We start from the raw sequence: 69,875 nt of genomic DNA, 5'->3' as shown, positions 1-69,875 counted from the left end.
GTTATGGATAGATTTTTGTATTGAAAGATACAAGAGATTTGATCTCACTCAAATGCAAGCTTCTTTGAACTGGACCCAAGGTTGGATGGTTTGCAAATGTACCTTGCAGTACATTTTTGTGGACACCATGGGAGTTGGGGAGGATGCTTCTTTTGCACCATGTTAAAATGTTTCCTACACTGTAATCGTGGTTTACTGTTTGTTGCATTGTAACAGTTTTTAAGATACTTAGAATACTTGAAAGAATTTATTCTTGTGTTACATGAATGTTTATTGAGGTTAAAAAGAGACAAGACTAGAGCCTAAAGACAACACTAGTTTCATTACCAAATACTAACAGACACAAAACTCTATTGTAATATAAAAAAACAAAACAAAAAACAACCAAAGAACCACACAAAACCAAATAGAAAAAAGTTACAGTACACAGTGATTAAATATGGTTAGTTGAACGTAGCTCAAGCTGTATCATTTACAAAATTTGACTAAAAATTTTAGATACCCATGTGAGACTATTTGTGTATGAGAGTACACATCATATGCTCATATAACCATATTTTTAAATAAACAAACTCTTGGTTACTGCCCCATCCTACACAACTAGAGCAAAAGCAATATTTAAAATTTTACATAAATGGACAGAAAAAAAACAAAAACAACAACAATAAACAGACAACTGCTTTGATAATTTGGACCTTGGCACCATGAGTTCCTGCAAGGAAAAGTTACAAGAAAGAGGTATACTTCAGATACATACAGACATTAAAATCCATCATATCCTTATCAGATTTCTATGACATGCATTGTAAACAAGTAAAAAAAAAGAAAAAGAAAAAAAGACAACCAATAAAAACAGAAGCTTAATCAAATAATCAGCTTTAACAACCATTAATAAAGGAAATAACTCCTTTCCTTAGTGTGCTCAAGTCATTCAAACACTCAAGATACAGAGAAACGCTTAACAGTCAGAACATAAGGTGATGTGATGAAGCTTTTGTTTCCTAAAGGATATCATTTGCCCCCTCCAGCCCTGTACCAAACACCCCAGTGGAGTGGGTCGAGAGGACAGGGATTTGTTTTTTATTTAGTGTAAAACGGGCTGTTTGTGTGCGTCTGTGAGGAGGATGAAGGCTCTCGATCAGCAGTCCTGTTGTCATGGTTACTCCATTGTAGTATTCTGGCTTTGGTAGATAGAAGCCTTGTCCTTCAGAAGATCCAAACACAAACGACAGCTCCAACTTCCTGTACGCACACAAAACACACGAAATACACAACTGTAGTTGTTAATAAGAACCATAAGATCAACAGGTAGATGAACTCAGAAGTGATACCAATTTCCTGCATGCAATTCATGGAAAATACCATGAGCAGTTTCACTCAACTTTACAATCTGTTCACAATGACAACAGTATTAAATTAAGAAAATTATATTTTAATTAGATAACTTGCAGGAAAGTTTAGTTGGGGGGGGGGGGGGGGGAAACAAACAAACAAAAAACTAAACTAAACCTGCCAATTTTAGCGAGACTGAAATAATTAAATGTCATATGCAGTGGTTTGGATATTATTAAACTTTACAATCATGATGGCAGTGGTTATAAGCATCAGAAAAAAGTACCTTCCGGAGGGTCTGACATGGGAGGACTGAGGCAGTACATATGGTATCCTCTATCACAGTCATCACAAAACAGGAGCTGGTCCTGGGTGAGCAAAACAAGAACTCCGACACATTGATGTGTGTTAACAGAGGCGTTATGCTATGCAGTGTTTGCATAAATGTGAGATGGGGTGCAGTACATGAGTGAGTGTGAACTCACATCATTCTCAGATGTGCCGCAAACATTGCAGCATTTGCATTCAATGCACTGCCAACGATACGTTTTTACAGCTGCCATCATCACTGCTGTGAACTGAAGACAAGAAGGGTGTCCTGGGGGAGCAGGAAATTAGGTGTTACATCACTCAGTCATAGAAAAGACAGCAATGAATTTCATCAGTTTAACAGTTAGGGAGTGTTTTGAAAGTCATACCACCAGTGTCACCTAATAATTACATTTGCAGATTTCAATACTACTGACAACTCTTTGAAAGGTTTGCTTGGGGCTTCTACAATAGCAACACAATAAGTTTAGTTTTTGCTATGGTTGCACTTATAGTGGCGTGGGAAAAAAAAAAAAGTATCTTTTTTTGCATGGTTTGTCACACTTAAACGTTTCAGATCTTCAAACAAATTTAATTAGACAAAGATAACAAGTAAACACAAAATGCAGTTTTTAAACAAAAGGTTTATCATTATTAAGAGGGAGAGAAATCCAAACCTACATGGCCGTGTAAAAAAAAAGAAAAGAAAAAAAAAGTGATTGCCCCTAACCCAAATAACTGGTTGGACCACCCTTAGCAGCAATAACTGCAATCAAGCATTTGTGATAACTGACAATGCATCTTTTACAGCGCTGTGGAGGAATTTTGGCCCATTCATCTGTGCAGAATTGTTGCAATTCAGCCACATTGGAGGGTTTTTAAGCATGAACCGCCTTTTTAAGGTCATGCCACAGCATCTCAATCTGATTCGGGTCACGACTTTGACTAGACTACTCCAAAGACTTCATTTTGTTTTTCTTAAGCCATTCAGCGGTGGACTTGCTGGTGTTTTGGATCATTGTCCTGCTGCAGAACCCAAGTGCACTTCAGTTTGAGGTCACGAACAGATGGCCAGACATTCTCCTTCAGGACTTTTTGGTAGATAGCAGAATTCATGGTTTCATTTACCACAGCAAGTCTTCCAGGTCCTGAAGTAGCAAAACAGCCCCAGACCATCCACACTACCACCACCACATTTTACTGTTGGTATGATGTTCCTTTTCTGAAATGCTGTGTTTCTTTTATGCCAGACATAATGGGACCAACACCTTCCAAAAAGTTCAACTTTTGTCTCGTCAGTCAATAGAGTATTTTCCCAAAAGTCTTGGGGATCATCAAGATGATGTTTTCTGGCAAAACTGAGATAAGCCTTTATGTTCTTTTTGCTCAGCAGTGGTTTTCGTCTTGGAACTCTACCATGCAGGCCCAGTCTCTTTCTGATGGTGGAGTCATGAACACTGAGGCAAGTGAGGCCTGCAGTTCTTTGGCTGTTGTTGTGGGGCCTTTTGTGACCTCTTGGATGAGTCGTCGCTGCACTCTTGGGGTAATTTTGGAGTGGCCGGCCACTCCTGGAAAGGTTCACCACTGTTCCATGTTTTCACCATTTGTGGATAATGGCTCTTACTGTGGTTCGCTGGAGTCCCAAAGCTTTAGAAATGGCTTTATACCCTTTTCCAGACTGATAGATCTAAATTATTTTGTATCTCATTTGTTCCTGAATTTCTTTAGCTCACAGTAAAAAGCTTTCTAGCTTTTAGTCTACTTCACTTTGTCAGGCAGGTCCTATTTAAGTGATTTCTTGATTGAGAACAAGTGTGGCAGTAATCAGGCCTAGGTGTAGCTAGAGAACTTGAACTCAGATTGAACTCCAAAGATGTGATAAACCACAGTTAATTTGTGTTTTAACAAGGGGGGGCAATCAATTTTTCACACAGGGTCATGTAGATTTGGATCCCCCTGCCCCTTATTAATAAAAACCTTCATTTAAAAACTGCATTTTGTGTTTACTTGTTATCTTTGTCTAATATTTAAATTTGTTTGATCTGAAACATTTAAGTGTGACAAACATGCAAAAAGATATCAGGAAGGGGCAAACACTTTTTCACACCACTATAATTAGCTGCCAAGCAAGAGTTTACCATTTGCTAACTACCTTTTCAAGCAGATGGACAAGTTAGACACTTCACTAAAACCTTAATGATAACTTGAGTTTCAGGTATCAAAACATTAGAAGCTGTAAACATTTAATTCCCTAACAATTTTAAAAGTATACTTAATGCTCAGTATCCTAGGCTTGTAAATATCATGTACCTGCACAATACTATAAACACAGTATATTGTCAGGTATAATAACTACCCAACAAAACCATAAAATGTCACTTTCCTGAAACTACAACCCATAAAAGCTGCAATTCCTGGGTTGCTGCAAGCATGACTGTTTCTAGAGGGCTTGACATTGGTGAAAAAAGAAACATGTGACTTACCTGAGCGTCCACAGTCAGAGCAAGACACAAGCTCCTCAGACTGGCCCGTCTTCTGGTTCATATTTGAGTCACCCAGGCAGAAATCACAGTAATCATTTGGTGGGGCCAAACCATTTGGACCTTTTTTAGGAGCTGAGGAATAAACACAGAAATGAATTCTCTAGCATCACGGACTCATTTGAAAACACAGATATATACTAGAATAATCTAAAACACTAAGTCAGTCAGGAGCGGTGTGTTACTGCGTGTTACTGCCAACACTTACTCTTGGTCTCCTCATGTGGTGCAGGAGTGTGGATTTCAGCTTCCTCCTTGTCTTCTCCTTCCTCATCAGCCAGGTGAGAGTGGGTGTAGTGGTAACTCAGGCCTGGCCTGTTCTTATAACGTTTTCCACAGACTAGGCAGAAAAAAACTTGTGTTAATGTCTCAACACATTATATATAAGAAAACAGCTGTACAAGAAAGAGAAATCTTACTGTCACAGGCATATGGTTTATCACGATCTTCCAGTGCTGCTGCAGCAGCTTCCATTTTTTTTTTCCCATTTCCCACTCCACGACCCTGGCAAACAGAGCCATTTCACATGTCACCGTCACATCTTACAAACATGCCCCAGCAGCAAATTGTAAATAAGCAACAGCATATCACAGCATAAATTACCTTGGACTTTCCTTTCCCTCGTCGTTTTGGGGTCTCTTCCTCAAAGTCTTCATCGTCCAAGTCATCCAGATAATCTTCTGGTTCCAGGATTCTCTAAGAAATGGGGAAAAAAACATCCAGCTATATTTATACACTGCTCTTCAACTGTCAAAAGTGATTTACATGTTCCTGCTGACTTCCACCAGTCTAAGACCAGGGGCTATCCACCCCACAGCTCTATCCTATCCATCCAGACCTTCTTCAAAAGCCATGCATGTTTAGTGCTCTGCCTATCCCTTTATACACTGTGTGCACATGTAAAACAGTTAACAGGCAAGGAAGGCTGGCTCTTTGTGGAGACATTTTCTGACTAGTGCAGTCAGACCTTCGTAAAAAATGTTTTTTCTTAGAGCATCAATATTATCAATAGCTACGAAGGTGCAAAAACAAAGTTTAGGCAAAGTGTTAGAACAAAAAACACCCCCCCCCCAAAAAAAACAGAGTTACATCAACATTGAATCTACTCACCTTTCTGATCCGTGTGGAGCCAGTGTGGCTACTGGCCCCAGTGGTCCCCGAGATGTCTGCAAGACTGGTGTCTTCCTCTGGGCCCCTGAGATCTGGAGGGGCTCTCTTATCTAGTGGTTCACCTTTTAGCAAGGCTTCTAGGCTGCTACCATCCAAGGTCCCCAACACATCTTTCTTGAGCCCTAATTCCAGCTCGGCTTTGAGAGATGTGGAAGAGGAGATCATTAAAAAAAACAAAAAACAGCTAAGCATTCTAAATTAAATTGAAAAAAAGCAAAGTAAAAGATATAATTACCTGTTTTGAGGGGTGGGAAAACCAAAGCAGGATCTTCTGGTGGGTGTGCCCTTCTCTTCTTCCTCCAGCGACGGGCAGGATATGTGTACAGCTGCCCCGGTGCTGTACCTGATCAAGGACAATGGAAGAAATTAGTAAAGATAAAAAAAGAGTAAATGTCAAACTATACACTGTTCACTATAAGCAGTGGGTAAGAACACAGCATGAGACACTGGGGCAATCGATTAAAGAATAAAAGAAAATCAAACCTGCACTCCTGTGTCTTTTCTCCATCCAAATGTAGCAGTTGCTTTGAGCTACACCAGTCTGGGAGTCCAGAAAAGGCATAAGAATGCTTCTTTCCGCGCACAGTCGGGCATTATAGCTGTGGCACTGTTCCATGGCATCTTTATAGTATTGCTCCCCCAGCCTATGACCCAAAACAGACAGCGGTTAAAAGCAAGAGGGAAAAGACTACATGTTAACGACTATCTAATTTGATTTGTTTGGTTTATGTAATCTACTACCACTAAACAAAACAGGCGCGGTACACCGTTATACCGTTTTACAGGAACCAAACAATAACTATGCTGCCTTGCTACATAGCTAGGACAGCTAGCTAGATGGCTAGCTACTTATCCCACACAAACATGAAAGCGTTCATACGAGGTGCTGAATATGCACAAAATACAAGCAGCTTGTAAAACATGCTTATACCTTTGCTATCTGATTATTTACATAACTAGCTAGCTAGCTAACTGGCCCAGCGAAGAAACAGAAAGGACAATAAGTGGCTAGCTAGAAAACATCAGGCTTTGGTTTTCCTTGGAAAACAATGAATGAACAAGATGCAGCTAGTTTGCTAGCTAGCAGGTAGCTGGCAGGTCAATTTTAACACCCTTTCATTCACGATCAGCAATATGTTCATTACTTAAGTATAAAACTATCCGATTGTTAGATGGCACCATGCAGGGAATATTCACTTAACTATTAAAAAAGGAACGCGTAAATCAACTCACACTTTAACAACATTCTCAACGGCCGCCGCCATTTTTTGCTGTGATGGGCTGTAAATGTGGATTCTGCGCTTGCGTGCTCCAGGTGCGTAGCCAGCTAACCAGCTAACATTAGCTAGCTATGGTAACTAGGTTAGGTTAGTTACCTAGATTAACGCTATATGACAGAAGATAGCTCCCTCGTGTTCAGGCAAATAGTTTTCATTTTGTTTAATTTATACATTAAATTCTCGGTTGGAGAGGGAAACCCCACAGATAAAACCCTGAATTTTAAACCGAGATCACTTATGCAAAGAAAATTAGCTTCCTATTTAGTCATTACGCCGGTTTCATCTCTCGTAACTACCTACCGCGCACATTCTTAACAGCTAAAGCTAAATTGGTCTAGATATATAAGGATCTTAAATATGAGTGTGAAAGGGCATTCACAACTAAGATAAATTGGTTGAGACGTTAGCAATGTTCACATTTTACCAAGATATGTGAGGCGTAAAGATGACAGTTGAATGGGGGCGGGGCTAACCTTTTCGGTGACGTAGTCATCCTTCACTCCGCCTGGTGACTGTCCGCCGCCATTTATTACAAGCCGCCATTTTAGATACTGTCCACAGGCGCAGTAAAACCATTAAAAACAGAGGACGCTAACGTAAGATGGAAAACCAGCTTTGCAAACTTTTTGTCGGTGGTCTCAATGTTCAGACAACGGACGAAGGACTGCGCAAACATTTCGAGCAGTACGGGCAGCTCACTGATTGCGTCGTGGTGCAAAATCAGCAGCTGAAACGTTCTCGCTGTTTCGGCTTTGTGACCTACTCGACGCCCGAGGAGGCCGATGCGGCCATGGCTGCTAGGCCCCATGTCTTGGATGGTAACAACGTTGAGCTCAAACGAGCGGTAGCCCGAGAAGATGCGGGAAAACCAGAAGCTCTTGCTAAAGTCAAGAAAATATTCGTCGGTGGCCTTAAAGACGACATCGAAGACAATCACCTTATCGAGTGTTTTTCACAGTTTGGCGCCGTCGAGAAAGCCGAAGTCATCACGGACAAAGAGACCGGTAAAAAGCGCGGCTTCGGTTTCGTCTACTTTGAGGATAACGACTCTGCTGACAAAGCGGTAGTGCTTAAGTTCCATACCATTAATGGACACAAAGTCGAGGTGAAAAAAGCACTCACTAAGCAAGAGATGCAAACTGCTGGCGGTCGTGGTGGCCGAGGAGGAAGAGGAGGACGCGGCATGGGAAGACCTCAGAACGGCTACGGTGGTGGAAGAGGTGGTGGTTACGGAAACTACGGCGGAGGCTATGGAGGCAACGACGGAGCTTATGGCGGAGGCTATGGTGGTGGCTACGGTGGCGGGTATGGGGGAGGCTACGGGGACCAAATGGGAGGCTACGGCGGCGGTAACGGCTACAATGACTTTGGAAGCGGCTATGGCCAGCAGTCTTCTGGCTATGGGCCAATGAAAGGTAATTACTCGGGCAGAAGCAACGCTCCTTACTCCCGAGGTGGTGGTGGTTACGGCAGGGGTGGTTACGGAGGCTCGTATTAAGGGTGTGATTTTAGGTCTGAAATTAAGAGCTGCTCCTTCCCCAGGACTCGAATGAACTTCGATTCATTCATCATTCATACAGGAATCTTCAACTAATCCAGCCTAGCAGACTTATAGGTAGGGAGTACCTATACAACTTGTATGCTACAGTTAAATCCAGCGATCAAGTTCTTACAGCAGCTATATAACAAATCGATTCATTCTCAGTCATCGATCTCTCTTCCCTAAGATACTAGTTGGAATTTCAGCAAGTCATAGGACTACTACTCTGGATTCTTTCTTTACCTGACTTCCCAAGGGGTGGCAAGGGCAGGTTACCTGTCGAAAAACTGTTTTTACCAAGCTTGTGTGTCTGTTTGAATTAAGTTTAGTACACTTGCTTGTTAGTGTAGGCATGTGTTCTCTTTTAGCATATGTATTGTATCCTGTCTTTTATTTCTTTTCTTTTTTATTTAAGCATATGAAGTGTTAAATTTGGGACATTGTTTTGAACAGAGGTAGCTAGCCACGTCAGTTCCCGTGAACTTAATTTTAGTCCTTAGTTCAGCTGTACATAGGCCCGTTGGTCACTAGAGTTGAACGGGGTTTGTGTCTCTCTTCGCCCTAAAATGGATAAAGTCGAACTCGGTCTCAGAAAGCAGATACGAGCGCAGCATGTAGAAGGATCGGATACGTTTCGTTTTGCGGTTCATCAGCTACTTTGTAATCCGTTGTAGTGACTGACGTGTAACCTCCAATTAATATAATGTTAAATAGTTGACTCGTTATTATGATCATTGTTAAAGATGTTACAGTGAACTTGTTTTCATTGAAAAGCCTGGTTATAGGACTGATCTCGGCTTTTCTAGTTTTTCATATTTCGGTTTAAATAATTCAGAAGAGGACTTAAATTCCTTTAAATGCATTGTCTCATTGTATTACTGATAAGGTATTGACCTATTAAATATTGTTTTCAGTTACAAGTAAACTGTATGTACTTCTATTAATAAAAGTTCTTACTCTATTAGCCATTATGTTTTTGACAAGGTGAACCTTTTTGGGTGGCTTGAAGTAGACTAAACCAATTAGATTAGTTGCCTGAGTAACCCCAAATCATTGCAATTACATGCTGCTGGTCAGGCTCAAATTTTCTTTGTACTCTGATCATCTCTACATTAGCATATGGGGAATGTAATATTTCCCCAACCATTAAATAAGGATGTTGTCTTTACTGTAAAAATATGTCTAGAGCTTTGTTCCAGTACTTTTAGTGATCAGATAAGATGGATCAATACCTTAGCTGTGTCCACTACTACGTCATTGGATTCTCCAGGGGTACGCCAGTGCTGTAGAAAACCAGCTGAAAGTCCATAGGATATTCGCACCAGGTTTCAGGTTTGTAGAAATACTTTATACACAAGATATTGCATTAAGTGTGTCTTAAACACTATATGGATCCACCCGGAACCACTGAACTTCGTACTATCAGGTATTTGCTAGATGAACGAGTAAAGCGTGCATGCAACATGACTTCCAACATTTAATTTTATACTTATCAGTTAATTTGAGGTGATCATGTGAATGACAAGTGGTATTTAGAATATTGTTTGGTTCAATGTGTATGAAGCTGTGGTGATACTCGTCTAGTTATGTCCTAATCCAATATTTTAGGCAATTTTCAGTTTAAGGTCATACCGGAGTGTGGGGCTTAGAGTTCCTGTTTACTTGATGCATTAGTTCCAGATATAATTGACACCAAATACAAGGAGATCAGCATTTTTATGCAAGGTTTGTGGCTTCAGTTATTTACCTTACATCTTATCAATACCCCCCTCCCTCATCATCTTGGTGTTTTTGCTTGTGTTTTGTCCCTATACATTTTATATGCACATTGAAAGGACTTGGATATTGATGTTCTGTGCATTAAACTGTAAACCTCTTCCATAGCTGAAGTAGCTAGATTAAATCAGCCATGGTCTGGCCTGGTGACGTGTGTGCACAACTTGTATTGTTCCTCCCTTCTATATCTTGGACAGTTACATTTGCCTTGAAGGAATGATGGTGAAAGAATGTGAATCATTGACTGGGTTTGGCAGATGTAGACCTGTTGCTTAGGAAACTGCAGATTAGTTCATCACATAATAATGACTTCTTTCTCCTTTTACCTGCAGAAATGGAAAAACGGATGCGTTTAGGTAGTTTCTCAGTTTTGAGTCCAGCTGGTTGAAAAAAAAAACTGCAGGAACTGAAGTTGGGTTGACTGACCTGATGGATCTCTCAGCAAATGAGGTGAGCACATCATGTATTTTAATGTCCCATTTCACATTTGGGAGACCTGCATTTATTACCTTTTCGAACAAGATTGGACTAGTGCAGAACAAGTCTTAACAGTTGAATTATTAGGCTCAGTCTGATTTGTCTTTAGTTATTTTGGAGCCTTAACCCCCATCCCCTTTTGAAATTTAGCAATGGCAACCTTTGGAAGGCAGTTGCTCACCCCCTCACACAGAGTACTGTGTGATACAGCAGTGGTAAGTTCATTTTACATTAACTCTTAACTATACTAAAAGTTTGTGCTTGATATTTGTACTGGAAGGTACTCAGGAATCATTGATGACCCTCTAGGGTAGGTAATCATCAACAATGGTAATTTTAATTAATGCAAGTGTCTTCTTTTTGCTATCCCTCTTCATTTCTATGTGGCAGACTGAGTAGAACCTGGTATGCTGCTGTTTCCAGTAAGTTGCAGCCATGGAGACAGCTTTTTGCAAGATATGGATTCGACCACGTCACATCCCTCGACTGAGTTCTGAAGTCTAAATCTAGTAAAATAACAATGAATGGAAATTCTTAGGGAGCACACAATTGTCATGACAAATATGGGAGTTTCTGTGTATAAGGGTGGCTTGTAAATGTAAATGTTTCACTATTGGTTTATGGGTTAATAAAATGTGAATTAGACTGTTGTTTGAATCAGTTTTTCCCATCTTTATTTTAAAATATAAAAATGGCAGTTAATGAAATGGCCCCTAAAACTCACTTGAGAATAATGTATGTAAAGTTGTTTGCCATGTACAATTCCATGTCCAGATCTTTAAAGTATCTAAATAAACTGAAAGTATCTTACTCTTGCGTATTGGTGCATGCCATTGAACGACTTTTTATGTGACATTAACTGCTAAAACAGTTCAATCAGTTATACCATGCAAAGGTCAAATCGTAAAATTCTTGTTTAATTTGTGAATCAATTTCCTTCAGAGCAGTATGTCAAACTGATGGGAATTTTGATTACTTGTATCTACCATTAAGCATGAAAAACTCGCGTATATATACTCCAGCGTATATTCAAGTTGGTTCCTAAACATCTCGCATCCTACGCTTAACATTATTTAAAAAAAACATTTCCCGGGAGGTGGTTGGTGTGTTCCTTGGCAACGTAGACGGTCCGTGATGGAGGCGTGCTGATTGGACGGTCTAGAGTGAGCGATCAGCGAGCAGGGTGGGCTAAAACGGACTCTGACAGTCAGCATGTAAACATTGTCTAGGACGCCTTGAAATATAGAAGCCTAATAGACCACAGCCCGACTGGAAAAACAAACCGGTCCCTGCTATAGGAAACCGTTATGGGCCGGCGAGGCGCAGCGGGACGAGCGATGTAGCTAAGCTAAGCTAGTTAACCTAGCCTGGTTATCGAGAAGACGGCCAGACTCGCCAGCGTTAGCCATTCGGCTAGCTCGATAGCTAGGTACTCTTCCAGGAAATATGGAATTTGACGGGTAAGTGATTGTAGGTTCGGTAACGGGAACCGCCATAAGAGTTTTTAAGTGCTGAATACGCAAACAACGAAACAAACCGCTCATTGAACAACTCAGTGGGAAAGCTTTATGTGATAGGATGCTAAGCTAGCTGACTAAGCTGGATAGTGTGATGTGACATGGCTACTTATGCTCGCTGTAAAAGCTGCTGTAGACCGTGGTGTAGAAGCAGTGTAGGAGAAAAAAAAGACCTTTTGACCAATATCGGGTTTACATTAACATTTGCAACATACGTTATTTAACGCTGTCAATAGGCGCCTCTAAAATTGGGAACAGTTGCTTTGTAATTATTTGAATATAGCAGTTGATATGTCATTAAGGTGACATCAGTAGTTGATATCACCTGCATGTCTTGAGATGCTTGACCAAACACGCAAAAATTTAACATAATGTGTTCAAAATGTTCATTTTCTTATGTAATTGGTTTGCTCACGGAGGCAATACTTTGCATGGAAAGTTAAGACTGTGAACTATATCTGTGTCTCCTGGTTGTGTGTGTAAAGAAGATGTTTACAGTGATGTTTGTGACCTTTGTAGGAGTCGAACTACAACCCCACCAGGACTTGAACTAGAGGTGGATGGTAGAGATGCAGGGATGCAAACCTTCAACCATACGCATATGTGGAAAGCCTTCAGCCTGATGAACGACCTGAGGAGGTTGGTGCGAGGCTTTTATATCAACATTTTTATACATGTATTGTTGGCATATTTACTTATATTTAGTAAAGTTTATACTAAAATATTTATTTAGTAAAGATTGTTTGTAGTGTTTATCTTGTATCCAGGTGCACTACCTTGTGATTTTTTTCAAAATGATTTTTTTAGACTTTTGACGGGCCAGTTCTTGTCAGAATAACAACAAAGAAATGCTTACCATTCTGTCTTGCAATCTTCCACAGCAGGAAGATTCTTTGCGATGTGCTGCTGGTAGCTGGAGACGTGGAAATTCCTGCCCATAAAGTGGTGCTGGCTTCATGCAGTCCCTACTTCTGCGCTATGTTCACAGGTACTAGGCTCAGTGTAAGATGTGTGCTACGTAACATAATCTGTTCAAAGGTAAAATGCAGAACTCTGCATGCATGTTCAAAATTTGTGATCAAAACCCTATGACCTCACTTAACATGAAAGATGTTTGTCTTGGGCTCAGTGAGCTGCAATATTGGTTACTATGTCTAACCAGTAATGTTCACTGCTGGGTGCAGAAGCCTGATACAGTGTCTGTGTAGAATGTTGCCATTCAGTGTAGAAAAGGCTTTGTTTGTTACTTGTGTACCAGCAGTGTATATCACTGCTTAGAAAGAGTGATTAATATTCTTGCTCGTTGAGCCTAAGACAAATGTCTCCTGTGTATTACTATCAAGTCTGGATTCTTCTCCACTTGCTTCACAAGTACTCTGCATATGAACAGAATGTTCAGCATGACCAAGTGTACACCAATTCCCCCGGTGCAGTTTCTGTGTCTTGTTTGCTGTGTGCAGGAGAAATGACTGAAAGTAAGGCCCCATGTGTGGAGATAAGGGACATGGATGGACAGACTCTCCGAAAACTGGTGGACTACATTTATACAGCAGAGATTGAAGTGTCTGAGGACAGCGTTCAGGTATGTCGTAGGGCTGAACGCAAATGTTGTCAGTCGAATCGGAGTTGGCTGTTCGGTAAAGTCTGAAATGCTACTGTACGTTAGACATGGTTAGAGACCCCCTACTTTACCAGTCACTCCACGTCCAGCTTTCGTCTTCTCTCCTCAGTCAACCACCAGTGCATGCTGTTATGGGTTTTTTCATTCAGCCAGTGTGGTCCTGCTAGAATGTAAATATATATTTATGATTGCCCTTATTCAGAATTCCTCATTGAAGTGCATTTCTGCAAGGTGCTGTCTGTCTTATCCTGTTATTGCATACTGAGTGAACCCCCCCCCCCCCCAAAAAAAACCCCAAAAAACAAAAAAAACACACACACACACACAAAAACCACTGCATGACTTGAATAGCTCAGCAAACCGACAGCAGATGGTTGACATTCACGGGGCAATCCTAGTGTGGTGAAACACAAGCCGTGTTTCATCCACTGCTTTTTATGTAGTGTTGAAAACGGTGCCCAGAAAGTGCATTTCTGTACTCATGAACTTTGACTCTGCCTTGTCCACCTAGCCATGCAACCTTAACCCCTTTGGAATGCGTCTGCCCCTGTTTTCTGCTTCTGGCCAGTGCAGTCTGCACCACAGCATTTCCTGTCATTATTAGCAGAGGAAAGGGCTGCATGTGTTTACCACCATTGTCTTTGTTCACAGGGGGTTTGGGGTTTGGGTCTGAGGGCTGTATCAGAGCTTCTTGTTGGAGTGTACTATATCTTATTTGTTAGTTGTGGTCGTTAGGTATAGTCTTTTGCAATAATGATGTATGCAAACAAGCCCTCACAGAAATCACAAAACAAATACTGTATCATGAGCCTCCTGACAAAAGTTTGTCAGAATTGGTTTTATAATTCTTTATTAAAACAGATAGTGTGGTCAAAAGATCCATCTCATGGTAGAGCAGATTATATGATGGCTGATATTTTGTGTCCTCCTGCTCTGTGTCTGTTGTGTGAAACTTTGTTAGGTGTAAAAAAGATAAGCATTAGTTTCGGTGATGATTTCCGTGATGAAAGTTTCGGTCCCCTTTGAGATGGGTCTCGATTGCTCTTTTTGTGCCTCAGTCTGTAACTGATGGCTGTCGTTTCCTGACCCATTGTGTGCAGATGGAGGCACGAACCTTTCTTTGTTTCTGTGATGATAAGTTTAGAAAGAAACCTAGTGGATTCTATTTCTTCTTATTGATGATATAAGCACGGCTAAACTCCATAGCCCTCGTGATGTCGCATTAATGAGTGTGCTGTTTCTTAGCTGGGTTATCATATTATTTCTGAGAATTCAGGAAACTCTCACAGTGAGTTCCACATTGTTCCCTAAAGCCTCGGGCCCCTAATCCTGCCTGGTCCCCATTTACATTTGTGGCATTGAGCTGCGTATTTGCGTATTTGTCTCTGAGCTCACTAAGCAAGGCTTCCTCAGGCACTCTATTATCAATTTATCCATGTAGCTACGAACTATAATATTAAGCAGTCAGGAAAAAATGCTCTCATTCGTTATATGTATAGTATTTTGCTTCACTTATTTAAAGTTCACATAGATGTCCATTTACATTTATCTGACTTACAGTTATCATTGAATACAGCTTGAGCAATTGAGGGTTAAGGGGCTCGCTCAGGGGCCCAATAGTGGCCCACCGAGCTACCGCCTTCGCCACACTGTCACGTTTGTGCCCAGGTGCTCCTGGCTGCCGCCGGCTTGCTACAGCTGATGGATGTGAGGCAAGCGTGCTGTGAGTTCCTGCAGAGCCAGCTCCATCCCACCAACTGCCTGGGCATCCGCGCCTTCGCCGACCTGCACACCTGCACGGACCTGCTGCGCCAGGCCCACGCCTACGCCGGTCAGTGCGCTGACCACGGCCCTTCTGCTCCCAGCTTGAGGGGAGAAAGCTGGACAGCAGGACAGTTGAGTAATGTGCGTGCGTGTGCGTGTGCTCCCCTTCTTGTTTTGAACAGAGCAGCATTTCTCCGAGGTCATGCTGGGGGAGGAGTTCCTGGGTCTTTCCTTGCAGCAGGTGTGCAGTCTTATCTCCAGTGACAAGCTGACAGTGTCCACCGAGGAGCAGGTAACCTTGACTCCTTCGTTTAAGCCACGTGCCGCTTACTTCTGTTGTCCCGTGAAGTGTCCGTATATGTTCGTGTTCTCCGCTAATAATCCGTCGTTCTCTACGACACGAGCGCCGTATCGGGGCTCATCCTGACCAAATCCACTGACTCAGCACTGCACATTTGTTTAATCTCATCTGTACTTTGTTCAGTAGTCAGCTCGCGAAAGGCTCCGTCATAAACAGCTCGCCTCTCAGCGTGTCGCGTCGTCTCGACGAGCCGCGCGTCAGCCCTCGCGGCCCGTTAGCCGCCCCGCGACACCGCATCCCAGCTCGTCGTCCACGCGCTCGCCTGCTGCCAGGTGTCGCCTGGCACCAGAGCAGGCACGACGATGCTGCCTTCTCAGGCTGGCAGCCCAGGCTCCTCACACCGGTCCCCTCCCTCCTCAGGTTTTCGAGGCCATGATCGCGTGGATAAAGCACGACGAGGAGGCCCGTTTAGAGCACATGCCAAAGCTCATGGAGCATGTCCGACTGCCGCTCCTGTCCAGAGACTACTTGGTTCAGGTGGGCCAGCGCCAAGTCCGTTCACACCGTGGGCTCAGGCAGTATTTCACAAATAATTTGAAAGATTTAAAAAAATAATAATAATAATTTTTTTTTTTAAGGTTGCATTATTGAAATTGCTTCGAGCCTTTTCCGCATAACTGAAGTATGCGTGTGCACGTTTTCTGTGTCTGAGCAGATCGTAGAGGAGGAGGCTTTAATCAAAAACAACAACACATGTAAGGACTTTCTAATTGAAGCCATGAAGTACCACCTGTTACCCGCAGACCAGCGGCACCTGATGAAGACAGACAGGACACGCCCCCGCACGCCGGTCAGCCTGCCTAAGGTGGGAAGTACTATGTGTGCAAGGACAGGTACTCCGACTTGAGCTTGTGTGTGAGCGTGTGTGCGGCCCCGTACCTCTGCCATTACAGAGATAAACCCTTTCCCTCAGTGCTCCACCTTTTAAGTGCCTTTGTCCAGTGATGTGTGACCTGTCCTTTTAAGAATTTTCCACCCTCTTTCTTCTTGCCAGGTAATGATTGTGGTGGGTGGTCAGGCTCCTAAAGCCATCCGCAGTGTGGAGTGCTATGACTTCCAGGAGGACCGCTGGTACCAGGTGGCCAACCTGCCTTCCAGACGCTGCCGGGCAGGTGAGCCTCCCCTTTAAGCCCCGAATTCACTCTCCACTGGCTGCCTCTTGGGCTAACCCCGTGAGTGTGTGTGTGTGTGTGTGTGTGTGTGTGTGTGTGTGCACGTGCTCCAGGTGTGGTGTTCATGGCTGGCAAGGTTTATGCTGTGGGAGGCTTTAACGGGTCCCTGCGCGTGAGGACTGTGGATGTGTACGACTGCGTGCGGGACCAGTGGAGCGTCATTCCCAGCATGCAGGAGAGGCGCAGCACGCTGGGTGCTGCCGTTCTGGCTGATCTGCTCTACGCCGTGGGCGGATTCGACGGCAGCACGGGTACAGCGAGCCTCTCGTCACTTCTCCATTATTACTGACCCGCCAACCACCAAATGTGCCAAATCTAAAATGTCAGTTGCGATACTTTCAGAAGTTGCTGAACTAAAGACGTTCAGATGGCAGCTTGCAAATGGTGGTGTACTTTGATGGCTACAGTTGTCGACAGTATTGCATTATTTGAAACAAAACGGCAAATTCTTGCATGAGCCGTGGTCGTGACTAAACCGACTATAAGCACTGGCTCTGGGCTGAGACACAGCTCTGCTGTAACACTTTGAGAGAGAGTCGTAGACCTGGTGGGCAGTTTTCTGTGTGCGTCTAGGATTGTTGGTGTAAATGTAGGCATTGACACATTTTCTTCCTCTCTCTCTCACACGCTCTCCCTCATTCTTTTTACAGGCTTGTCTTCAGTGGAGGCGTATAACCCCAAGACTAATGAGTGGTCGTTTGTGGCTCCCATGAACACTAGAAGAAGCAGTGTGGGGGTAGGAGTTGTAGACGGTACGGGTCTCGCACTGCACATCCACTTGAGCCGTGTTGGATAGCGGTGATGTCACAGATACTGTTCTTCTGCTCAGGGATTTGTGCGCTGGAAGTTCATAAACATCTGTATTTGTACTCTTTCCAGCTCTGCTGAATTGTCACAGCTATGATGCGTGTGTATGAACGTGAGGAACAGTCTATGACGCGTGCGCATGAACATGAAGAACAGTCTATGACGCGTGTGCATGAACATGAACAGTCTATGACGCGCGTGCATGAACATGAGGAACAGTCTATGACGCGCGTGCATGAACATGAGGAACAGTCTATGACGCGCGTGCATGAACATGAGGAACAGTCTATGACGCGCGTGCATGAACATGAGGAACAGTCTATGACGCGCGTGCATGAACATGAGGAACAGTCTATGACGCGCGTGCATGAACATGAGGAACAGTCTATGACGCGCGTGCATGAACATGAGGAACAGTCTATGACGCGCGTGCATGAACATGAGGAACAGTCTATGACGCGCGTGCATGAACATGAGGAACAGTCTATGACGCGCGTGCATGAACATGAGGAACAGTCTATGACGCGCGTGCATGAACATGAGGAACAGTCTAAGACGCGCGTGCATGAACATGTAGTTGATGATGCATGTGTATGAATGTGAGGAACAGTCGATGCGTTTGTATGAGTGCGGGAGGACCGCTTATGATGTGTGTATGAATATGTGAGGAACGGTAGATTTTGCATGTGTATGAGCACATGAGGAACGGTTATGGTGTGTGTGTGTATTTGTATGAGGAATGTTCTATTTTGCATGTGTATGAGAGGGTGAGGGTTGGTTCTGGTGTGTGTGTTTACAGGGAAGCTCTATGCAGTGGGGGGATATGATGGGGCGTCTCGGCAGTGTCTCAGCACGGTGGAAGAGTATAACCCTGTCAGTAACAAATGGGGCTACGTGGCCGACATGAGCACCAGACGCAGCGGAGCAGGTGTGGCTCTACACAACACGCCGAACCGGAGCTGCACACGCTGCTAAATGCCCAGAATCCTTGAATTTGTCCTCAGTGCTGCCATCTGCTCAGCTTCATATACAGAGGTTTACATTGTGTGCGCGTGTGTGTGCGCGTGTGTGTGCGCGTGTGTGCGCGCGTGTGTGTGTGCGCGTGTGTGCGTGTGCGCGCACGCCCATGCACGCATGCAGGAGTCGGAGTGCTGAATGGACAGTTGTTTGCAGCCGGAGGACACGACGGTCCTCTGGTGAGGAAGAGTGTGGAGGTGTACGACCCAGCCACTAACACCTGGAGGCAGGTGTGTGACATGAACATGTGCAGGAGGAATGCAGGTGAGCAGGCCCGGCGTGACGGGCTAAGCTACACGCCTGCAGGCGGGAAAGCGTCCACATAGCAAGTTAGTAACTGAAATGCAGGAAATGGGCCTTATGAAGTCAAGTATTACTTAAATGGTGTTATGCACATCGTCTTGTATGTGAAGTAAAACAATGAGTCCTTGATTTGCGCGTGTGTGTGTGTGTATGTGATTTCTGATATGACCTTGTTTGTCTGCAGGAGTGTGTGCCATAAACGGCCTGCTGTATGTGATCGGCGGCGATGACGGCTCGTGTAACCTGTCCTCCGTGGAGTACTATAACCCTGCTTCAGACAAATGGAGCCTCCTCCCCACCAACATGAGCAACGGGCGCAGCTACGCAGGTCAGCCCCCCGTCACAGCACATCCGCGTCGGACCCTGGGGTCACCGCGCAGTCATGCTGAGCTTTGTGTGTACTCGTTTTTGCTTTCGTTTCAGGGGTGTCGGTTATCGACAAGCCATTATGACTAAGAGCCCTGGTGAGCAGGTTGCCACCTCCACACGAAGGGAAGGACCACGGGAGACACACTGTCATTTAACGCTTGGGTGTGGGTGCAGGTGGGCAGAGTCGCCGTGGCCCTGTGGGCCCCGAAAAAACCCGCTCGACACACGCAGTCGCGTAGACCCACCCGCCCGCCAGAACGCCACGGCAGGCGGTCCCACTCTGAGACCTGAGGCACGTAACACCCCCCCCAAGCCAACCCAGCAGGGGACGGACCGGCGAGGGGGAACGGAACCGCAACGCTTGGAGAGCAAGTGCCAACTTCCCTCTCCGCCCCAATACTGATCTGCAACACACTGAGCGACCCGCTGCCTCTCACCTGTTTGCGACAGCAGCGAGGGTGCCTGCGGTCAGAGTCAGGGAACGGGGCCGTAGGAGGCGTAGTCGGGGGGGGGGTCTACGGTGGGGTCTGTGGCGCAGCTACGGTGGGGGCTAGGGTGCACCTACTGGGGGGGTCTTCTGTAGGCCGCAGCCGAGCCGGGGTCTGTGGCGCCTCTACGGTGCTCCCGCACGGGCCTTCGGCCTCCACGCCCGCTCTGTGACCAGGCCAAGCTTGCACTACTTGCTGCATCTCATCCTCTAAAATGAGCCACATGGGGCAGGACTGAGCGATGCCAGCATCTGGCATCTGGACTCCGTCCATGCTCTCGTGAAGGGATCTCACTTTTCCTTCCTATCTGTGTGACCGTGACAGTGACTGAGCAATATACAGGGTTTTGGATAAGAAGTACCTTTAGAAACGACACTGCAAAGAAACATACGCTAACTGAAAGAACAGTTTAAATTTGCTGCTCGTGTGCCATAATGCATTTAAAATATAGCATATCTGTACTAGAATGCCAACAAACACCATAAACATTGGGTAACATGCCAAATTTAACATGGCAATGTCAATAACTTCATATAAGCACTTTTATAAGTGAGCCAGTTTTGGTCAGTAATAATTTATATTCATAAATTGCTAACTGTGTGAAATGCACATCATCAGGTCAGGTATCTGTTGTGGCTTTATGGGAGAGACTGAACTGGATTATCTCTGCAGAGATCTTTGATATTGCACTGTAATTTTTCAACAGCAGTACACAGTCTTTAAAAGCAATAAAATGTTCGTGTACATAAGGTTATGGAACTTTTGAATTTTAAGTATCATTTTACATATTTCTTTTGGATTAATTCACAATATTGTAACAACTTTATTTTACATGGCAATATGTGGAGTTTAGAACTTAACTAATCAACTGATTTAAGTTTTTAAAAAGATATTAATGATTTATAATAACTGGCATGATGACCTTACAGAGCCAGAGTAAAGTTGCTTGAATTCTAGGTTCATTGAAGTGATATATGATTGGGGCCATGGATATGTTTATTCATGATTTGAAATTATTACCTAAACATTTCTTGCATTCCTTGTAAACCAACAGACAACAAATGAATTGCAGTGTGGTTCACCACATTATTAATGGTAATATCAGTGACAGTGCTAATATCTCAGTTTTTACATTCACAGCACAGCAAACCTATGCAGTTATTATCATTTAAAAAATCTTTGGAAGAAGCGACTGGGCCTGACAACTTACATATAAGTGCAGTTATCCAAGCTCTGTAAATAATGTAACATTTTAGAATTTATGGTCTTTGGATTACTGTGCGCACAAAAGACTTGAATGTATTTCTGAGTCGGTGCATTAATAAATTAATGTTTAAACCATGTGCTGTGTTTGGGGACCTTATCATGAATTAACAATTGGTCGTTTCCCAGTTACTGTATCCTTATATATACTAATTCATGTAAATGTAGCACTAAATGTCATGTTTTCTCTCACCTCATCTGCTGACCACTGGAGGGCAGTGGGTGGTTCATCATGAAAATTATCTGTCAAAACGAAGTAGTAGTTTATAGTATAATAAATTATGGTATAATTGCTAAATATTAAATACATACGTTCAGAAATGAACACACATGAGTATGCCAAGGTTGGCCCTTTCCTGGGCAGAAGACAATCACGGACTTATTCCAGCCAAACATACACCTAGAAGACCATCACTGATGACTTAGAGCCAAACGTACACCTAGAAGACCCTCACTGATGACTTAGAGCCAAACGTACACCTAGAAGACCATCACTGATGACTTAGAGCCAAACGTACACCTAGAAGACCATCACTGATGACTTAGAGCCAAACGTACACCTAGAAGACCATCACTGACTTATTCTAGCCAAACATACACCTAGAAGACCATCACTGATGATTTAGAGCCAAACATACACCTAGAAGACCATCACTGACGACTTATAGCCAAACGTACACCTAGAAGACCATCAGTAACTTATTCTAGGCAAACATACACCTAGAAGACCATCACTGACTTATTCCAGCCATACACCTAGAAGACCATCACTGACTTATTCCAGCCAAACATACACCTAGAAGACCATCAGTAACTTATTCTAGCCAAACACACACCTAGAAGACCATCAGTAACTTATCACTGCTCTTGAAGGGTTCATTTTGTTGGGATCATTCCACACTGGATAATGTGGCCATGCTTAATATATTTATTTTAGTAGTTTTACACCAGAGTTAATTGTTGACAATTTAGATGAGTAAATATTAGGATTAAGGCTGGCCAGTCTCAATGGTTAAGAGGTTTAGGATATCCATTATACAAGTCAAGATTAAAATTGGTGAGAAGGTTGGCCTTTTTTATTGTCTTGGATAAGTGTTGCTTGTCCCTAAATTTAATCCTAATCCATAAAGAAACTGCAGCCCTAATTCTATATTATTTTATTAGACAATTCTATAAAATTAGCTTGATAACCAAGTCTAGGTCAAGTATATTAAACCCTAACCATAATCCTAACCCATGAGAAAGGGGACATGCTAGCATTAATAGTGGATAATCACTAACATAGCAGGTTCAACTCAAACCATGTTTAAAATATTGAAAGTTAAAGTGGAATGAAGTCTTGCACAATATTTATTAGTTTAACCTTATCTTTAGAATTTATTATTTTTTTTTTTTACATGTAATATTCTGGCATATTAAGTAATTTTAATAGGTAATATACATATTCCATTTAAAACAAACTTTATGAACTCCATCTGAAAATATGTGAATGTGAAGCACCTTTTTATGAACTTCAAGCTGTCTGAAAATATCAGTGAACAATCAGAGGGTGGCAGCAAAAGCCTAAAATGTTACTGAGACACACAAAGCAAAGGAAGTTTTAGACCATCTGTAGCTTTGCTGGGTCATACTTTTATTTCTTCTTTGTTGCATCCTTTTTAACTTCCTTTGACAGGACACTTTTTTCTTCCCCTTTGAATGGCAATTGTGACTCTGTTTTACCTAAGTTGGCTAACCATGGAACAAACAGCCTTAAGAACAAAAAAGACTAACAAGCCATTTATTCAAAATGCACATAGTGGATACAGAAGGCCTCTCATTCCATTGATAAAGACCTCAATCTCAATGCTAAAGTTATTGCTTTTTTCATGGCACTAAAACAAATACAAATACTTGCCATGCAAACTCACTACTAACCAGCTTTTACAAAACAAAACAGATGCTCAGCTAATACAAGCAGCTACTACACTGTAGAGAAGTATATATTGTTGAAGGTGAAAGTTACAAAATGAGTACAAAGTACTGCTCATTAAAAAAAGGACATCTGCATTATCACAATCACAAAGTGATACATATGGGTTTAACATGCGAGAAATAACATCCTTCAGACACTAGTAGTGCTTTAATAAACTGCAACAAACGGGCTGCATTCTCAGAATGCTGTGCAAATAAATGTTTATTAGCTCCCACACAAATTCAGAACCCATCCTGTTTTCATCCACTTCAGATCTGTATTCTGAACTTGACCTCCACGGCTTCAACAGCTACAAGCTCATCAAGTGCATCTTTGGAGTTAGCCTTTTTAATCCCAAAACACTGGAGCAATGACAGGTCATTGTCACACATCTCTGACACGAATCCCCAGACTGTCTCCCATTACAAGAAGTGCTTTCTGCTGTGCTACCTAATGCCCATAGCTGAACGCAAATATGTCCAAAAAAGTGCCCTTCACTTTAGAGTTGTTCCAGTCAAGCAGGGAAAACAACTTTAGATACATGAAGGCATCTACAGTAAAAGGTTGATTTAACTCACAAGGTGATACATGACTGTTGTCGTTGTGATACATTGCTCTTATCCTGGGATGCTCATGGATCAGTGATGACCAGCGTTAGGCCCTTAAAATGCCACCACGAAGCAGGTGTGTACAGTAAGTGGATCAGGTAATGTGGAGGTTTTTCTCCTTAACCAGGAAACCAGTAGCACTGCAGGAACTGCCTGAACTTTGACTTAAAGCCATTCTCGATTCCTCTGTGCCTTTGATAATAAAATCCCAACGAAGCCGCCATTTTAAAAACAGCGCGACGATGAACAAGCGAGGTGAACGGCAGGGCTGCAGCGTGCTCTTGCTGAGCTTAGCTGATGCTGATGGAATGTAGGTGGAAGGGTAGCCAGCCATTAGCAGCCCCGCCCAGTGCTTTGGCCGGTGCTTTCTGACGGCGTGCCTTCCCAGGGCAAAGTGTCTTGCTGGCACTAAGCAGGGCTGGCGTGAGTGCAACACTGCTATGCACTCTCGAGTGCGGCCATGGGGCCCTCCAGCCACAGGATGAGCTACGACCTGACCGCATGGGAGAGAGAGCGCAGTGAGCACAGGACTCCATGACTGATGGTGGACATGACCTCACTCTTAACACCAGCCTCATGGCAGCTGCTCCTGTGCATTTGGCATATTCACTCTCCCATCCAGTCAATCCACAGAGCCAAGAGAAACTGGAATCTAAAGCAGGAATATGGAAACTAGCTATATAAATAAATTACACATCTAGATACATGTTAAAATATTAGCCTAGTGCAGCCAGAAATTAGGGAATACTATATGATAGTCCAGCTTGCAGCATTTAAATTGTCTTCTGTATGCCGGTTCAAGCTTGACTGAGAGTCCAAGTGTACATTATTAGAAAGGAAAGAGAAAAGAGCACCAACGTTTTGAGCCAAAAGAGCTAAGAAAGAAAACCACTGATATTAATTTACAATACAGTGTCTGTAAGTAACGCCTTTGCGTTTGTCAAGACATACGGTAACGCGTACATTATGCATCGCTGTTGTGCATAAATAAAGGATTTACATGAGTGTAGACACAGAAGCCTGTCCAAATGCGCGTGCTCCAACAGCAAAAAAGATCCCCAGTGTTTGGGGAGGCAGCTAGAAGCCTGTAGCATGAGTCTGTTAAAGGTGCTGACCACGGCCGTGGTCGGGAGTTCTGTTTGAGCCGTTCAAACACGTCGTGGGCTGCAACGCCGAGCGAGTCCCTCTCCACTTTAAAAGTTTTCTCACTATGAGAAAACAAGGTTGACATGAAGCGAGAAGGAAAGAGAAACCCAAGTCTCAATGTCACACCCAGAGGAGATAAAAAGGAGAGAAAAAAAATCCCAACATCCTCAGTCTGAGTTACACAAAAGGAAGACAGGAAGGGTGAGTGGCTGTTAGGCAGCAGGACAAAAGGTGTGAATGTTCCCCTTCCTCAGCAGCACTGGGGCATGGTGTCTTTGAGGAGGTGAGGTTGGGAGCAGCAGTAACAGGTGGGGAGGGGACGGGGCTGTGGGGTGATGTCAGGCTGGCCAGGCCCTAGATGGACTTGGAGGAGTCCTGCTTGCTGATGAGGACCTCGAGCAGGCGCAGCTTGGCTTTGATGCGCTTGTACTCCTTGTACTCGTCCATCATGGGCACGCGGTCCTCCTTCTGCACGTTCCTGTGGGGACACAAAGGCCCTTTGTTAGCTAAACCGGTCTTCTGTTCACGTCACTGGAACAGCGTCATGCTTCCGGAATAAGCACTACACCAGTGCACTAGAGCAGGGGCTAATCGAATCCATTGTAGGGTTAATGCTGTTTCCACTGCAGCTTATGTGAAGGAACGTGTGTTAATGTGTGTGAAAGTGCATGAGTGAGTGAGTAGAAGCCCTTCATTCCTGGAAAGGTTCGTACAAAGGGTGCGGCCTGTGAACACGGACACCGGAGACTCTAAATGCCCTGCAGCTCACCCAAAGTGTGCCAGCACCATCTGTCCAGATGTCTTGTGGCTCACCTTCCATTCTGTTGGTAGAACTGGTCCTCAAACTCACGGATGGTCCTCCGGAGCTTCTTCTTCTCTGCTCGGGCTTTCCATAGCTGCTCCAGGAGCTCAGGCCTGGGGAATACAGCGTGGTTATTCACTGTCCCTATATAGAGCTTCGCTTACAGCTACTGGATGTTGTGTGGTTTCAAAGGCACAGATCATGCCCTTCCCTTCTGAGAAGGAAGCGCCCATGCCCTGCGGTACAGGAGGGGCACTGAAGTGAGGCGGTGTGCCGAGAGAGGCCGAGGAGGTGACCACACTCTGAGTGGCAGCCAGATCAGCCTGGCCTGGACTGTCCACGTGGAGCACTTCCTTCTAAAGGGATCACAACCTTATCCTTCTATGGAGTGACTTTTACAGGCACACAAGCCTTGTGCCAAGTGCTTTAAATGGGTTGCCACACAATTTGTGCGTAACAGGATCGCTCTCGCCTCATAAACTGCCGAGTATGGCACTGGGTAGCGTGCGAGAGCCAACAGTTAAAACGTGCAAAGTGGCTTTTTCTTAAACGGCACCTGGCGGGTTGAAGTGATCATTAACGGTTCTGCTAAAGGCGAAAGTGACTGTGGCTGGTATCCAGAGCTGTTTTAATCTGTGGGTGGTGAGGCCAAGGTTGGGCCAGTGTTGTCGGTCTGCTGCACTTACATAGACGAGGCGTTGGAGCTGGACAGACGCAGGTCCAGGGTCATCTTGCCCGAGCTCTCCATCTTAGGCCTCAGGATGCTGTCGAACTGAGGCTGCTCTGAGCTGGGCCGGGCTGCCGGGTCCAGGGCGATGATCACCTCGGACTCCTCGCCCGGCAGGACTCCGCTATCGTGCTCCTTTCCGTTGCTCTCCTCCTCCTCCTCCTCCTCCTCCTCCTCCTCTTCCTCCTCGATCTCGTCACAGAAGTGGGCCGTCTCTCCCTCAATGATGGGCTGGAGGGTCTGGTTGCGCCTCTTGCTGGAGGGAGATGCCTGGGGGTGCGGGGTGGGGTGGTTTTGAGTGGTGAGGCTATTCTGCTCGTGAAGATATCACTGTACTGTACCAATGCATCACTGGCACACGCGACCGGATTTTCCTCAACATAGCCAGCAAGACAACAGTTTGTTTGTGAGGACCATAATAATGACAGCCACTACACAACTGGTCCATTATGCTTCAAAGAAGGCAATTTCACAAGGGGCACTCTTTAAATAAACATTAGAACCAGAAAACCCAAGCAGATTTGAATCTTTTGAAAAGTGTGTGTGAGACAAGGCAAGGATAGAGTCTTACAATAATGGGCGTGATGCTGACTCGAGTGAGCATTTGTTTCACCTGCCGGTACCGATCATACAAGGGCTTGACTATCAGGCGTTCCTCACGTGTCACCTGTAGGAACAGAAACACATCCTTCAGCACTGGCCTCCAGAGACCACTATGCTTGCAATACACAGTGTGCACAAGTATAGCGCTATGTAGTCAGGGAGCCTGTTTTTTGGTCACAGTTTACTGTCTGCCTTTCTGATGTGTGCATGCATGTGTGCAAGAGTGGCGGAGAGCCGAGCCTTACAGGGCGGCCGTGTAGGCCCTCGTAATACAGCAGGTTCTTCTGCAGCATCGTCTTCTCACAAGAAAGCTGCTCCTTGGTCATTTTCTGTCAACAACACACGCCACATTTTAATCCCACATCTGGATCGCTTTCTCTCCTTGCATGCAGTAGTGTGCAAAGTTTTAGGCAGGTGTGGGGAATAAAATATGCACAGTAAGAATGCTTTCAAAAATAGGTGTTAATTTGTTTGTGTCAAAAATGCAAAGTGAATGAACAAAAGAGAAATCTAAAACAAATGAATAACTGGTGTGACCACCCTTTGCCTTCAAAACAGCATCAAATCTAGGTACACAAATTCAGGGATTTTGTAGGATTATAATCAGGTGTGTGATTGACCAATTACACCAACTAGCTGATAAGGATCAGCATTTTCATATGTACATTCATTAACAGCTGTGTAGGAGGCTGAAAACAGGGTGAGGAGCCAAACTCCTAAAAATGTGAACCTGTGGATGACCGGTTGCACACCTGTCACAGGTCATAGACAATGGTAAGACTGAGCACAGAAACAAGACACGGTAGTTATGCTGCATCTGTAAGACTGAGGTTTCAAAGGCAAGATTTCAAAGCAGAGTGAGGTTTCAAGATGTGCTGTACAAGCTCTTTTGAAGAAGCACAAAGAAACAGGCAACGCTGAGGACCGTAGACGCAGGGGTTGGCCAAGGCAACAGGGCAGCAGGTGAAAGACACGTCATGCTTACTTCCCTTCAAAATCAACATGTCCAGCAGTGCCATCAACTCAGAACTGGCTGAAAGCAGTGGCACCAGGTACACCTATCTGCTGCTTGGAAAAGTCTGGCCAGAAGTGGTGGTCTTCCACGTTCGACATGGAAACAAGGACAATCGAATCAACTATGCATGAAAACACAGAATCTGGCGTGCAGAAAAATGGCAGCAGGTGCTCTGGGATGATGAGTCAAAATATGAAATATTTGGCTGTAACAGAAGGCAGTTTGTTCGCTGAAGGCCTGGACAGCCATACAATAATGTATTTGTAGGCAACAGTGAAGTATGGTGGAGGTTCCTTGCAGATTTGGGGCTGCATCTCAGCAAATGGACTTAGGGATTTGGCCAAGATTAAAGATGTCCTCAGTGCTGAGAAATATAGGCAAATACTTGTCCATCATATAATACCATCAGGGAGGCACCTTTGATTGGCTCCAAATTTATTCTGCAACAGGACAATGACCTCAAACATAAAATGCCAATGTCATTAACAACCATGTTCAGCATAAAGAAGAACAAATGATGATGACACCCACAGAGTACTGATCTCAACATCCTGAAATCTGTCTGGGATTGAATGAAAAGACAGAAGGATTTGAGCAAGCCTACATCCACAAATGATCTGTGGTCAGTTCTGCAGGATGCTTGGAACAACCTTCCTACCAAGTACCTTCAAAAACTGTGCAAGTGTATATAGAAGTATTGATGTGGTTTTGAAGGCAAAGGGTGGTCACACCAATTATTGATTTGATTTAGATTTCTCTTTTGTTCATTCATTTTGCATTTTGATACTTGACAAATGTAAATTAACAACACTTCTGCATTTGAAAGCATTCTTACTTTGCAGCATTCTTTGCACACCTGCCTAAACCGTTTGCACAGTATTGTAGCTATACCAAATCTGTAGCACTAGGTAAATGACTTCATGCCATAACCCCCCCCCCTCTCGTTAGGCTCATTCCATTTTGGTGCAGTACATCCGTAACAAGCACGGCACTGAGTTTTTTACTGAAGGCACTACAGGATGTGACGTGACTGCGTGGCGCGGTATGGTGGGCTCCTCACTCTGATGTCCTCTGGCCAGCCGTCCTCCTCTCGCTTGCCTCTGATGTGTTGCTGGATAAGCTCGAGCGTGTCCTCGCAGGTGGGGCGGCCCACGCAGCCCTCGCTGTCCTGCTCGGCGAAGCTGCCAGGAGCTCGCTCCAGCGTGGAGCCGAAGCTCTTGGGCAGCGTGTTACTGCGGGGCCGTGTCTTTGGGCTCAGCTCACTCTCGCCCTTGTGTTTCACATCTGTGCGCGTGCACACACACACGCACACGCACGCACACGCACACACACACAGAGAGAGAGTGGTGAGAGATGTTAGCAGGTATGAGAGACAGTGGCTTGCTGAGATGAAGAGATAACTTAGTGCAGCTCTTCAAGATGGCCACTTCCAAGAGGTTTATTAAACCCGGCATACTGTTTCAATCAGTAGTGTCCTAGCTGTAAAATTAGAGGGCATGTGAGCATGGGAAGACTGTCCTAGAACACACTGCCGATAAACCGTAGTAGTAGTAAAATAAATAAATAAATAAAAATCAGCACGGAGGTGGATGGCCGATTACAAGAGCCACGCCCTCCAAAATGACAGGACCAAAGAAAGGGAAAAAAACAAACAAACAAACAAACAAAAACAAACAAACACGAAAAAAACCCCACAAAATAAATTCTGACAAAAGACAATGCATCTGACAAAAACCGAGACGCGTGGCTGAGAGCGCTCCTGTACAATAGGATGCGGTATGAGCAACACAACCTAAGAAACAAGACAAGATAGAAAAGGAAAATTTATATATATATATATATATATAAACAAAAAACAAAAACAAAAACAAAAACCCACCCCCCCACCAAAAAATGCTAGGTGAACAAGGCAAGTGCTAATGTCTACTTACTGCTGTTTGAGTGTACTTACAGAAGTGGCTTGCCTGTCTAGAGGCATTGAGGGGACGGGACAGTGTAAAATGAGATGTGTTCGGGGCGGAGGAGTGACGTCTGTGTGACTGAAGCACTGCCTGGTGCCTCAGGGACCCTTTGGGTAAAAGGTGCTGTCGTCCTGCTGATGGGGGTCATCCAAGGGGGGTTTAGTTAAAGAGAGAGAGAAGCTTATTTGGCAGTGCACCTCTGAGGGGGCGTCAAATGGAAATGGAAAATGAAAGGGGTGGGGGCCAATCACAATGGACTAACACATGTGTGAGTGGGTGGGGGTCCCATGTGACGTGGAGCAGTTACGGGGAGACCTCTCCGCTCTGTCTGAAGGGGCTGCACCTCCCACTGACAAGATTACTGCTAATGAGTGAGGACTGACTCGAGACCCAGGCAACCCTGCGCTCAGGTACACAAACATACACCCACAACCACACCAACACCCTCACAGACATGTATTCACACCTGTACTCACACTCACACCCACACCCGCACACATACTCTCTTTTGCTTAAAGGCATCTTACCTTTAAGCTGTTTGCGGATTTTGGTGAGGTCGGTCATCCACTTTAGGACCTTGGGATTAGCAGCCTTGTCGGCATGAGACGGCTAAAAATGAAGGGCAGACGTCAGATTAAGCCTTCTCTGTGCTGACAATGTTAAACTGTGAACAGGCAGAAGTGAGATTAAGCCTTCTCTGTGCTGACAATGTTAAACTGTGAACAGGCAGAAGTGAGATTAAGCCTTCTCTGTGCTGACAATGTTAAACTGTGAACAGGCAGAAGTGAGATTAAGCCTTCTCTGTGCTGACAGTGCGAAGTTGTGAACAGGCAGTAAAGGCAGGCTCATGATGTAGCTGTGCCAACCATATAGTTCTTGTCTTTCTCAAACTGCTCTTCAAACTGCTTGATTTTTTTCTTGAGGTTCTGGAGCTTCTTGGTGAGTTGCTGAGAGACTGTGTCTCCCTTCACACTCTCTCGGCAACTGAAGGAGGCCCGGCGAGGCCTGGAAGAGAGCACAGGAGGCTGGTGAGCCACACTCAAGCACCTGTACAATCATTTAGTGTAAAAATGGGAGTGTGTGTATCTCAGGGAGCTGTGAGAGTTGTACATGTCTGAACAGTGGGGACTGTCTGTGAATGTGAATGTGATTAGTTCTTTGGTGCAATGTCTGGCCTCTTTACCTCCCGTAGGATAGTGCTTTGGAGGGGGACGTGGCATCTGAGTCATGCTGTAGGAAGCGCTGGGTGTGCCCGAAGTCGAGGAAGCGGCGGGCCAGCAGCGGCTGGGTGTCCTCCTCCAGGGGGAGGGGCAGCATGCGCCCGGCCAGGGGAGACAGCTGGGCCTCTCCACACTCACTGTCCTCCTGCCACGACATGAACACTGGCACAGGGTCTAGACACACACACACACACGCGCACACACACATTACCAAATTTAAAACAATACGTGAGTCAACAATCTCAATATCTAAAAACAATATGTGAATTTAGCAAGCTCAATATCTTGAGAACATCCCACAGTTTGAGTGTGGATCTGCAGGAGGGATGGGCATTAGAAGGCCAGGATAACACATCGGGGACCAGCAGAGCACAGTGGCTACAAAACACAACTCCACACAGACCAACCAGGGGGTCTGTGGCACGGGCTGTGGGTGAAATAACTGGAATAATTGCCCTGCACCAACGGAGGAGGCTGCCATAATACACCCGACCTGTTCTAATAGAGACATGCGATTCAACATTGAGCTTCATGCTATGGGTGCCAGTACCAGGTTGGAGTAGCCACTAGTGATGGAACAGGACAGTTCCTTCCACAGCTCACTGGAGCTGTGTGCTGCCTGGCACAGTGAACAACCATGTCAAAACCTGCACACTGAGCAGAGTCAGAGTCACCATGAATAGCGAGAATGTACTGGACTCCTGCCTAGTGCTAAAGAAACTCATCCATGTCCACTCAACAGTTTCCATGTCTGACTCGGGCGATTCATGAAGGGACACCTTGGCAGAGTCAAGGCTGACACCACCAGGGGGCAGCAACACTAACTGGGGCTGCACGGGGTAGTTGCTTTCTCAGACAGGAGAATAACAGAGATGCTGGTTATGAGGAGGAAGAGGTCAGGAGGAAGAGTGGGTGTGGAACTGCTACTTACCATGCCCTTCCTTCTGCAGGTGCATACATGTGAAGTCTATGAGGGGGAAAGTGTTGGGACATGATGCTGACCACGTATGGGTGGAGGAACACAGGAGACAGAGAGAGAGGAAGCGAGAGAGAGAGAGAGAGAGAGAGAGAGAGAGAGAGAGAGAGAAGAAGAAGATAGCACAGAAGACCATGGTGAGCTTTATCACTCGCCATACGGCACTACAAGGCCACACACACAATGTTATGAAGTTACAGCTGAAGAAAAAATAGGTTATGACTAGCTAAGTTGAATGTGGTGCTTGTCAATTTGTTAGGCTGTCAAGAGTTCCAAATGTCCTGCACTGCCTGTGAGCCATGTTGTTAGTAAAAAATGATGGCATGACACCGTGTACAGTTTGGAAACGGAATGTAGTTGTTAGCTGATCTATTAGAACTCTTTACCCTTTAATTAATAGTTGACCTATTAAATCCATCAACCTGTTTACACTTTTGGTGTCAAGGACACCAAAGTCACTACTTTATCTGTGAGCCAGGAACACACAGACACACACATGCACACACAGATGCACAGTCAGTCCCATAACATGAGTCTGTTTGGGTATAAACTTGCAGATGTGCTGCATTTGCAAGGAACCCTGCATACAGTGCACTATCCAATATGGGCATGTCCACCAGGTTCAGTGAGTAGCTGATCCACCGTAGGACACTAGGTTGCACTTGAAGCTTATGAGCAGTGCTAACAGGACAATTGAGCAGGGAGAGTTACCTTCCCACGTTCCATCAGCGGGAACAGAACCAAGCTGGATGTGGTTGGTGCGGGCCAACTGGCCAGGCTCCTCCATGACCTCCGTGTTAGCGTTTGGATCACGTGTATCCAAAGCGGAGTCCTGTGGGAGGAGAGCAGTGTTAGCCACATTGACCAAGCCTCACAGCGTAGCATCAGCAGTAGTCAAATCCGTGCATTACTAACCAAGGTGGTGACATCAGTCTGGTCCATGTGCTCCCACAATGGGTACACTTCTAGTCTGTGGGGAAAAAACGCTACGTGCACTTAGAAACAGTTGCAAAGCTGTTGATGCAAATTTGGTTCCATTATTAACCTATATTCTGTACTGTGGTACATCAGAGTCTCCCGTCTCCAATTAAGATGATTAAGAGGTGAGTGGGTGATGACAGATAAAATGTAAACAGAACAGAATACATGTAGAGATCTTCAAAGAATCTGCTGTTTGAGAAAGATGAAAAAACAAGTGTATGACCACATAATTCTACAGCTCACCAGCACATATTCCCCTGAAATGTAGCCTAATGAATTTATGAAATTCATAAAAAATGGCTTTGAGCAAAAATTTCACAAAAGCACTACATTTGACAGAGTCAGCTAATGATGAGCAAGATGGTTCTAAAAGCTCCATAAAAACTTGTCAGTGTATCGACTGAATCCTGAATGTCATCAAACAAATGAGCTCTTTTCCACTGTTGGGCTGAATAGTTCTGAGCAGGGACAGTAACTGTCCCTTACAAACTGTGCTTAGCTCAGTTTTTTTCTCCCCATCACAGTTAGCTAACTGTACCCAGAGCAGCAGAACCGTTCAGGTGGATGGTTTAATGACAGAGATTTACTGCCTCTTCTTGTTGCCTTCTCTCCTTAGCAGCATTTCAATTGTTCCTGTGCTGTTTTGCACACATAAACCCTCCATTAAATAGTCCCAAAAACTCAAAATCTCCTTAACTCAAATCTCATTAAACATCTGCAGTGACTAGAGGTTGTAATTACATAATTATGTAATATAATTATTAATAATTCTGTAATAATTATGACAAATTATGACTGGTATCTGTCTCTGCCTCATACACTTCCAGGTCCCGATTGCCAGCATAAAACTTGGGGAAAAAGAAACTAACTGTTCTCAGGAGTCCAGAATATGGCTAAAATCGCCCCATTAACTGTGTGGCCCTACACTGGAAAAGCGGCTTTGAAGATTATGGAGCTTGATTGCCTCTAAAATAACACAGCCTTCCTCAGTAGAAATAAAATCTAAATCTTAGAATATTAGCACGCTGGCAGTGCTTCACGCTGGTAATACTTCAGAGCTAACCTTGAACTTGTGTTGATATTGTTCTCAGCATCCACGAGATCCTCCGTGTTGAGGTCCATTCTAGAACTTTCCTTAAGTGAGAGGCTGCCAGGCTGGAAAGCTTGAAATGCCTGTGGAAAAAAAGAGTGGATTCTGTTTGGTTTTTATAAAACAAAGACATTAAAATTGTGTCATTTTCTGAACGCTTGAGCTGGAACAGGAACAGGCACAGAATGCTTGGGTGACTATGAGGGCATACACAAATAATGAGTACACAGGACTCAGAGCTCAAGGGAAACTGCTTGTGGAGTGCTTTAAATACAGGAGGACAAGACATAACTGAACATGAGCCTGTAAGCGCTCAAGGCCAACTGGTGATAAGAAGGGGCCCATGGTGTGTTTGTGCATGTGTGTGTGTGTGTGTGCAGGATGTTGCTATGCAGATACTGCTGTCATTCCTCTGGATGGTCTATTAAAAGAGGCTGGCCCATTTCAGGGACCTACAGGGATGCAGACCACAGGTGTGATGGGTGTATACTGAAAAAAAAACAAACAAAACAGGCTGTCGGGGGCAGGTCGGCCCGTGGCTGCGAGGAACAGTCCACAGCCTGTTCATCAGACATGCTGACACTTTTTCCATGCTCCTTTGGAGGCAGGTATAAGGGACAACAGCTTTGTTGTGTATTAAGACAAAACCTCGGCCTTCCTAATAGCAAGGAACACAGGCTGTGGAATGGGTCACTGGGCAACAGACACAAAGAGCTCTTGTTTCACAGACATGAATACCATGACTACCATGCTGCTGTGAGAAACATCTGCTCTTGGCTCAGTGGTGAAGCACTAAGATCAGAACACCTGCTTGCGCATGCACATCACCCTGCCTACAAACCTCATTGACTTCTACAGACTGGTCTGCCTCTGCAGTGCTCGGAGAGTCAGACTCATCTTCTCCTTCATCCTCTTCTGGCTCTGCCATCTTCTCAATGGGACCATTTCTGTGGAGGCACACATAAATAGAGACACAGGTTTAGAAATATATAGAGATTAAATCACTGAAGGAATGTTTTCTATTAGAGAACGAAGACTTTTACAGATGTATTCAAATTAGAAATGACTTTGACCAGAAAATCAAGGGGATATGCAAATTGAATCAGAGGAATAATTAATCAAGGCATATACATCTAAAGACGAAGTGTACCATAAAATTATTTCTAAGACCTATAAAGCCCTTATGAGTATGAATATGCACTCAACAGACTGTGAAATAAAAATGGGAAAAGGAAGGAACAATCATTAAATAATTAATAAAAATAAATAAATAAATAAAGATGAAAAATATATGGATATATGGAGATTTCCGTGGCAACGCAACTCTATAAAATGGATGAATACTGTTGGGAAAGCATGATGAGATTTTTTTTAATTAATTACACCTCAGCAGACCAGGAAATGGTTACAACCCGAAAGACCAAACATAGATAACTGGATAGAAGTAATGAAAAAGTTGTACATAACATTCTCTTTCAATATTCTATTGGATGCATTTAAAAATTGTTGGAATAATTAATCAAGTATTTAAGACCAAATTTGATAGCCGGATATATATGGAACAAATATATAGAAGAAAACAACTAGGTGTTTATTATTTTGTCTACAAGGAAATGTAAACAGGGAAACAAAAAAATGTAACCATAATTCTAGCCTTAGCTTACATTCAGGCTACATAGCTACATCTGCTGGAGTGCGTTTTAATCAGTGAACACACGCTCACCCTTGGCTGGGTTGGCAGGATGAGCCCTGGTTCCCATAGCTGCTGAGATCCTGGTCTATAGAGCTTTGCAGGTCCAACAAATGCTGCTCAACTGCTGCACGGATAGTCCTGTGGAGGATACTGCAGACACGCATGCAGGCACGCACAGACACACGGTAATCACATAAGAGTTGACCCTGACAAGAACACAAACATGCACAATTAGTTGCACACTTAACCATAACATGTGGGTGTGTTGGCGTGTCAACACAATACACCTCCATCAAAGAACAGGGTGGACTACTGAGGCCTGGACAAAGTTTCCTAACTTTATAATTGTGTGACCCATTTAGAGCTGCTCAGCTCTGATTAACAAGGTTAAACAAGAAGATCTTGCCAGCAGGAAGCAGTCCTTTCAGAGCCAGCCTCGAGTCCTCAATAACAAGACGCCATTTTAAGCACCCTGCCCCTCTCTGCTTGGCAGCGAAGGTGCCTGAGCGTCCCGACACCTTCACCGTGTTCGCAGGCGAGCCACGAGAGGTGAGGGACGGGACCGGCTGCTGGCTGGTCCTGGATGCTCCCACTTGGGCACTTTGTGTGGAGCACGCAAGCTCCCAACGTGGATGACTGGGCCACAAGCCGCTGCCTGGGGTCATGCCATCTCTCTACATGCCAAAAGGTACGTGCAGATATCATTATTCACCTCTCAGGGGAGGCTCTCTGTTTATTAAATGTGTGGCTGGGACCTGTCCATCAGCTGGGCATGTGCGCAACCATGCAGCCCTGCCCTACCTCAGGGTCACATGAGTGCTCTTTGTCTGAGGTTTATCTGTATGCTGGAGCTATACAACAGCCAGCAGGATAATGCACAGCCTGCACTGATGGCTCAGTCCAGCCGAAACAGTAATGGGATCTTAGCTGTATGACTGTGCACTTTCACCAACCTCCCAGCCAGAAAACTATTTATCCATTAGTGCATATAATGCACATTACTAAAACAGCGCGAACAGTGGCAACCACTAATTAAAAAAAAAAAAAGAAAAAAGAAGTGTCAGTTAACTTTTTGTTCTGTTAACCATTATCTGCCGGTCATACTTCATACTACAGCGGGGCACCAGTTTCCGTAGGCCCGTCTAAGCTAAGCTTCCACAGAGTAGTTAAGTAGTTAGTTGTTCTGTAGTTAATCTTTTCACAGGAACCTTGGACTTCTTGGTTTTCATCACACTCCACTAAGCCCATAAAATCTCAGCAGCTGCTAATCATTTCGAAGCACAGGTTATCTGTTTCCACCACTGAGCCAATACCCTCTCTGTTCCGACAGCGGTTACATAATGAAAACAGCCCTAAACTTCTCTGGGTTAATGTATACAATTTTATTTGTTAAGCTCTGCCTTGCCTTCTGTACACCCTGCAGGAATTTTATGGTCTGTTATACTTATGTAACAGTGCATTTGTCAAGGTCAGCGGCATAATTCAGTATGGGCACAATTAAGTATCTATATGAAAACTGTTGTGCTTTGTCAAAATGAGCTTTGCCCGAGTGGCCAATATACATGTCCGATGGCGGCTGTCAAAGGAAAGCAGGCTGTACGGTACTTACTCTGCAGATCCTGGAAGAATACTGATGGAAGAGATGTGTGGGCTGGAAAAGAAGAGAAAGGAGCCCTCATTAGGACACAGGTCGCACCATAATGTGCCTGCATGTGTAGAAGAGGCCCTTGACCTTCTCTGCTCTTGTTCTTAATCTAGGCTGCTATGTTAGTGCATGACAGCCTGCCAGGGTGGTGAGCAGAGGTGAATTCCATTGAGGGCTGCTGACATCCTCTCACACAGCTACTTCATCATTCTGCAATACTTGCCAATGCCAGCAGGGGCAGGCAGAGATGTTCAGAACGCAGGAGTTTGTCCTCGCCTGTTTCATGTACAGCCAAATGTGATAGTGGACATTGAACAGATCAGGAAGAGGGTGTCTGGCAGGAAGTGTTTGGTGATTCTATAAACATGATATGGCATGTGAAGAATCCTACTTACATAACGGAGGCTTACTTGTCACCGTCAGCGCCAGTATCAGGTTAATGGTTCCCAGCGGTTTTAAAACCTGCCATGACGCTGTTGGCTATTGTAAAGTGCAAAATTCAGCCAAACACCAGAGTACAGACATGACAGGATCATGCATTCCAAGTCAGCTAAGAAAGATGATCGGTTATGTGGTGCAGTGTCAGAATCTTCCCAGAACTGTGCTGCTGGGCAAATATTCTCATGTCTCATAGATCTGTCCAAGGACATCAAAGACACCGACATCTGACTCTGTAAGCTACAGTGCATTAAAACCACACAGTGACATGCAGGTATGTCAAGACAGAAGCTCTTTCGAAGCACATATGAATATCACCAAAATGATGAACCATCTCTTCAAAAGTAAACTCCTACACAACAAAAGATGTAAAACTACATTAAAACCAGTTCCCTTCCAGAGAAAACTGCTCTGCATCAAGCACAAGTCTGTTTAAGTAGTTCTGGGCGATAAAAGAATTTCAAAACAGGATCGCGAGAAATTTTGTGTTGATAAGCTTTTGACATTTTCACTCAATATGGATGAATATAACTGCCCATCGCACAGAAAAAAATTAAATGTGACAACAGCCAGCCAGTCATTTTGGCTTGCACATCAAAGTACATTCAAATTTTCCTACCCTAAAGCATTGTTTGAGCTACCAGCGCTAAAGAAAGCGAGGAAACGATGAGTGGAACCAGCAAGTGTCACGAAAGAGAAAGTGAAAATGTTGACAAAAATGGATGTAGTTTGGATACCTGAAAAGCGATAAAACACAGATTAAGACATTTACAAAATATGTCATTGGTCAGCGCAAACCAAGACAGGAAATGCATCAAATCTTTTCTACACCCACAGTGTGAAAATGCAGCCCCCCTTTAGTGGCTACCTCCACATTTTGGCGGCACTAGTGGGGCTGTACCAAAACAACAATAAATCGTGTTGTCTTTTGTGCTCATAACCACTCTTGAAAAGCAACTAAAAATGAGAAAGGACAGAACAGCACAGTTCCAATGATAACAAGCACAGATGTAGCATAATAACTAGTTTACAGTGTTTACATGTTTCACTTTTTACAGACTTCAATCTTTAACACATCTGAGACATGTAAAACCAGTACATTAATTAATATTACTTTATTTTGTTAAAATAAAGTTTGTTAAAGCAGATAAAGCATGTTTGCACAGTTAAATGTCTATTACATTATTTTTTTCAAATAAACTGTTTTCTGAAGTTTAACTAATGGACACTCTGGTTTTCTTAGGCTTTAATCATTAGCAGGATACTGTACAAGGTGACAGCATCATCAATTTTTATATATCAAAAATGCGATCAGACTATTTTCCCTTCATTACCCAGCCCTACTGTTAAGCTCAGTGCAAAGATGGGTGGAAGAACAAAAGGAAATCATATGATGGTTCTAAGTTCATGCGTGGGAGGGAGAGGAGGAGGTAACAATACATATCCAGCAACTTCATCACTGGCAGATCTGAGCGTCTGTCTCAGATATGTTTATATTTAGACTGTTGGGGACTCAAGTCCATATGTCAATAAACCAATTTATCCTTAGAGAAACCATTAAGAAAAAAAAAATTCCAATGCTACTTCAGAAATGGTTAGAAAAAGGGAGGTTAGAGACAGATTCCCAGGAATGTCGTTTTTCTTGGTACTGTCAAAGTTGTCCCTCCCAGCTTCCATGTTTTCCCTGTCTTGTGTATTTTAGTTCCGTACTGTATTTTTGTTTTCTTTGCCCCTCGTTTGCTTGCTCACACCTGTCCCTCGTTTCTACCTTGTTAAGTTCATGTATTTAAACACTGTCTGACTCCCTGTGTTTTGGCTGTTCACTGTGTTTGGTGGATGTATGAAAGTCCATCTGTGTTTCAAAGCCTTCGTTTAAGTTAGCCTGTTTTGTTATCCTAGGCTTCGTATTTCCTAGCCTTCAAGTGTTTGTTTATCATGCATCCCTGTAATCTCAGTATTGGCTCTATGACCCTGGACTACTCTGATGATTACGACTCTGGATTCGCCCCTAATAAATCAAGCTCTTCTCCACACACGCGTCCGCCTCCTTACCTCTCACTGTTATATGGACGTTCTGGCATCGAAACCCTCTTTTGTTACATCGCTGAAGGCAGAGAGGCTTATAGGATTTACATATTTAATAGGAGCCAAGAGTCATCTGCAGCACTCTGAGGAGGCTTCCTATAACATTCTCCTTCAGCCTGTAAACTACTCAGGAATACTTCTATGGATTCCAGGGGAGTGCTGCTGGATTTTTTTCCTCTAAGGACAAACTAATGCAAAATCTGCAGTGAGATTCCAGGAGGCATAATGTTCACTGTGATAGAATGAGTCAGTGTGTCTCCTCTTCTCAAACTGGACAAATCCACCTAGCCCAATGTCCACTGGGGTGATGAAATCAATTTCCCCTAAGGTTAACAGCTTCAATGGTGAAGTTACTCAGCAGAAGTTACTCAGTATGGAAACAGCCCAGAGGGGTTGATTGGGAAACGATTAAATAAAGTATTTTCAACCTGGAGCTGAAACTCAGCCACATAACATGCATAATTTTGCAGAGATGAATATGATCGACCACACTCCTCTCCGCTAGAGGGCTGTACCTGGAGGGAACACGCGTACTTGAAAACAGGAAAGCATGCGTTTCAGAGAGCCAGGCTGCTGTATCATCATGAGAGTGCAAAGCATAGAGGACCAGGAACAATACGCTTCCCCTGACTCAGCACTTTCAGCCTACTGACGGCTCACATACTTGTATTCACACACTGCCAACCAGTGAGATACAGGGGCTTATGATTCAGCAACTTTGCAAGTTTTCGCAATGTATTCCTTTTCCTTTGATAATTGCTGCTGTGATACATATCCATTCACAACAATACCCATACAGGCGATAATTATTCTTAGCTGCTCTCTCACGGCCCAAATTTAAGGTAGCTGTGAATTCTTTCTGTTGACATACATCAGAAACATGCCTGTGCAATACAGGGTCTAGTTTGAGATTTGTTCAAAGCAAGGCTACCAGTAAGCCCTGGCAAACAGATGCAGGGAGATGAAGAGACTGCAATGAATGACCAGCATTGTTTCAATATTCACAGCCTTTTGCCAGTAATGCAGCACACTTCTGTAATCCACCTCTCCTCAATGAATCGCCTGGTCTTCTCCCACCGCCACACTCTCATCAGACACGGTACCTGTGCAGGAGGACTTCACAAGCCATTTCTGACAGTTGGGTGTGCGTGGGGAGCTGTTTCCGTAGCCCTGTAGGATGGGGGTCTGGTTATCCTGACTGGGCGCTCTGTGGAGCCAGCGTCTGTATGAGAAGGTCGAAGAGCAAGCAGAGGCTGCCGGCACTCATCCTGCAGTGTCCCGTCTGTGCTGGCTGCCTGCGTGCACGGGGCTCGGCACTCGGCTGAGAAAGTGCTGCAGTAAACGAGCTGGACCCTCGCTCAAATATGGGGATAAGTGACGTAGCACTACAGGCCAATGGCCATGCCCCCCATGGGAGGACCCTCCCCCGGCCTCCTCCAGTAAACCGTGGGGGTGGGATGTCTTGCACACACCCCCATACTGCAGTGCTCAAACACTCCAGCACCTGTCAGGCTGCCTCATTTATATAACCTACTCATCACCCAAATAACTGCCTGGCACCCGGATACCCATTATCCTTAACCCCTTATTGGAACATACTTGTTTAGTTCTGATAGAACCACTCAACACACTCCTTTCCAGAGGAAAAGCATAATAATGTTATGTGACTGTTTGCATGAGTTCATGCACACACACATAATGGATACATCCTTAAACAGGGTACAGATTGCTCTGACACTTGAAGAGGATGACCGTTCTCACATCCTAACTAGTGTGGGACAACTGTATCCATAGGAAGAAAAGAAGGCTTCAACAAGCCGTTAAAAATCTGCCAGCATTTGCCATAACCCACTTAATCACTGCAACAGTAGCTTCACCGGGACCAAAAGAAAACACTGGAATGGTAAAATCTTTAATTTACCATAAGGTAAAGAGATAAGGACGTCATTTGTGATAAAACACTGTTTAAGCATCAGTAATAAATACATTGACAAGATATATTACATAGGTCACGTCAAGAAAATGATTCGATTTTGTTCTAGAATTGGGCAACACTTTATGGATATCTATAAAGGCATGTTGAGTCAACAACGCACTTTTTTGTTTTGAACACACAACACATGATCAGGTGGCCAATCTGTGAGCTGTTAAATCAGCTCTCTAGTAGTGGAATTGTAATACTGAGGAACTGCAGACAGGGTGGACCACTCAGTGACCCTTCCACCTTGCACATGCCACTACCTCGTGAAAACCAGCTGTTCACACATCCAAACAGCAAGGCGCCAGCCAATAAAGCATCTCAAGAACACCCATCTGTTTCCTTCCATTTATTTTGGGGACATATGAAAAATACTTTCCATAGCTGTCAAACGCAATATATGGCAAAGTTTAAATTTAGCTTTGAAGTGCATCTGGGACAAAAAACATCTCAGTCCTTCTGCACTTTCCTCAAAACAAGTCTGTAAACTGAAACCTTTGTTTACTGCTTTATGAGCCATCCATGTTACGTGTCTCTAGGCAATGTAAGCCATGTTAACTCTGTACTTATTTGTATCCAGAACAAAGGTCTGAAAATCCATTGTTATCTAGACAATGAAACAGAAAAACCTAACTATAATGCTTCCAGTAAGCAGTATGTTTCTAAAGGCTTCAGTATTTATGAGTGCTTAGATAATGCAGTAAAATTTGCCCTTTGCGACATAAGGCATGATGATGCAGACAGACAGACAAAAATATCTCACCACTGGCTTAAATATTCTGTAATATAGTAGCTTCTAGAATCTGTATAAAAACTGGGAAAATGTATTGTCATAGTGAGAACATCCCTGAAGTTAAATAATGGCACAGAGACAGTGTCTCTGATATGAAGCATCAAAGCTCTTTCAGTGCTAACAGCACCCCTTTTAAACTTGGAGAATTTAAATTTGACTCTAAACATGAGTGAGTGTGTGCATGAGTTACAAGCCAAGTCTCTGAGGTGCTTCACATCTAATAATAAAAAGCTGTCTCATAGTGCAATACAGTTTGGTTTGCATTTATAGTTAAAAATATTCTGTCCAAATATACACAACAAACTTCTTGTGATCCGTGACTGTATCCATTGCCATCATTGAGCTTTGCTAAATCAAAAAGTGAAATGTAAGAAACTTATTTTTCAGTGTGTTGCAACAAAAGGCAAGTATCCACTACTAGGGTACTCTGAATCTACACAACGTGACTTCCTTGAAAGCGATGCGTGTTGGCAAAATGTATTGTGCAGTTGTGCCTTTAGCTATGCTTGCTATCATAGCTGATGTTAGCTTGAGTCAAAACCATTACAAAAATATTTAATTTCTTAATGTTCTCAACAAACCAGTATGTTGGCACAATAGCCATCTTGTAGATTTAGAAAAAGGAAAAAAAACAAACTTATAGAAGATGGGAAGTGCTCATCATCCAATGCTGCACAAGTTAGCTCATCTGAAGGGGCAGACCTCAGCCAACACGACAACCTACCAGTGGAACCTGTAGTTGCTGAATGATTTCCCTCTAGGTGATATCAGGTGACAACACATTACTGACATGCTGACATGTTAATGTGGTTATCAGACATGTATGACTTTACAATATTTTCAATGCAGGGTGTTACCTGCTGTACTGGCTAGGATGCATTCTATGAGTAAATGACAGCACTTTTGTAGTTCGCTCTGGATAAGAGCATCTGCCAAATGCAGTAAATGTAAATATAACCATATGGAAAAAGACAATTCATTTTTCCATGTGCATTGCCAAGTTTTCTTTTGCTATTAAAATTTTGCATGCTAGCCTCAATACTACGATCTAAAATATTAGGCTAAGTGTACAGTCCTGCCCAAGACAGTAAGATTCAATAGAGTTCTTTGCAATTACAAAAGCCTAAAGAGGATTATTATTCATGGTTGGTCTTAATGATTGAGACACCTAAATGGAACCAGCCCAATCTAGGCATGGTAAAACTAACCACAAGCAAGACCAAAATGTCAGTCAAGCCATGTTCTGACATTCATTTCAGATACCAGTTCACACTGAAATTCTTTCAGCTTCAGACACTGTTGTATAGATCAAGACAGTCTGGACTGGGCTTAAACTTACTTATTAAAACAGAAGGAAATGGACTCAGAGATTCTGTATCTTACCACCCAACCATCTCCAGATTTTGCATTTTACTGTTACAACTAAAATTCTCATGGTGACGTAAACAGAGACATCTTTATTGCTAATAAAAACTAAAGGTTAAGGGTTAATCTCCAATGGCGCTGCACTAATAAAGAGATATGAGAACCAGACAGTGTCATTGAATTTTAAATCCCTTGCTAAATGCTAGGGCCCATCACCACTGATTAAGGAACATAATACTGACTGCACCAGCCCCTTTGGGTTTTAATTCTCCAGCAGCTGCCACAGAAATCCTTTCATGCCTCCATAAGGACACTCTCAGTCAGACTGCTCAACAAGCAGGGTAAACAGCCTGGTCCATATGTGAGGCAAGAACAGTTGGGGAAAATATCCAACTGTATCCAAGTGTAATTTTTCTAAGCAGTACTGCAACTGCAAATTAAACATGCAATTATGTTCTGCAAGTTCATGTCCAAGTTTGTATTCAGGGTCTATAAAGTATCAAATAGTTTTCTGTTATTACTATTGTTACTACATTAATCACTGTATTTCCACAACAAATAAATAAATAAACAAAAAAGATCTTGCAAATCGTACGAACCTTGTTAAGAATCTTGTGAATGTTGTTAATAATGTGATTAGGTACCGGCTTTTTACCAAAAAACCTTACAGTAACAACAAAGGTCACCCGCAATATTATAACACAATGATAATGGCACACACAGGAATTTTCATGGTAACAAGTCTGTGGGCAGCAGTCCAGAAAATAAATCCTACAATATAAATCTCTGCTAATTTGCTAAAGTAGAGATTATCAGAGATTTTACAGTTCTCCCCAGGTCAATGCTTATGCCAGCCTGTTTGTGCTTAGGGATTAGGGATTAATGCACTTCAGCACCTTGTACAGTAAACAACTGAGTGAAGCACTGATGTGCAGTGTTGGGGAAACCACTGCTATTTTGTAAACTACTATACCACTTATAACTCATTATTAGCCAATAGCTTTGCAGCTTCAACGCTGCCCCGAGAGACCTCGAGCTAATGGAAGTTACAAGTTATATACTGGATTGTACTACACAGAAACTACTTTCTACCCATGTGCAAGAGCAATCAAAGTTTAAGTTAACAAAAAAAAAGAACAGAAAACCATCCTTTACAGAGAACAAGCCCTTTCCAAATTTCAGTATTACCCATGCTTCCATCTCGGTATTCTGAAATGTAATGAAAACTTTGGAAATACTCTCATGACAATACAAGGCTTCACATAAGAGTTTCTATCTAAAATGAAATAAGGTATTTACCTCCTGTGCCAGCCAGTACTTTAAAAAAAACTAGAGTGAATCAGCCCATCTCTGCCATTTGTATTTACCAAGCAGAATGTCCATGGAAACCAACACTCAAATCATACACATGGCCTTGGGAGTCCACTGCAAATGGCGTGTTCGAAATGTAAAGCACATCCATGGAAATAGTCCCACATTTAAAAAGATGCAAATGTAGATTCCTTGCATTTTCCCTAGTCAAACCAACCCCTCGTGCACCTGCCTTTAAACATTTAGGATGAGGCAGTCTGGGGCAGCTCTAAAAAGGTCCAGGCTGCTCAACTTGCATCAAAGCGAGAACAGGTTGAGAGGAACAAAGAGCAGATGAGGTCAGAGCTCAGGGATCCAGCAGCCTTGTTCTTGTCTAGACCTCAAGGCTCAATCCACATCCTCTTCAAATGAGCTCAGCCCAGGTGGAATCATAAGAGCTTCTCAAAGGACAAGGCAACGGTAAGTTACTAGCTCAGAATCAGCCTTGGGTCAAGCTGAAAAACTGCTCTCTCACTTCTGTACAGTAGTGCTCATACCACTGTACAGTAATACATGAAATATCAAGGATAAATACCAGCTAAATTTCACTGCATGGTTGACTCAGTCAAGAGGCTTTGGCAAATGGCACTGAAACAATATAAACAGGAAGAACATGACAAAACACATGAAACATGTCTAAACATGTCAGCAAACTGCACCCATAAAATATTCAGGATACTGGCTTACACTGGGGGTATAGAGAGAGACAGAGAGTGAGAGCAAGCAAGCGAGCACAGACTCTTAAATGGGGTGCGTTTACCTGGAAGAGGGGGAGACACAGGGGTGTTTGGGGCAGAGTGGGGAAGGTCCATCCTCGCCATCTTGTGGAAGTTCCTCACACACTTCTAACTTCTCATCTTCAAGGAGCTCAGTGATCTGCCGTGTTAAGGGAGACATTTTAGGATGAAGTCCCAGCTCTTATATGTTTGCGTGTGCAGATTTCATATTAGATGGACAACTTTATGGACACAATGTACCTACATCGCCACAAAATGTTATGTAATGTTATGCAAGCAAACAGTTCGCTTTGTTCTAATCTCATGACCTTCTCACATGCACTTTAACATGCTGATAAAATAAAATAGTATAACTACAGCACATGATATGAACTATTTAATTGATAAAAAAGTCTGACATGACAATTACTCCAACTGCAATGTTAAACATTTCTTTGTTTCAGTCATTACATAATAGATATGAACTGGATGTGTACTGGATGGAATTTGGACCAAAACTACACATCAGTCTATATAAATAATGCTAATAATGAATGTAAATTAAACAAATTAAACAATAAATAAATAAATATTTTATATATATATATTTTTTATAGTAGGGCATGTTCATCACAAACTTAAAAGAAAAAAAAAAGATGACCCATCTTAAGACATGGCTACATAGTTGACTTAGTTTATATACTATCTGCAGTCCAATCTATAAATACACGTTACTGGTGATAAATGAACCACGGGTCAGCTCCTATATGATGGTGAAATAAACAGATAAAAAGTAATTATTTTGATATGAAAAGCCTTTTCACTAAAGCCAGACCACATAGACAACTGCCTTCAGCTCTGCCTCGATTCAATCTACTAAATTTGCTGCAGTGTTGCTGCCACATTGCCATGGCAACCAGTCTGGCAGCCCTCCGATTGGCTCAACACAGCAGTTGCTCATCATGTATGCAGATATGAGTCATGCATAGCGAACATACTAGCTAGGCTGGAGGGGGTTTAAAGATGGGATGCTGCCATTCTCCCACACTATAACACACAACAGTGAGTGACACTGCCAGTCCTGAACATCGTGTTATGCAAGACTGAAAGGTCTGCAGGTTCCTCTAGTTTTTACACAGTATTGGTAGATTCAGCCCAAGAGAAGTGCACACTCAAAACATTTATTTTTCTTACTCATGTCAGCTGGTGTTTGTACATACTGCAATGTCACTACTAATCAGGAATTGTTCTGCTGCAGAAATATAATTAGCTCCATATTCATATTCAGCTGTCTGCATAATGACAAAAGATAAATACTAATGTATGAACCTGAATTACCGGTACCGCCTGCTGTTCTGTTTGCTTGTTATTGCTCTCCATTGGATCAAGTAAAGTAAGCAATGGTGCAATTTCATTGCAGTGGATGAAGAGATTCTCTCAGTATCTTCAATTCTCCTTCTGTGAATGTCTTGTGGTGAGGAACGTTGGAGAAGGAGTGGCGTAACTCAGGCAATAAGAAGAAAAACACTGAGAAGTTTTCAGCCTTATACAAATCAGAAGTGACTCTCACTGGGGGGGTAGCCAATTAGACATGGCAAGTGTTCCTTCCATGTGGTACACCCATGGTCAAGCCACATACTTATATTGTGTATGAACTTTCAGTGGAAGACAATTATACTGGTTTAATTACATTATTACATTTCATTATTTTAAACCAGCGCATATATAAAACAGAACTACCCTGCAACTCGAAACATGCTTTACTAGCTTACGTGAGCCAACACACCCTTTAAAGCAGCCCTTTGTTGATCAGGGAAGCTTTAATTGTTGTAAGGAAAGAATCTAGCAGGCAGAGCTAAACAAGGTAGAGTCACTTCTGCTGGTTGGTATGCAGTATGCAGATACTGAACTTTTCTTTGGCCCAGGAGGTACTGTCAACATGTAGTATAGTTCTGAAAAACAACCAAAAGCAACAAAAACAAGAAAGTAAAAACAAAAACAACCAAAAGTACAAACAGCAGCTTGGTCCTCCTATTAGCAGCCGCAGTGATTAAGACTTCTGAGCATATGTGGGAAACACAGTCGAGCTAAGATGAGGCTATCATACATTCACCCTCTGAGGGATGAAGTCAGGTTGTGCTGTCTGTATGCATGCGGAAATTTCTAGCAGCACTCTCGGGTGACTTTTTCCCCTCTTTGCCTGTGTGTCACTATGAGTTTACACACAGCAGGCAAGTGGGAAGTGATAAGAATGTGAGGAACAAAAGGCCATGGCCTTTTGCAGTTGCTCGTGTTTAGAAAAGAACCCGCCTTGTGTTGCCAGGGAGACTGGACCTGGGTGGTGCCCAGCAACCACTGCTTCTGTCAAGCCTGAACATGAGATTGGCTCCTTAAAAAAGATCATGCAAAGCAAAGAGATGTCACTAGCATGATGGTGAGAGCTTTTGGAACTCCACAGTCTTCTTTCAATAAAGACATGTCTGAACATCTCAGGTCTTGGGCTAAATACCTCTAATCCAATAAATGTGTGTTAATAAACATCCAATGGAAAAAAAGGCTCCTACTTTGCCTTACTTACACAGTAAAGTCCACTCAGATCCACCCATAAGTACCACGTATAGCTGTGAGGCCTGAAATGGCTCTGATGGTGCTGCTGTGTGGAGTGGGACTGGGTCAGCCAATTACACAAACCATCAACTGCTTTGTCATCCTAAAACCAAGACTAGGGCCCGAGTGGCGAGACAAGTACATTAGCGTTAATGCTCAAAGTCAAAGTCAATTCTGCCCCTGCTCTGCTCCCCCACAAACTCAGCTTCGGAAAGTTATGTAGGAGTACAACAATTTCCATGTGTAATGTGCAGCACAAATTACAGTAAGGCTAAGGCCTGAATCTCACTTAGTTTATTATTTATCATAAGTAAGAAAATGAAGATATAACTCACATCTGCTAAACAGTGATATTATCAAAAGACTCTATAAGAGGAATAGTCACAAGACAAGTGGGCACTAGGAAAGTAAGAACAGGCAGAACTGAGTTTTAGTGGGAACAGATGGGCTTGGTAGAGGGCAGGTCCCCTGATTTATATATACCTATATTACTTATAGACCAATTGAAAGCTCATGGCTCTGGCCTTGATACAAACAAGTTAACCTACTTTCTGCCTATGTGCACAGACTCCTACGTCCTTCCCCCCAATTCTTACTAATAGCACTGTAGACAGCAATGTGAGGCAAGGCTTCCCCAAATCTGTCTGAAGCCTGTGGCCTTAAAGCATGAACAAGGAATACCAGAAGCTCATAAACACATTCAGTCTTCTGACTGTGTGCAGAGCAGAAAAACTACACAAGTCTTGTATCTTCTTAGTCAGGCTATTACAGCATTACAGTGTATCCACCAAGACTGCTGTAGGTGTGAGTTTGAATATTCTGAAAATTATGTAAGTCCATGGTTACTCTCTTCATACAAAAGGACTATTGTTTAACAATCATACAACCTTTTGGCAAGGTTCTTCACATGATGGGAGTTTATGCCTTATCAGTAAATATTTCCTTTATCGGTTCATTGTCACAGGCTTAAGGAGATCCTATGATATTAGCATAGACTGTAGACTAAGGTCACACAAAGGCAAACCTGTGAAAGCATGGCAATAGAAGGTAATTGTGAAGCAAAACAAATGTCATTCTACAAGTCTGAGAGAATGAACAGGCTGCAGTGCTCTGCAAAATAGACATTAGAGGCGCACCTTTACCACTGCAAAGGAGAGGCAGTAATGTTTACATAACAAGCCAACAGACTTCTAACACTGCCATGTTTTTTCCTCTAGCTGTGCTGCTTCAGTGTGGGCTCATGACACATGCAACATACAGCTAAATGACTGAAGCAAACATTACTCATGTAATTCCATAATTACTTTTAGTGATAGTTTGGGCCATTGTAGTGCTTCCCTAAACTGTTAGAATCCAAAACATCTATACCTTCCTTTGCCATCCACCTGATGATCTTCCACAAAAAAATAAAACAAAAAAGATCAATCTGTTGCGATAAGAGTTTGAAAATTTCAAAAGGCAAGTCCATGAACTTGGCAGTGAACTTTAGCTTTGCCATAGCATACAAAATCAGCTGCTGAATGATCAAGTCAGTGCCAGACACCACCTGACTGACTGTGTGCAGTTCTAGTTTGACTAGTTTGATAAGAGGTCTGCACTGACGCAGATAAATTCATCAGGAATGTGTTAAGGACCATGAAGGTAAATCTAACAGTAGTTACCTGTTCGTTAATGGAGCTGAAGTCATTGGTGGTGGATATGTTGTCCTCTTCGGTCTCAAAGAGGTCCTCCCAGTTCTCGAGCAGCTCGGTCAGGAGTCGACTCACTAACTCTTGCTCTTTCAGGTCATCCATGTTTGTATCCAAGCTGCAGTGCACAGGAGAGAGCAAAGACAGCTGAGTATATAATGAAATAATGGTGCCAGTGCATCACTGCAAGCTGAAGTGAGGCACCTAGACATTTTCTGGTGCAAATTCAACCATTACAACTTTCGAGGGCATGGAAATCGGATTTGCTCGGTGTCATACTGAAAAATGTCGGGACCAAAGACGGCAGCGAGTGCACCAATGTTCCAGCTCTCCTCCTGAAGTGAGGCCACACTGGACAAGAAGCGGCACAGGAAACGGAGCAGGCTGTAGTTGACCTGGGGCAGCTGCTGCAGGAAGTACTTCATGTTTCTAGCCAACTCCTCCTCGCTATTGTACTCTAAATAGGGACAAAAAGCAGCAGTGGGACTGAGAATAAAGCATGCATACATACAAACTCTTTAGAGAGACAGGAGTACATGGCAGAAAGTTAAACAAATGTGCTGATGCAAAGGATATGAAAGCTAGGGTGTGACCCAGTGCACAATCAGCATGCAGGCAGAAACACTGCCAAATCCGTAGAAATAATTAGCCACCAAATCGGAAAGCACAGAAAATATTTAAACACTGCAGTTCGGTGCAGATGATGATTTGCATCTGGGGTAAAGACTACCCGCTGGTATAGACTGCAGGTAGAAATTGAAAAAAAAAAAAAAAAAGTTTTTTTTTAACTTTTAGTTGGGGTAAAAGGCCCCGTGATGCTGAACAGAAGGTTTTGCGGGATTTTTAAAAAGTGAAAGTAGGAAGAGGAGGGTAGACTGAGAGAATAGAAATCCCAGAAGCAAAGTGAGCGAGAGCCAGGCTTCACCTTGGTAAAGCTGCAGCATGCCTGTCTGCAGGGCTGCAGGTATGATGGGCTCTGGCAGCTCCTGCAGGAAGAGACGCAGCAGGCTGACAGCAGACGCCAGGTCGGCCTCCTTCGCCAAGTTCACCTCTTCACCGCTGTCATAGCGCTGCCGAAGCCATTCCACACGCTCCGCATTCCCATTTACCAGGAAAGGGCCTTCAAGGTCCAACTCACCTAGTGCGCGCACACACACACACACACACCCTTATTCCTAGATCACAAACACAACATGATCGCATCTGTTATATTTGGAAAGTGAGAAAAATAGCTTATCATAACATTTTGGCAACTTTAATGTTTAATAAATTAATGAGATTTTCTGCTTTCACTGTCAATGTCCTTGTGAGTTTCATGGTTTACACACCATCTTAAAGAAAACATTATGCCTGTGCCAAAGCTGTTTCCCTACATACCAGTTGCCACAGGGAATAAGCATTCACTCGCCAGACTGTCTCACCAGCCCTGTGCTGATGACTGTATACCCTACACTTCTCCACTAAAGAGAACTGGACGGGAGCCATCATCGTGTCCAGCAGCAGTGTACAACACCTCCTTTTGCACCATATTCTACTGCAACCTTTTCCCAGCTTGGCTACAGTCTTTATACTTTGAGGTGTCTACCACATTCTCAAAAGAGCTTAAAAGACTGTTTTTAGGGAATAATTGCAAAGTCAATTCAATGCATATTAAATAAATAAGCCACATTTGCCACATTTTATCATTTGATAAATCTGTCCTGTTCCTAGCCTTGCCATGGTTTTATGACAGAAAGGAGCTGAAGCTGGTGTAATGTTTCATAGGAGAGTAGTGACATTATGTGAGGTCTTTCTTACCAGAAACAATAAATGAAACTTTTATTTGTTTTTTTTTAAATCAGCAGCACAAACTATCTTCATGGTGCCTGTGTTCCTTTTAGTAGGATAACAATCAGCAAATAATCAATTACAGTAGTAACTAACTTAAAAAAAAAAGAAGATAAAGCAAATAAACAATCTACAAAACAATCCAAGAGAACTTAAGACACTCAAGCAAAATTTGTTCGTAAAATACACAAAGTTGCAATAGTCACTTTCAAAGCATTCTAAACCAAGCTGTGTCCATTTGCTATTCTAGAACAAGAACAGGCTCATAGACGTTGTCAAACATGAACCAGGTTGTTCAATTTAGTTCAGTTGTTTTATTTATATAGTCTCAGAGCAGCTTCATCAGCAAAGCAACACTTGGCTGCAGTAAAAATAAATTTAAAAAACAAGTTACCATTAATTTCACTCAGGAAAGGCACCGTGTCCGACTGTGAGGAGGCACGCCACCACTCACCATGCTCTTCAATGTACTCCACAATTGTCCTGACCAGTAGGGGAACCTCCTGCCCCGGTTGCCCGCTCTGCACCACCTCCTCCAGGGGGACGCCAAACACCCTGGCAGTGTTAAGGGAGTCACTGAGGGAAGGAGAGAGGCTCTTCCTCATCGCTTCCACAGCCGGGCTGCTTCAGTCACTCTGCACGGCCGACACACAGAGGCCACGGTCACGCTGACGAGTCCGCTGACACGTATGTGCCACCGTGGGCGGGGCACAGGCAAACGCTACAAACATGAAGCAAAAGCTAAACAAGTTGGACACAGTAAAGGGCCGCTCCTATCCTGGGAGCTGGAGGTCTTATCGTGATCTTAGTGCTGGTGTTACGCAAGTGAGATGACAGCCATACAGAAGGTATTTTACAAGCTTCAGTTGAGGTATGAGATTCATGCTGATGCTAGCAGGTAAAGACAAGATGTGTTGCATATACTGTAAAGTAAAAAAAAACAAAAAACAAAAACGAACTTTGCCCACGAATGACTGCAGATTACCATCAACTATTTTGCAGGTTCCAATGTGAAAATAAAAATAAAAAATCCAAAGCTGTTGATGTGTACCTGCCCATTTAAACATCTCATCATATTAGAATACTGTCCTGAGCGGTCAGAAGATCTTATGTTACTTAATAACACTTTAACAGTAATTCACGGCCATTTCTTTAACAGAAAAATGCAAAACAGAAATTCACGCACCTTGTACTACGTCAAAAACCCAGAAGTTCACCTTATCGCCTGCTCCACTCACTAGCAGTGAATCGAAAGATCATCTATGGCTGCTTCAGGTTATGGCAAAAGATGAGCCTGTAGTTCCTCATTGACGAACCGCAAATCCTATTCAGGATGTCAGTAGTTAAGCTGAGGAGAGGATGGAAAACTGCATCATTAAGTGTGGTAAAAAAAAAAACATACACTGACCCATGAAATCACCACCAGATGGGTCACATTTAAAAGCCAACAATTTAGTTATGTACTTAAAAAACATTTGAACATAGCCCAGGTTACATGAGAATAAAAGGCAACACTGCAACCAGTCCTTGTGACATCACTTCCATCCACATAATGATGCTAAGTATTTGAATTAAACACCTTTAATCCAAAACGCCATTCATTTCCATTTAATATTTCTTCCAATGGCTTCAGTGCAGGAACGCTGATATGATTAATCATTGATCATAATTCTATTTTTCATTCATTTGAACCAATACATCATGGCATCAATATTTAAATATACTGACGGCATCAACATTTTTTACAAGACTTCACATTTCACAATTCTTGTATTCACAATGTCCTAATTGTGTGTACAACACGCATGATATTTTACTTCCAGTTTTTTGTTCTGAGCAAAAAAAAAAGTTGCTGATATTTTTATTTCAAGGAATAAAAAGATGCACAAAAATTGAAATGTTGAGACCAAAAGTTAATACTAACATGAAGAATCATGATGATCTAAGATTATTGTTACATTTCATGCAGGTCTGGCTCAAACTCAGTATGTCAGTGTTAAAATGAAACTCAGCTACAATAATGAGTTAAAAATCACGTTCCCTTATCTAAACTATCTCAGTCTGTAGAATGCTTCTCTCAAATTCTCCTACACATGGCATCAGTACATTACAGTGAGGTCTATGTAATCATCATAATTCACACAAAGCTCTCTTGTGATGGACAAAGCCGCATAGTTTGTAAGGTACCACTTAATTAAACATCCTCTTATTAGGTTTCAAATAGATCATCTTTTTTTCACCCCCTTTCTTCATTATAATCCTTCAGTTGTGCAAAATCAGCCATATAAAATAGGAACAAAATGACATGCGAGTTGACCCTTAAGGGCAAACATCTTGGCTTTCAGACAATGAAGAGTCACTCTTCTACTAACTCCGCACATCGTGCATAGTGACCTTTCTGTTCACAATGTTTGCCATTGTTGGAGAAGTTCATGAGACAGACTGGCTGCCAATGGAGTGAAGTGCCTTGTTTATTCCACTCTATTTCAGAAACACCCTCCCCCTACCCCTGATTTCAATTCCTATATATTCTACAAATTGAAGGCAACATACTATGACCATCAGAACCCACCAATTTCCAGTGGTTGTGTACTTAGCGTTGCTGTGTATTGAGGTCAGTTCCCCTACTATGTCATTAATTAATTAGTAACAATGGATCTGTGGGAAGGTCAGGTCGCTCACATAAGCTCATGGAGAGACAGGCTCCAAGTGTCCTGAATTGGGTGTAGGAAAGGCATGTGTCACAATGTCTAGTCCCATGCATTAACTGCAGTCAAGCCTAATGGATCCACAGTTCAAAGCATATTGCAGACATTTGCCTGAGCTGTATGGTAACTGGGCAGACATTCACACACCGCAGTTTCCGATGCTGCACCCCCTCAGAAGCAACATGATTACAGCAAAACAACCTGAGTCTTCATTATACCCATTTACAGATGAATAAGGAGCAATCCTAGCTTTCTTGAAAACAACTACTCTATCACACTTCAGATGAATTGTGAAAGCCAAACAGCATCACTTGTTTTTACAGTGACATATGGCCGTTTGGAGACTTTTCTCGGCTTTGCGATAAATGGAAATTTCCACACCGTTGCACTAATGCTCAGATCACTTCGAATACATGGCAAAAAGCCCAACTGGCAGCATGGGGGTCCCCGGCAACGCAGAATTAAACAGTGATCATTAGTATGCAAGCAACAGAAGCAGGCAAATTTTGCATTGCTGACAAACATTCAGAAGGGACAAATGGAAAAAGCAACAGGATAACAGGAAATTAGGCAGGTTATCTGTAAATTTTGCAATTTCATTTGTACACTTGCCTCTTTATTACAGGTATATATATCAAATCATGACTTGCACAAGACATTCCAATCAAGTTTTCTCCCTTACCAAGCACAGCAACTGCCCTTCTTAAAGTATCTAATGACCGCCACTGTTCTCATGATTCCGGTTCTATTAATATTCTACTCCTTCTTGATCTTAGTGCTGCTTTTGGTAGTTATTCACAGTAGCCTACTTTCATGTCATTACTCTCATTTTGGAATTTCTGTCACTGTTTAAGCCTGGTTTAGGTCCTATCTTTATGAAAGACAGCTATTATTTCTCTTAGGTATTTTTTTTTTAGACTTCACTGAACCTAGTATGTGTTAATTTTAATATTATTCATATTCTATTATTATTGGTATTATTATTGTTGTTATTAACATTGAAAGCATCATTTTATGCTTCTTTTTCCCTTCCTCTTTGTCCTTTAATAATTTGATATTTAATTGTATGTAAAATAACTCAATTCATGGTCAGAGGTGCTATACAAATCAAACTTAATATTAATACGATTATTATGAGTACAATGAGTAATATATAAATATAAAATATTACAAACAGCCAAACCTGTTTTCCAACTACAAAACTCTGTTTACAGCTACTGTACAAGAGTCAATTCATACCATTTAATTAAAAATACAACATTCTGCAAGTGACAATCACTTTAAAACCCTATTTTAACTAAAATAGAAATATTACAATAGTTTTGGTATGTTTGCTAGTAACAGATTTTTGGCACCAATATTGTAGTTGAGGTTCTCCAAGAGAGGGCCTAAGTTTGCTTATATCATATCGCAGACTAAATCTGCAACACTTAGCATACCACAACACAGTTCTTCGGATCCAATTTGCTGCTAAAGAACACCCAGCTCATAGCTGACATAAAATGTAATGAAGTGTTTAAGCAATCACCCTGGAAACTATTAGCCCACATTTCAAATTTCAAGTTCAGAGGAGGATCTCAGTAAATGTGTGTCCTTGAAGAGGTCTGACAAACAAAGACAGTGTGAGTAAAGTTTAACCCTGGAGTTGGATGAAGTGCAGTGTTTATTAGACTATACATGAAATTATGTTAGAGAGGTGTTGAAATATTGGTTATGAAATTAAGTTTCCATTTAAAGTACAATGAACTCCTGCACCTCCGTTGAATTTAATTAGACACAGGGGTGTCAAAGCATACTGTGAAAACCTTAGCTTCTAAGTCTTCATATTTACAAGTATAGGATATACATTTCTTTCAAATCAGCTCCAGTCTGGAAGTAATATATGATTGCAGCAAATACACTACATGGGCGTATGTAAGATTTATTCTATTTGATAGTGAAGTCTAAATTTCAAGTGGGTTTATTATTGTCAAGGATGTTGTTTTGATACATGTTACATTAGGCCACAAACATCAATTTTTATAATCTGCTTGGGAGCCTACAGACAAATAATGGTCCTCAGGTTTTTCTATCAATTATACTTCAGCAATACAATCATTGCAATGCCATAAAACTAAATTAATGTTAAATAAGTTAAATAACTTATGACATGTTTTGTGTTGAATCATGCACAAGTCTACTATGAACCATTGAATTGTTCTGCCTCTGCAAAACAGGTATGTCCAGCATGAAATTACATTATTTAGTTGGACTGACTTAAGTTACAGGATTGAAGTTGCTTTGCCACACAACAAATCATGTAACGGTTTTAAAAATATGAAATGATCATACATACACAAGATTTGGACCACTTTTACTTACAGTGTGAATGCTGCCATGATTTGGGAATGATTTGGACCATACAGGCCAGTAAAGAACTGGAACCAAATGTGCTTTAAAATATTTCAGATCAATCATTAAAAATTAAAAGTAGCTTTTTATTTGTCTGGTTCCTTTTTAAAGCACAGTTTCAGTGATGAGTTGTGGGTTTACATAGAAAGTCCCAATTTCTATGAGAGAACTCTGTATCATTAACACAGAAAATGTAGGGGGCAGACAGGTTACCACATCTTTATAATCTCTGTGCAGAGTTCACCACGTAAAATATGTCTTAGGAATCATGTACATGTAGTCAAGTAAAACAAACGGGATAAATAGGTAAGTTTTTACATGTCGCTATTTGTGACAACAAATAATAAGCTGATACCATTTTAGTTCTACCTTTTACTGGTACTGGTTAACTTGGAACTCAGTCACCATTTCAACAGTGTCACTGGCAAGTCATATATAGGAGCGTTTTGGGGTTAGGGTGTGGGATGTTGGACTTTTGTTGGACAGTGGAGTATTCTCGTGAGGATTAGTCTTCCTTCTTAAATAGGTGAGGAGGGGGCGCAATTTATTAAGCCCCAAGAAAATATTCAAAAAGGATATGGCTGGACTGAAGCAAACTATCGTGTACTTCACGCCCTGATCAAAGGAGAATGATGTCTAGTTTCGGTTTCCTTTCCCACATAAAACAGAAGTGGCTTGGATCCTGAGATATAAGCTAGCGAACACCTAAATAATATGCCAGACATCTGTTTCTTGATGGCTAGCTAGCTAGGTGAATGTGACAGCTCAAATTGACTTGCTAGTCGTTTAGGACAAAATCTAGATGGCCAACTACACTAATTTCCAGTTAATTGAGGTAACGTTAGCTAAAGACGTGAAATATTTAGGCTTCTAGCTTGTTAACTAACGCTAGCTAACCTAACCTGGCTATCCAGTTTGTACGCAAACTAGCTTGCTAGCTAGTTTGAATAGACAAAATTGGGAGTCCAGAAATATTTACGAGCTGGCCAGATAAAGGTTTTTCGTAAAAGTACTGAGAGGAGAAAAATAAGTTAAATGGTATGTCTGTGAATAATAAATTATGTTATTATCCCATCCCCGTCAGTCATGTTGCAAACATTATATTAATAGTATAAGTAGTGAGGCTAGCCAACGCTAGGTGCCTGGTATCATCCATGGAGTAATGTCAGTTCCTCCAGGCTGGCAGATGCCAGGCACAAAGGCTTTAGCTAGCCAGAATACTACACTTCCAAACAACCACGCAGCTCCACGGAAATATGGTTTATTAAAGTAGCACAGTATTACGTAGGAATAAAGTGAGAAAGAAAGAAGTTCTACTTTACTGGTCTTGCAGGTCATAAGTTAGCAACGCTACCTTGCAAGTCAGTGAGCGTCGGCTAGCTAGCTATGCTAGCTAGGTTAGCTACTTAAGCACTCCAACCAAGCACCGAAAAGCCTGGCTAAACTATGCACTTACCAGGTCAAATCCAAGGACAATCGAGAGCAATGAACTGGTTTGGAAATCTGCTGTCCCAGCGGACTACCTTTTTAAAACGAAAAAAAAACAAAACAAAACAAAACACTAGCTAAAATATTCAGAAGGCATACTCAGCTCTTTTCCAGCCGCTTCCTTGTTTGCTCAAAAATGGAGAGAACCGAAGCTCTAGCTGGCCGTAAGCTAGTTTACAGTGCAGCCTACACACCCACAGCAGTAGCGATGCCAACACGTAGGCCCCGCCTCCCTCTGCACAGGCGCACGTTTCACCAACCTTCCCTCCCGTAGGATCGCTGAACGTTCTGTTCTAGAATTTTCGAATGCAGCAGTTTCCTTCTCTACTTCTAATGCATAGGTACCTAATCCCCCGACAGACAGACAGACATACAGACAGACACACACACACACACACACACACACACACACACACACACACACACACACACACACACACACAGCAGCCTATATGTAATGTGGTTAGATTAATTTATATGTTTAGAGGCTGTTAAGATAGTCTATATGTCCGCTCATGTCTTGGCTATCCTTGCATCTAAGAAACCTGGTTCAGTTAATAAAAAATATTTTAAACATTTTCTTCCAGTAATAACCCTTCACTCAGGTGTGTTAGAAAAAAAAAAAAAAAAAAAAAAAAAAAAAAAAAGGGACTCTAAACATCGCTTGTAATAAACCTGAGGTCAAATGGTAGGCTATATGGTGAAAAACTAGCACGAAATGAGGGGAAAATGAGAAACGTACATAAACTTGGTAAACACACCCTACTTGTACTGCACTGCCACCACCTGCTGTCTGTATATAAAATTAAGAGCCGGATTTAACGTCATAGTTCGGCATGTAAACTAGTTACAGTATGTGACTAAAAGGGAATAACATTAAAGTACAGTAAGCAGTAGATACATAAACAGAGTCACTTAAATATTTTTATTGCTGTGCTGGTACAATGTTTGGTGGGTAAATCCAAACACAAAGACTCCAACATTACTGTTATTCAATATTTAAATAGTGAAACATTTGTAATACAATACATAACTTCACTATGAAATTCTAAATGAAGCCACCTAGGTCAAATGTTGTATTTACAAGATACTTACTTGTATGCTTATGCATCTGATTTACATGGCAGAAAAAAATAAAATATTCCATTTAGTGGCAAAAATACCAGAACAATGATAAAAAAATATTACCTCATAGAAGAGGGCCACATGTGGTGGTGGAAGGGATATTGTTTAATATAAAGTTTCAAGGCAAACATGCTGACTGCCTGTAGGCCTCAACTCTCATAGCTCAGAACCAGAGCACACTTTTTAGGAATCATTTGCGTGCCATCAACACACGTTGCCCCGGACACTAAATAAACCATATGGTATTTTAAAATGCACGGAAGTGTACATACCTGCGCAGAATGTCAGATATACACATGCTCATCAAGAGAGCAAGAACAAGACTGGTGTAGATTGATGCAATTCTAACATTCAGCTAGATAACTGAGAAGGTTAGTAAATATGTCTAGCTGGACATGCTCCTGGCAAACCAGTGAAAGTGATGGGAAATTGCCCATTGACTCATTTTACCAGCTGGTGGCATGGCACAGAGTAAACCCTCACAAGAGGATTATTTTTACAAGTCATGTCAGTGTTTTCCTGTATTTGTGTGTGCTGTATTTCACCAGATTAATCTAATATGTATATAATGTATAATATTATGATCTGTATTCACATAGGAAAGAAAACTGGGAAAGGGGACTCCTTTTCAATCAGTTATTTTGTTGTTTGAACCATGTAGATGGCACACTATACTATACAAAAGCATTTCTCAGGTAGTTTGATAACGAGTCAGGCTGTGAATAGATAACTTGATAACATCTTATACCTGAAAAGGTAGTGATCACTTTTTTGCATTAAATTTTATTTCACAGAGATTATCTATGCATTTTCCTATGCTGTCTTATTTGCAAGTTTGACACTTGGCATAAATAGTGTTTGTTTTGGATGATAATTATGTCTGAAATATAGCTAATGACATTTTTTGTACAGACGTCTCTCTAGACATTGTTCCTGAAGAAAAGGTCTCTTGTGCTTGATAAACTTTGCCTCGTTATTCTCTGAAAACTGGTCCTCTGCTGAGTGACAGTTCCGCTGGTAGTACTGTACATTCCACAGGAGCCTCAGCCTCTGCACTGACTCACCATGTGGCGCTTTAGGCCTCGTACACCCTGAAAAACAATGGAATCACCCGTCTAAAACTCAGAGGAACAGAATGGCAACATATGCCACTATATGCTAATTTTGAAATTACTTTGGGTTGACAATTCTTTTTCTAAAACCCCTCATTTCTGATATTGACTGTTCTTGTCCTGATAATTACATGCCAACAGATGAATTGGAGAGATTCGCCAAAGGGACTTTGGCATTTGGCAAGTACACACGAGTACACAACACAAGGTATTCTCTTCTTTGTGGACACAGATAATACAGTCCAGCAAGAGGATAATCCATTTTGATTCTCACATTCTCCTGTTGCATGGTGCAACTTACCTGTGCTTGTCTTTCCAGATCCTGAACCACTTCACCAGATTCTTAGTACTCTGCAGTCTAGGGTGCAGGCAGTATTCCTGCCCTTTGAAACGGGACACATTCTCCATGGTGACACTAAACCGGAGAGAAAGAGTCAAAGGAATATGGGAATGGAAAAAGGGGAAGGAGAGCAGAAGGAGGATAATGTTGGATAAAGGCTTTTTGAGCTCTGCGGTATGTTGCACTAATAAATGAAGTTTCTTGTTCGCTTGGACTTTATATTCTCCTCACAGTTTGTTAGTGATGTATACAGTTGTGTGAGAATAATTCCCATATGATTTATGAGATGCAGTGGTGGGACATAGAAAGATATCCTAAACAGACCAAAAGAGATTTGCAGAGAGTGCAGTTAAAACTGGCTGGTTTCCAAGTAGCACAAAGGCACCCTGCTATGCCCCCAGATTGGCACAGTACAACACTCGCTGGATGACAGTTTAGTATTGTCGCCAGAGTCTAAGAGCAATCTTTTCTAATTATTCATAATACAATTCGGAATAATGAAATAGCAAACTTCATTAGAAGTTATGTAAATCTGTGAAATATGCTGACTAAGACTCTAAGCTATCCTTTTGCAGAGCACAAAGGTGCTGAAACTCTTTAGCAGTGTTTGTGCCCTCAACATAATTATTCACCAGCATAGCCAGCAGAGCCTTCTGTTCACTTCCAACTCTTGACTAGATTGTGGGAACAGAGAGAGAACTAATATGGGGCCTCCAGAATGCTAAACTCTGAGAGCGAGTCTGCTACCAGGTACTGGGAGAGAGAGAAGGCTCTTGTTTTGTAAACAGCATGGTTGTTTTTCACTTAGACATGTAATTTCCGACAGATAGACATTACACATGCATTAATCCAACTATCCAGTTCTTCCCATCATAAACTAATAGTGAGACTATATTATTTGTAAAGTGAATAATTACTGTCTGATCTCCAGTTTCATATTTTCTGGCTTGTCTGTTTTAACACACATTGATATTTGTATTATAACACATAATTACCATGAACTACCAAATCTGTGCTTCGTTATATTTTTTTCATATCAATGTGCTTTTGTCTGCTTATGAGCAATTTTGCATGGAAAAGGATTTGTTTTTGTAAAACATCCACATCAACATGGAATACAAAGATGACATCTCCTTCTCAGTCTCATATTATGGAAACTCAAGGATGATTTTCGTTCTTTAACGTATGAGCGCCAAGTAATACTAACTTATTTATTGCATAGTTTCGCAATTCCTCAACAGAACAGCAGATGGCAGGCGTGCATACTTTATTGTAAATGACAGCGTCTACCCTGCATATCCGACTACATACATCCAGATTTGAAATCGATTAGAACATAAACTTAAGTATATAAACTTAAGTCAAAACAAACACATTATCACATGATCAGTTCACATAACGTCAACATACCTAATAATAAAGAATCAGCTATTTCCACATTTCTGTTAAATAAACCCCCTAAATACAAAAATAAAATATTTTACAATGCTCTAAGCTGAAAACAATACCATTTTATTACCACTAGAAAACCTCAAAATAATAGGATAGGTGCAGAGAAAATGGGAATTAATTATTCATTTTTACAGTCAGACTGTAAATCTGCAACACCTGTGACAAGAAGTTCTAATGAGATCCCACTCAGACTCTCACTGGCTCTGCTGGTCTAAACTATCAATAATGAATGAGGTAAGCAGCACCCCTGTGATGTTTCTCAGCTCGCAGTGCTGAACGTGACAAGTGGGGGCTGGCTCTATACCGGATCTGTTTTTTACTATTGGTATATAGGATACTGATAAAAGAAGGCAGAGTCAAAGGGAGAGAGAGAGAGAGAGAGAGAGAGAGAGAGAGAGAGAGAGAGAGAGAGAGAGAAAGAAAAGAATAAACTGAGGAAGAGTTAAAAAAAACTTACAATATCATCTTTTCCTGGCAGAATGGATGTTTGGGCTTAATCTCAAGCTTTTGCACGTCCTTATATCGTATCTTTGGCCCTTTCCGTGTGCATCTACACTTGTATGCTGTAAGAAGAAATGGAAACAGGTTGAGCTACATAATCATATAATGATGTGTTTAACAGGAATGTACTCCAGCAATTGCTTTCTTGAGAAATACAGAGGTGTCCAACATAAAACTGTACTGGAGATGGAATAGCAACCAGCACTACACATTTAACATACACCACGGGCCGCACTGGCAAACAACTGCAACAGTCCCAGGAAAGTGTCATTTAATGGTTTCTAGCAACTTCTACCATGCAGGGGCAAATGGAAGGTGAGCAGCTGTTTGTGTTGCTGGCACTGAAAGGGAGGAGGGACCCGCATCTCTCACTTCATCAATCTTCTCCTCTTTCAATCAGCATCCTCCTTCTACAGCCTCGCAGGACCTGGGCCGCAACCAACTCATCCAAAACAAGGCTCACTACACCTTACTGTCGGCCAACTTTTGTAGTGCGAATTGCTTTCTCTTAGAGCGAATAAGTAAGGCTAAAATCTAAACATAGACAAACAAAGGAATAAACAACGAAATACATCTGCACAAAGCACTAGTCTGTTTACCATTTCGGCGTTCAGCAGCAAGAACGTGTTTTAACGGCGCTCATAAATCCAAAGATAACACAGCAAAACGTGACAATTGCATCGTTCCGAAAAGTAGCCAGTACCGCGCTGGAAAATCGATGTGGCAAACTTCCATCTAAAATGTTTTATAGATAGGATAGGATAAAAGAAAACATTTACCTTCTGTGTTCAGCGAGTGCAAGGCAATCACCAACAAAAGAAAGGCGGCTGCGCAACGATTCATCGCAGCAGTTGTTGAGGACCTCCACAGAACCGCCTATGTATGTTCTCTGCGAAACTATAACGCGTCTACCAGCGTCTGCGCTCTCTCTCTCTTTCGCTCTATCTCTCTCGCGCGCCTCGGGGATCCGCTTTCTCTGACGCTCGCGCGAAGTCGGCAGGGTGAACGAGCTCCGCGAGATGTCCCTCGCGCCGTCGAGTGCGCTGTTTGCGATCTGACGAGATGTGGTCGAGCTTTTAAAAAAAAGCCGGGCTGCGCCTCATTAATATGCACGACTAGCCCGACGAGTTCGGTCGATTTCTCACGACCGTAAACGCAGAGGAGGAAGAACGCAATGAAATGTAATTAAAAAGTTCATTTAAAGAGTTTTTTGGTTGTTAGGGGAGATAATTAGATAGGATTTTTTTTACACCTTTTCTTGGCTCCCGTTTGTTTCGTTCCGATTGATTCAAACAAGATTATGTACGCCTGTGATTTTGCACAGAAGGCGTTAATTCAGGCAACTAATGGTTGGACACGAGAATATTTTCGGACAGTATTACGCCTGAGATTTTTGCCCCCACATATGATTTCACAAATAAACAACTGAATGTTTTTTTAACGCACTTCCACCTTAGTTCTGATTAAGAGTTTGTATCAACTAGGAGACGCTCTTATGCAGATAATTTCAACCTTCTTATCAAAGGGAGAGATAAATATGGCCTATTTCAAGTTTTTGTTTGTTTGGTAGACCTCAGGTTCCAGGTGTGTGCTTCTCAGTATCGCAGACACTCCTCCCTTTCGTCATGTTTGTACTTAGGCTTATTGCATCGCAGGTCTTGCATAATATTAATTACTTTCCAATGTTCCTTATGTAACTAACACAAAAAATGGCTTATGACCTATAACAATTTATGCTGCACTTAAACAATGACTTTTGGTTGGTTGGCCTCATAATATAGCCTGCTGCACATCCGACTGCTGAAAATAACACTACTGTCAGCCTACACATTTGCACCATGGTGACTATTGTGCAGAGTTGACACTAATCTCTCCACCATTCCAATGAGTCATCACTGGCATTTGTCATACAATATATTTAAGTTGCAGCAGTAGCCAGTGCAGAACTTTGTGTATCTTGAGATGTGTCACGAAATGATTGATTTCTATCATGACACAGAGAAAGTTCAGATAATTTGAATTCATATTAATTACTTAAACACATGCCTCCCATAGCCTGGCACCAGAGAAAGGACAAATGTATTAGAGAGTCTTCTATGAGAGTGGGCAAATAAGAGGCCGGATGATATGCAAATTCAAAGAAGCAAATAATTATAACTATGCTTATAAAACAGACTAGTCAAGAGTTATGGAGTGTGTAACAACAGTTCTCAGCATCTGTATTTGTACTGAAGTGTTAGACGGAATAAGAGAGCATGACCAGCTGGGTGAGATGGTTTAATCATCCTGGAAACCTGCAACCTCATCAAATTACATTGGTGCCAATTTAGTGGGTGACTAAATTGGTCTAAATTGGATTCCTTAAATCACTCAGACCATTCTTCCATTCTTGAATCAAGTAAACAACTGAGTTTGATCCATAACAGAGTTGTTGAAGTTTCATCTCTCTCGTATCTTGTTTATCTATGCATATGGTAGCTGAAATATAAAACATGGGAGTGCTGATGAGTTGTCGGCTCGGCTCTCTGGCAGAAGCCCTGAGAAGACCGTCTCCTTCCTCCTCCGGTCTCCATGATGGGAGGTACCAGACTGAATCATCACGGTTGCCCTGCCTAGGTCTGCGGCCAATCCCTTGGCCTGGCCGATCAGACGCCTGTCTGCGACCAATCGCTGACGAGGATTCACAAACATGACAATTAAACATGGTGCTTTCTGTCACTCACAGTCTGACTCTCATGACCTTCATGTAGAAATACTATGGAGACAGAATGATAACAAACAGTAACAGCATTCCAGGCAGGGGCAAATCAACTCGAACAGTTGCAGTCAGTTTTTTGTACACTTTTAAAGCACAGACACAGTTTACTGTGGATTTCGCAGGGTTGATTTCATCTTTGAGATTTAGAATTAGAGAGAGGTAGGCTACATTCATTCATATAAATAGAACATAGCAAATCTAGGCTCCAGTTCACAACAATGACCAGTTGTTTCTAGCGTCAGAGACTGTGCGGTAATCATTTGTAGATATATAATTTGAACATACTATTTTATGCAGTGCTATTGCTGTTTTTTTGAGAAGAAAGGACGTTTAGAGAGATGTGTGCAACTCTCACAACTCTGGTATATCTCAGAATCATCCACTTTATTATGGGTTAACCCCCACACATTGCACTCTAATTGAGTTTGAAGAATCTTGGAGAAACGTTCTCAGTTCATGGCTGAGCTGTAACGAGGCAGACCCGTAATCTCCATCTCCCCCTGCCTCTTACCTCCCATGAGAGGCCTGTGTCTGACACCATACCCCTGTCAGGGAGCCACTAAGGAAATGCCACAGGCTCTACTCCCACGCCATGCAAACCATCGCAGCCCAGCTCATGTCCGCGAATAAGGCTCGCTCTACCCACGAGTGAAACGGTAATTGGGTTTTGTCTGGATACCATCAATGTGTGCTCCGGCCTACACATTCAGCGAGCCAGCCCTCGAAGTTATCAGCAAAACTGTCCACGAGCCATGCTGGTGTTGATATAGGCAGAAGAGCAAAGCCATGTCTGTGGCCTCTTAATTAGCCTGCACAGGAGGATCCACAGACCGTCCTGGCTGGGAAATAGAGATTAGGCCTTTCGCCATGTGGGTCAGCGGACTCTCAAAGCACACACTTTATCGCAAATATCTAATGCAACTTACAGATGCCGTCACATTCTCATACGCAGCCCATTCACGCAGGACAGCCAAGGACACTCTGACCATACACAACTATTCTGGCTATTCAGGCCATTGTGTCTTAGTTACAGTCTGCCCACCGTAATGTGTTCTGCTCTTACGCACCTGGTTTCTCTTGAGCTGATCTACACCAGCTCATACCATTTTTAATTGAGTTCAGTGCTCCGAGTTTTATGGATACATTTACACTGGCTCATTGGAACAACAGGGAAGCGGTTTTTAAATGCTATATGACAACAGGCAGTGATGTCTCAGGGCTGTTCGTAAGATAATGGAATAATCCTGATTTTCTTCCAGACAAGGGACTAAATTAGAGAATGAGAGCCTGTTCAAAACTAAAATAAATATACTGCTCTCAGTCGGACTGGATGGCTTGCTCCAAAGAACAGCACAGTAGCTGTATGCATGCCCATCAGACAAGTATGCACAGGTGAGCAGGTGAAAGGAGTTAATTGCACTTAATGTGTGTAGCTCTAGTGAGGTATGGCCCGTAGGGGTGAAATTCTTTCTGGTTCCTTGTTTGTGTTTCCCGACACTCGCCAACAAGGCATTCTGGTGGAGGCAGAGGGGATAATTATGAGCCAAACATTCTGGAGATTCTCATCGCAAATCTTTCCCCATTTTTCTCTCCTAGGCCCGCACCACGTGCCGCGCCTGCGTGCGTGTTGGCCAGGTGCATGCCGACCTCGGTTTCAGACACAGTGTCTCCTTTTCTCACTTGAAAAGCTTTTACTGTGACTAGCAGTACGTTTCTCTTGTCATAGCAGTTTATTCTAGAGACCGAAATCTGGATCTCGCTCTTAAACCAAAATGTTCCTGCGGCTCATTTTTGGCATAAACAGCAGGAGCATTAGCGCGCGCGGCGAGCCGGAGAGCTCGGTTGCCCTGTGGCGCGCTTGCTCAGAGTGCGGAGGACTCCAGCCAAGTTTCCGTCTTCTCTGTCCGTCTCTGCCTTTCGCATGCCCCCAGAGTACTTTCTATGCTCAGCATGTCTGTGTGTGCTGAGGTCACTGATCGCTGATAATGTTACATAACCGCGGATTCAGCTACCATGGTTCTAATCACGGTTGACTGTAGACGTCAGTCCGGTATTTTTTTTTAGCTCGTACCCGAGGCTTACTCTACCCACATGCTACCATTTTCTGGAGGTGTTGCCATGTTTTTCGGTGCATTTTCAATGTTGCAGATACTTTAGAGGCATTAGCACGAATCTAAAAATGGATTTTAAAACTCATCTACGTGAGGAAGATAAAAAAAGGCCCTTGATCCTTGTACACTGCTTAATTTTTTAAAATACAACAAAACAACATGATGCCAAAAATGACCTTTGACAACATGATCTGTATTGTCACTGAAGGCAGCTATTAATAATGTAATCGAGAGGTGGGGTCAACAATAGAGGCCCTCATGTAATTGCTAAGGTGGGTGATTTCTCCCCCAAGGTGTTATGATATCACAAGTCCCCACATGTAATACCATATCCCTGTCATCCTCTCAGCAGTCCTACAGACAGCCATGATAAAACTGGACTTGAACATTATGCACTGGACATTGTGCTCTGGATATCATGCACAGGAAGGCTTCAGAAAACACTAAATTTGATTAACAGGTCAGGATAAAAACACTACATTTAGTACATTTTAATTAAAAAAATGATCATTTTAACATGACCTAGGTGATATTTATTGAAGTCAAGCAGAAATGAAGCAATCAATTACAGGCATGCGATAAACTAATCTTCCAAACATCATACACTACACTCAAAAACAAGGCAGAGTGACAAATAGTGTGCTAGTGCCTTGACCAGGCCAGTGCTCTGGATTTAGCACATATCCCATAGGAATAAACCCGCAATAATCCAGATTGTATGTGTTTGGATCTTAATGAAGTTTTGTGGGTAAGGAAAACTGCAGGTTTTAGCTGTCAAAGTGGCAGCCCAGAACATCATCGAAACATTTTAGTGTAAGTAAACACAGAACAGAGTAATAAATCTGTGCAGAGTGAATAACTTGATTAATCCTTCCTGTCGCTCCCAGCAGCCACTCCATGAGCTTTCAAGCCTCCTGTGGTCACCTTGATGACCTTTCCGGCTTCCTGTGACCCCTGCGTCCGCTCCGTCGGCCCCCGTGACTCCTGGGCTGCTTCGTTGGCGTCTTCTCTTCATCTGCCCCTGTTTTTCCCATCTCCCATTCCCGGGTCCGTTTCTGGACCCTACCACCGTATCTATTCCTGTGCCTGTTGTCGTTGCCCTCTCGGTCCCTGTGCCCATTTCTGTTGTCCTTCAGTTCCTCGCCTCATCCTCTGCGATCCGGCATCCTGTCCACTCCCCTGTTGTACAGACTCCCGTCTCGTCTCCCCGTCCTCCCACAAGGCCTCGTTGACGCCATACTGTCCCTGCTCCCGCCCTCGCCTGGCTGCTGTGCTATATTACATGTGCTATGTTTGTTGTACCATGTCCTATGTTATAGCTCTCTGTCCTTGGTTTCCTGTTCCGTGTCTGATTTAGTTTCTTGCATATTTATTCAGTGTTTTGCCTTCATGTTCTCTTCCTTTTGTAATCATGTATTCCGGTTTTGTTTCTCTATCTGATTCCTATGGCTTTTTGACCCTGGCCTGTTCTCACGACTACTGCTGTGTATTTGCCCTTCATAAATATCGCTCTTC

At 42.7% G+C, this 69,875-nt stretch overlaps 6 protein-coding genes across 12 annotated transcripts in view; 3 read left to right on the top strand and 3 right to left on the bottom strand.

Annotated features, from left to right (window-relative positions):
* LOC113573364 (muscarinic acetylcholine receptor M1) overlaps positions 1 to 143 on the top strand; it is a 1,922-nt gene extending 1,779 nt beyond the window's left edge. Inside the window, exon 2 of the mRNA XM_027003575.2 lies at positions 1 to 143. This exon is cut by the window's left edge and continues 801 nt beyond it. The gene's annotated coding sequence lies outside the window, so the exon portion shown is untranslated.
* A 128-nt stretch (positions 144 to 271) lies between these two features.
* dpf2l (D4, zinc and double PHD fingers family 2, like) lies at positions 272 to 7,139 on the bottom strand. Of its 3 annotated transcripts, none has more exons than XM_035532059.1 (11): positions 7,105 to 7,139; positions 5,835 to 5,995; positions 5,587 to 5,694; positions 5,292 to 5,488; positions 4,785 to 4,877; positions 4,601 to 4,685; positions 4,390 to 4,521; positions 4,125 to 4,256; positions 1,818 to 1,930; positions 1,619 to 1,700; positions 272 to 1,242 (listed from the first exon to the last, which is right to left on the bottom strand). In XM_035532059.1, the coding sequence occupies exons 1-11, from the start codon at positions 7,122 to 7,124 to the stop codon at positions 1,160 to 1,162; spliced, it is 1,206 nt and encodes a 401-aa protein (XP_035387952.1). In that variant the 5' UTR covers positions 7,125 to 7,139; the 3' UTR covers positions 272 to 1,159. The 3 variants fall into 3 exon arrangements, with proteins under 3 accessions (XP_035387952.1, XP_026859377.1, XP_026859378.1); XM_027003576.2 differs by lacking the exon at positions 7,105 to 7,139 and adding an exon at positions 6,585 to 7,072; XM_027003577.2 differs by lacking the exon at positions 7,105 to 7,139 and adding an exon at positions 6,554 to 6,572 and having other exon boundaries at positions 273 to 1,242.
* Positions 7,140 to 7,142: 3 nt separating this feature from the next.
* Positions 7,143 to 11,115, top strand: hnrnpa0a (heterogeneous nuclear ribonucleoprotein A0a). Its single transcript, XM_027003578.2, has 4 exons — positions 7,143 to 8,046; positions 10,280 to 10,397; positions 10,575 to 10,639; positions 10,815 to 11,115. Exons 1-2 carry the CDS (start codon positions 7,233 to 7,235, stop codon positions 10,333 to 10,335), a joined length of 870 nt encoding a protein of 289 aa, XP_026859379.2. The 5' UTR covers positions 7,143 to 7,232; the 3' UTR covers positions 10,336 to 10,397; positions 10,575 to 10,639; positions 10,815 to 11,115.
* Positions 11,116 to 11,573: 458 nt separating this feature from the next.
* Positions 11,574 to 19,741, top strand: klhl3 (kelch-like family member 3). The gene is made up of 15 exons (XM_027003554.2): positions 11,574 to 11,884; positions 12,461 to 12,580; positions 12,823 to 12,929; positions 13,402 to 13,523; positions 15,231 to 15,393; positions 15,509 to 15,618; positions 16,048 to 16,164; positions 16,343 to 16,492; positions 16,682 to 16,799; positions 16,913 to 17,110; positions 17,510 to 17,611; positions 18,466 to 18,594; positions 18,807 to 18,947; positions 19,171 to 19,314; positions 19,410 to 19,741. The coding sequence occupies exons 1-15, from the start codon at positions 11,871 to 11,873 to the stop codon at positions 19,436 to 19,438; spliced, it is 1,764 nt and encodes a 587-aa protein (XP_026859355.2). The 5' UTR covers positions 11,574 to 11,870; the 3' UTR covers positions 19,439 to 19,741.
* Positions 19,742 to 22,870: 3,129 nt separating this feature from the next.
* fam13b (family with sequence similarity 13 member B) lies at positions 22,871 to 59,146 on the bottom strand. 5 transcript variants are annotated; one of them, XM_035532243.1, is made up of 24 exons: positions 58,930 to 59,146; positions 53,561 to 53,722; positions 52,829 to 53,095; positions 51,473 to 51,685; positions 50,827 to 51,004; positions 50,521 to 50,665; positions 46,297 to 46,412; positions 37,492 to 37,533; positions 35,913 to 36,032; positions 35,031 to 35,136; positions 34,163 to 34,272; positions 33,034 to 33,088; positions 32,830 to 32,950; positions 32,074 to 32,139; positions 31,106 to 31,316; positions 30,789 to 30,927; positions 30,450 to 30,531; positions 29,913 to 30,056; positions 29,022 to 29,245; positions 27,192 to 27,275; positions 26,915 to 27,010; positions 26,303 to 26,613; positions 25,628 to 25,729; positions 22,871 to 25,292 (listed from the first exon to the last, which is right to left on the bottom strand). In XM_035532243.1, the coding sequence occupies exons 3-24, from the start codon at positions 52,977 to 52,979 to the stop codon at positions 25,169 to 25,171; spliced, it is 2,940 nt and encodes a 979-aa protein (XP_035388136.1). In that variant the 5' UTR covers positions 52,980 to 53,095; positions 53,561 to 53,722; positions 58,930 to 59,146; the 3' UTR covers positions 22,871 to 25,168. The 5 variants fall into 5 exon arrangements, with proteins under 5 accessions (XP_035388136.1, XP_035388138.1, XP_035388137.1 ...); XM_035532245.1 differs by having other exon boundaries at positions 29,913 to 30,053; XM_035532244.1 differs by having other exon boundaries at positions 52,829 to 53,009.
* A 725-nt stretch (positions 59,147 to 59,871) lies between these two features.
* On the bottom strand, positions 59,872 to 64,546 carry cxcl14 (chemokine (C-X-C motif) ligand 14). The gene is made up of 4 exons (XM_027003637.2): positions 64,271 to 64,546; positions 63,448 to 63,553; positions 61,500 to 61,613; positions 59,872 to 61,177 (listed from the first exon to the last, which is right to left on the bottom strand). Exons 1-4 carry the CDS (start codon positions 64,332 to 64,334, stop codon positions 61,162 to 61,164), a joined length of 300 nt encoding a protein of 99 aa, XP_026859438.1. The 5' UTR covers positions 64,335 to 64,546; the 3' UTR covers positions 59,872 to 61,161.
* Positions 64,547 to 69,875: the final 5,329 nt, after the last annotated feature.

Source organism: Electrophorus electricus, chromosome 12 (genome assembly GCF_013358815.1).
Source record: "Electrophorus electricus isolate fEleEle1 chromosome 12, fEleEle1.pri, whole genome shotgun sequence".
In the NCBI taxonomy this organism is placed as follows: Eukaryota; Metazoa; Chordata; class Actinopteri; order Gymnotiformes; family Gymnotidae; genus Electrophorus; species Electrophorus electricus.
This window is presented reverse-complemented; position numbering and strand designations above follow the sequence as displayed.

What these genes read in the sequence shown, in the direction of transcription:
- dpf2l (XM_027003576.2), bottom strand. Translation starts at nt 6,616, where the DNA reads ATGGCGGCGGCCGTTGAGAATGTTGTTAAAGT. An exon ending in GAAAAGACACAGGAGTGCAG is followed by an intron (nt 5,695 to 5,834) that starts GTTTGATTTTCT and finishes GTCCTTGATCAG; the next exon opens with GTACAGCACCGGGGCAGCTG. An exon ending in GCGGCACATCTGAGAATGAT is followed by an intron (nt 1,701 to 1,817) that starts GTGAGTTCACAC and finishes TTGCTCACCCAG; the next exon opens with GACCAGCTCCTGTTTTGTGA.
- hnrnpa0a (XM_027003578.2), top strand. Translation starts at nt 7,233, where the DNA reads ATGGAAAACCAGCTTTGCAAACTTTTTGTCGGTGGTCTCAATGTTCAG. An exon ending in TGGCTATGGGCCAATGAAAG is followed by an intron (nt 8,047 to 10,279) that starts GTAATTACTCGG and finishes TTTTACCTGCAG; the next exon opens with AAATGGAAAAACGGATGCGT.
- klhl3 (XM_027003554.2), top strand. An exon ending in CACCAGACGCAGCGGAGCAG is followed by an intron (nt 18,595 to 18,806) that starts GTGTGGCTCTAC and finishes GCACGCATGCAG; the next exon opens with GAGTCGGAGTGCTGAATGGA. An exon ending in CATGTGCAGGAGGAATGCAG is followed by an intron (nt 18,948 to 19,170) that starts GTGAGCAGGCCC and finishes GTTTGTCTGCAG; the next exon opens with GAGTGTGTGCCATAAACGGC.
- fam13b (XM_035532243.1), bottom strand. Translation starts at nt 52,979, where the DNA reads ATGAGGAAGAGCCTCTCTCCTTCCCTCAGTGACTCCCTTAACACTGCC. An exon ending in TCCTGCCAACCCAGCCAAGG is followed by an intron (nt 35,137 to 35,912) that starts GTGAGCGTGTGT and finishes GTGCCTCCACAG; the next exon opens with AAATGGTCCCATTGAGAAGA. An exon ending in AGAAAGACAAGAACTATATG is followed by an intron (nt 30,532 to 30,788) that starts GTTGGCACAGCT and finishes CTTCATTTTTAG; the next exon opens with CCGTCTCATGCCGACAAGGC.
- cxcl14 (XM_027003637.2), bottom strand. Translation starts at nt 64,334, where the DNA reads ATGAATCGTTGCGCAGCCGCCTTTCTTTTGTTGGTGATTGCCTTGCAC. An exon ending in GCACTCGCTGAACACAGAAG is followed by an intron (nt 63,554 to 64,270) that starts GTAAATGTTTTC and finishes TTCTTCTTACAG; the next exon opens with CATACAAGTGTAGATGCACA. An exon ending in TGCCAGGAAAAGATGATATT is followed by an intron (nt 61,614 to 63,447) that starts GTAAGTTTTTTT and finishes TCTCCGGTTTAG; the next exon opens with TGTCACCATGGAGAATGTGT.